Genomic DNA, 72,089 nt, shown 5'->3' on the forward strand with positions numbered 1-72,089 from the left:
CCAGCATCTCCTTCCCAGCAGAATGGAATTCCTTCTTCAGCCCCTTTCAAAGCATAAACACCCAATGATCCAACCACAAACCAACAACAATTCTTTGCATTCACAATATTCCAGCCTCCCTTGACCTCATGAGAGAGATCTATATATAGGAGTTTTGGAGAAAGGATGAGTCAGCTTGAGGCTGGTATGAAGCTGACTAGTGTCCTCTCCCACTTCAGTTCTTGAGTCCACTTGGAGGTTCTTGCTTCCACTTGGAGATTTGGAACCTCTTACTCATCACTAGTCGAATTCCCTGATCCAAGTGTCATTTTGGAAGCTTCCTGGGCATTGACACCTTGAGAAATGAGCCTGCCACTTGTCCAGTTACGCTCAGCGCAGGTAGCCTTCTTTGCAGTTGACATTCAGCGCAGGTAGACAGTCGAGCAGTTGACATTCAGCGCAGATGCTTAGTGGAGCAGTTGACATGATCCAGAATTGCCTTGTTTTTGAGTGTTTTCAGGTGGAGAACTTTTGTGAACTGCTGTGGTTTGCTGGCCTTGTTCCTCTAGGGGTAGGAACAACATGTTTAGGGACTTTGGATCCCTTAATTATTGACATTTCATGCTCAGTGATGCAAGGCACAAAAATGTCTATAACAGTTGCCCCCTAAAGTATGAGGCCGTTTATCGGGTGAAATGCTTTATCCAGGGGAGTCCGAAGTTCATCCATTTGCTGGGAGGAGACCTATAATAAGATACAATACAATACATTATGATTGATTCTGTTTTCATGATCTAGCTGAGGTGGGCATTCCCATGCTCAGCTTTATAAATACATTTTGGTACATAGAACAGACGATCGTCTGATGGTAGACTGATAATTCTGGCGAAACTATCATCCTTTGAGTAGGATGATCATCTGCTGCAATGATGTACATGTCAAATGTCTTTATTTTCCTGAATATATATCGCAGCCCGGATGGATGAAACTAGATTCGGGGTCTTCAAACTCATTCGATCTTCACTCTAAGTACAAGTCGATCCATGTGAGAATTGCGCTGAAGTCGAACATGGAAAGACATCGCTTGATTACCGGTCAATGATGTAAACCGTTAACAAGCGCGAGAGGAATCATCGATAATGATAATGACCCTCAAGGTACTACAGTAGAATTCACATGGTGTGAATAAAGGACTTGGCGTCGAACACCACGCAAAATCTTCTGGTCGAAGGTCATTGATGTATACCTGTCGCCGGAAGTGAGAAACTTGCCATTGAGGCATGCAAGCTTCAAAGTACTGAAGGGGTTGTTCCTAGATCAACTTCTTGGATAATGAGCTGATGTCGAAAAGAAGCGATCCGTCAAAGGAGGGCCTTAATGAATCCCACATCAGTGACACAGAACGGAGCTAATGATTTTAGTGGAGGTGAGAACAATCTGTGACATATGATTCAGGGTGGCGGTCATGAATGGATGAAGGATAATGTATGGCAGTGGATGGGACCCGGTTGACTCTTTCTGAACGACTTCTCTTGAACATATGGCGACACTGATTCGATGGATTGGTAGCATTACCCCAAGTATGGATGGTGTGGCAAAGACCATGGTGATGTGACCGGTGAATGAAACAACCCAACCCGATGTGGTACGGAGGAAAAGTGTCATGTTCAAGAGCGACCTGCTACCATCAAAGACTTCTTGATTTTTCCCAATTTTTCCCCAGTCATTGCTGACCAGTACCTCTTTATTTTTTTCAAGCTTGAGGAGGATAACATATGCTTGTTCTATAACCTGCCCTTCGGGCAAGCCCATCGCTATGTTTTAACGAGCCTAGCGATAGGGAAACTCGTTCTCGTCTAAAGACAAGTTTGTCGCTATTTAGTGATTTTAACGAGTCTAACGACAAGGAAAACTCGGCCCTTTTCATTTTTAGAGAGTCTGAAAGGGTACATAAAGTTAACTCCAAAATTCCTTTTTCGTCATCTAATCCCTTAAGTCCAAAAAAGTATAAAACAATACAGAAGGGATGAGTTTTCGATAGTTTTAACGAGCCGAACAAAACAAGCACTCGATCTTTTTGTGCAATAATCCCTCAGGTCCAAAAAGATTAAAATCTAGAGGAGGGATAGCTCTTCCGGTCGTTTAACGAGCTGGATGGCCAAAACTCGGCAATCTTTTCATGTTTTACGAGTCAGTTGAAAAGAGCTTAAAGAAGACTCGTCTTCTGAGGAACGAGTGATGAACAGGGTTAGCAGCTGATTCCAGGTACAGGTTGGAATTTTCCAATCACGGCAGTGTCACAAGGATGGCTAGGTGAAATCACTCTTCGCAGCTGTTCCTCAAAATGGGTAAACAATCATATGGAGGTAAACGATCGGCCAAATGAAAAGTGGAGGTGACGGTACACAAACACGACCAAGGCTTTTATGGTTGATCAGGTTACATTCTTGATGGTTATTTACCGTGATGGGTTCATTTTTTAACGAGTTTGAATGCGCCAAAACACTGCTCAATCTTATGTTTATTTTTTAACGAGCATGAACTATGTGCTAAAACTGCTCGAATCTTGCGTTTATTTTTTAACGAGCATGAACTTTATGCTAAAACTACTCGTTATACCAGTCATATGATGAGAGTGTCTCAATGGAGATTGCTATTTTTTATGGAGCTTCATCCCCCTTACGCTTTACTCCTCATCCTTCCTTTATGCAAGTTCGGAAACGGCTAACCCAAAAAACAGATAAATAACCGCTCTTTGCTTGCACTCCAAAAGGTTTGCATGCCCCCAGGTATAAAATACAATTTCAAGGTTGCCCCTCCTCCTTCTCACCTCTGCTTTTCTTTGGGTGTTCACAGCTACTTGTCGTCTTGCTAGTCCGACTTTCAATAGATTCTTTGCAAGATCGCAAGAGAACAGCTACTTGCGACAAGAGAGCAGCTACTTGCGACAAGAGAAGAACACTACTCAAAGACAAAACATTTGTTTTACTGAGGGAGGCTTACCTCTTTCAGGTTACCCAAAGATTGTTTCGTTCGCGGCTACGAATAAAACACTTCCCCGGCAATGTCTACCGAAATAGACAAAGGTGGGCGAAAAGCAGATTATTTCACTCACATAACTTTGACAAAAGAATCTTATTCTAGAACAACCCTCTTTCCTCTATGGACGAGGTACGGGCTAGTCATATTCTCTCGTGGAAATCCTACCTTATACCCAAAGTTCTCTGCCGAAGCAGACCAGGACGCATGCCCCCTGGGATCCAGTCATATCCTCCCGGATTACTCGCGCTCATCAGGAGGACGGACCGTGGGTTGAGACACTTCTTGCGTGAATAGACCATTTAGGGATGGTATATGACTATTTGCGATGTGTGATCCGGGAAATGAAAGTTGGTCCACGAGCTTGACCATTCTTCCTCCATGTGGAAAACACATTACTCTAAAGAGTGAGGAGACTACTGTTCCCATGCAATATATATAGTCTCGTCCAAGGAGTAGGTTATAATCCAAGGGTCCTTGAACGACCATCACGTTCATTTGAACGATCTTCCCTTTCAATGTTATTGGCACATTGGGGAGGATCCCTAAAGGGTGACTGGTTCCCTTATCAAAGCCTGATAGATTCCTCATTTCAGGCAAAAGCGCAGGCGAACCAAGTGCTTTCCAAGAAATAGAGGAAAGGATACTCACAGATGCCCCTTCATCAATAACTGTACCAGCCATTACCATTCTATATATTTGGACAATAATTCTGAATGGTATGCTAGCTGGCAAGCGGGGTCTGCCTGGTTGGTTCCAGTCAAAGGACACAACCAGGTTGCTTGGTGGTGGGATCGAGTAAACGGCTGGATAGCGCTCTGATGAACTTCCTTCCTGCGATAAAGGAATGGTGGCATTGCCCCCTTGATCATCAGAGTCAGTGCTGATGAAGAGAACTTGAACGGTGTCGTCTTTGTTCTCCTCTGTGATGGTGTCATCCGAAGATAGAGCCTCTGAAGGAAAAACCGGGTCAACTGCCGTTTCAACCTTTAGACTTTCTGCAGGTATGGATTCAGACGGTTCATCTTCGATGACAGGTGCTTCGGCTGACCACCTGGGTGGGTCAACCGGATTCTCAACTAGCGAGGGACTTGGCAAGAGTTTTTGATATCCAGGAGGAAGATTCGCTCGCAATATCGGGCGATCTTCCAGAACTCTTTTCGCCTCGTCTAAGAAGGGACAATGGTGGATGGCGTGATCGCCTTCACACAGTCTGCAGGGAAATTTAGCTTTCCCGCTCTGTCCTGGAGCTTCACTCCCACTAGTTGATGGTGAACAACTGACATGGCTATCAAAGGTCGATGCTACCAAATTGTGCAAACGGGGGGACCAGTCTCTTAGTATCCTGGGGATACATGGACAATCTCTATGGAAGTGGTCTCCCCTGCATATGACACATGGCGATTTAGGCCTTACGAGTGCTGTGTGTTGATTTTTGTTAGATGACGTCTGTTTGCCCCCAGTCGTCTTAGGCTCCTTCTGCTTCTTTTCTTTCTTCTTCTTCTCCTTCTTCTCCTTAGGAACCCGGTTCTTTGAACAACCAGTTCCATCAAGCGAAGAGGAAGGAGGAGAGGAAGATGAAGTGGAAGAGTGGTGGGCAACTCTTGTCTGATCTAACTATTGACTCGACTGTTCAGGAATGGTGGTATTCTGAACGACATTGGTTGAAAAGAGCCATACTGGTAGGCCAATTGTCAGTCCTGGAAGCGACAATGTGGCCATGTGGGGCGCACCAACATCTCCCCAAGAGGAGAAAGGACTAGGATTTCCATCAAGGGGAACTCCTTGTTTGGTGTGCTCCATCTTTTCAACCTAAAGATCAACGCGGGAATAAGGGTGATTGTTCCGTTTAAAATAAATTGTTAACGACGCTTTTAGACACAACTTGCTTTTTTAGTTTTAAAGAGTCGAGAAAAAGCTAAAGATGACTCTAGTCTCCTTCGATGTTTTAACGAGCCCGAAGTGACAAATGCTCGGATGGACTTTTTTTGTTATAGAGTCTGAAAAAGGCAAAAATAAACTGCTCTGGAGATCTAGGCAGAGGGTGTGCCAAACATTTCGCAAAACCACAGAATACGTTTTACGGTACGGGTGGTCGATCTTCGTGAATGCTGGGTTCACTGCATTGCGATTAGTAGGGCGGCCGACACAGCTTCCTAAGGATAAAGGATATATGCCTATAGGGGTCTCCTAATATATACGCGACGGTACATGGGAGCACAAGTCCGTATTAGTGCTATCGTCCCTCAGGAGGAATCACCCACCTTCTTAGAGATCGACAGTCACTACGTTTAACGACGCCGGAACACGTCTCTACCTAGACCTCTATGTTGAGCGTTATGTTGCAAAGCATTGTTAGGTTCATTCAATATATTTTAAGTTGATCTTTTTTAAAGTTTGTCTTTCAGGATCACCACGAGATGTATTGGTACAAATTCCTAAATGCAGTCTAAGATGATAAGCAAGCTTTATAATCTTTCAACTTTGAAAATCCTAGCTACTAAGGGAAAAGAGAGCGACTATCTTTTCTCAAAGAGCAATCAGCACACTCTAATGCACTCTTCCTAAATCCAACATGCAAACTTATCAAAATGCAAATGCACAATGCAGGTGTTTGTTTTCACTTTCTTAGTATAAATGCCTACAAAGAAAGCTTTTTGCACAACTTCGAATTTGCTTTTAAATGACTGAAAATAAACAAGTTTTCTTTTTCCAAAATCAGCAAGGGTAGAAGAGATTACAATCACTTTGCGACTTTTCGAAAGAAATACTCATTTCGACACTTAAAAGTGACAAATTCAAACCAATAAGCAAAAGCAAATGATAATCAAACTGCAAACAGCCAATGAACTCTCTCCTAAGATCACAATCAATCAATCAATCAGATCTGAATCAAGGCTACAGGATGACTATTTCGCTCATGCAAAGGAAAACTGTAAATGACGCCACAAACACATAAAAACACTTACAGTCTTTTTGTACAAAAATGAGGCAGAATTCAAGCAAAGAAAAGGGGTATCAGAGGTGGTACCTATGCTGGTTAAAGGCAGCAAAAACAGAGATCAAAATAGGGCAAAAGACAGCAAGGAACCCCAGCTGCACAAGGCCACACTGGTTCAGCGCAGGTACAACACTGTCAGTTTGACATTCAGCGCAGGTAGCCTTCACGGGACCTGCGTTGAAATGCAGATTGCCTTCATAGTGTCTGCGCTGAAAGGAGAAACTCTCGTTTCTCTTGGTTTCCGGGTCATAAAATGCTCAAAAATCAACTGTTTCAGGCCAAATCAGAAACACAAGCAAGGTATAAATAGAGGGATGCTTTGAGAGGGTACTAAAGACTATCACAAAGGATCATCAAGTCATTTGTGTGTCCATTGTTGAGATCATAGACAAAAACCCAGTGAAGGATCAAAACAGCAACATTCTACTTTGCAAAGCAGTTCGATTGTTGCTGTTGAGTCTATGAGGTAAACAATGATGCAAACACAAACAAAATGACTAAAACAAAGTTCTTCCCCAGTTGATTCGCCAATTTGTTGTGGGGAAAAATGCCTATGCAGGATGATCCTATCCACCTAAGGCGTGATAGTGCCTTAGCAACAAACGAATGCAGCTACTTCGGTTTCTTCCTTTATGAAATATGAAAGAGAGGAGATTGGTAGACTTACCGCTATCTTTCAGTTGTCCCTCGATCTAGATCCTCTCCTCTTTGGGTGTCCACAGCTACTTGCCTCCTTGCTTTTGCTCCCACGAGATCACAAGAGAACAGCTACCTGTGACAAGAGAACAGCTACATGCAACAAGAGAAGGACACAACACAAAGGAAAATATACATATTCATAAATGATTCAGGATTAGAAGTAAATCAAATACACTAATGCAAATCATACAATAAACACCAACATATAGGAAAGAACCAAGAAGCTTTATTGATTGATAAATAAGGTTCAGGAAGAGATACAACCCATAGGGTTCCAACCCAGCATCTCCTTCCCAGCAGAATGGAATTCCTTCTTCAGCCCCTTTCAAAGCATAAACACCCAATGATCCAACCTCAAACCAACAACAATTCTTTGCATTCACAATATTCCAGCCTCCCTTGACCTCATGAGAGAGATCTATATATAGGAGTTTTGGAGAAAGGATGAGTCAGCTTGAGGCTGGTATGAAGCTGACTAGTGTCCTCTCCCACTTCAGTTCTTGAGTTCACTTGGAGGTTCTTGCTTCCACTTGGAGATTTGGAACCTCTTACTCATCACCAGTCGAATTCCCTGATCCAAGTGTCATTTTGGAAGCTTCCTGGGCATTGACACCTTGAGAAATGAGCCTACCACTTGTCCAGTTACGCTCAGTGCAGGTAGCCTTCTTTGCAGTTGACATTCAGCGCAGGTAGACAGTGGAGCAGTTGACATTCAGCGCAGATGCTCAGTGGAGCAGTTGACATGATCCAGAATTGCCTTGTTTTTGAGTGTTTTCAGGTGGAGAACTTTTGTGAACTGCTGTGGTTTGCTGGCCTTGTTCCTCTAGGGGTAGGAACAACATGTTTAGGGACTTTGGATCCCTTAATTATTGACATTTCATGCTCAGTGATGCAAGGCACAAAAATGTCTATAACAATTATTGTATGCCCCATAACATTAAAGATGAAGTCTTTAAAATGATACAAAAAGAAGATGAAAATCTTGAAGATTTCCTCGAAATATTTGCTTACAATGTAAAAAGGGAAAAAATGGATAATCTAGATGAGGAAACTTTGAAAGCTCCCTTATTGAAATCCATTAGAGAGGACTGGATAAATATTCTCAATCTAATGGGTGAGGGAGACATTTCTCAGTTGTCAATAGGAGAAATTTATGAGTTGTGCATACACATTTCAAGAGGCAAAGCAAGAAATGGGAAAATCCAAGAGATCCTCTTTTATCAAGGATTAATAATCTGCAGCTGGGACAATAAGTAGAGAAGAATTAGGAAATTTGCTTGATAATTTAAAAAAAAAAAATTTAGGGTTTATTAGTGAAAAAATTGACACCCTTAAAATACGAAACAAGAAAAAAGTTGAAAATGTTACATTGTCTATTTTTTGCCCTAAGTGCAGAAAGAAATGTGCCTTGAGAGAATGTCCTTTTGGTTTAAAAAGTGTAGAAACTTATGTTATTTGTGGGGGAAATCATGATACAAAAAAATTTCTCTTAATAACATGTTTTAAAGTTGTCTATAAATAAGAAGGAGTATCAAATCAGGTAGATCCTCTATGTTTTATTGCTAAAAGACCTTGGAAGAATCCACAACCAAATATAGCTCAAGGTTTTAATACTCAACCATCTTCACAATCTTTACAAAGTAATTGGACTACCCCAATGCCTTGGAAATCTTGGCCACAACCTTGGTCACAAGTATGGAAGAATCCTTATGAAAAATACCCTCAATATCCTCAATTTCCACAATTTCAACAATCATATCCTACTTTTCCTCCACAATATTATCCTCGGCCTATTCAACAAACTCAACCTCACAATTTGAATCCACAAATTTCATTACTATTTCCTACAAGACCAAACCAATTTCCTGCCCAACCACTCCCAAATACAAATAATAATAAAAATTCACAACTTGTTTACAATATGGAAGGAAAAAAATTTCAAACCTACATGATAACATCACTAGATCTAAACAGTGTTCATCTTAGATCTGATAGAATATTAGAAAAGAAGTCCCCATCAATTTTTATTCAAAAAAGTGAAAAAGAAAAGATCTATGAAGAAGAAAAGTATCTTAATGAAAAAGAAAAAACTCAAAAACAAGTTACTCCAACACATTCAAATAACTCAACTCTTATTATGGAACAACCTTCAGTATCTGTTTCAAAACCACCTTTCCCTGAAAGATTAAAAATTGATGAAGGGGTAGAAAAACAAATTTTATTGCAATATTAGATGAACTAAATAATGTTTGCATAAAGATTCCTTTGCTTCAAGCCATTAAGGAAATACCAATTTTTTCAAAAACAATTAGGGACTAAAGCATAAAAATACCTGGAAGAAAAAAAAAAGAAATCAAAAGAATCCAACTAGTTGGAAAAATTTCAGATATCATGATGGGTAAAACAACAATTCAGGAATATCTTGATCCAGGAAGTCCCATTGTGAAAACATGCATCAATGGTGTGGAGATCATAAATACATTTATTGATCTAGGAGCAACCATAAATATCATGAGTAAACAAACTATGAATCAATTAAAAATTTCTAATCTTCAATATACACCTACACTATTACAATTGGCAGATATATCTGTAATCAAATCTAATGGGGTATTATAAGACATATATGTATCCTTAGATTCTTGGGAATACCCTATTGATTTTATGATTTTAACACCCAATAATAACTTAGGAGGACATCCATTGATTCTAGGAAGACCATGGCTAGCTACAGTCGATGCTTTTATAAGTTTTAGATCTGGTGATATGTTCATTTCTAATGGGAGTACAACAAATAAATTCACATTGTATCCACTGTTATAGACATATTTGGGCACTTCAACCCCAAGCTTATATGTCAATAAAATAGGTCTCATCAACCCCTAAAAGAGTTGTTTCATATCCTAAGAGAACATAGTCATCTGATTACATCATTCCCCAGAAGTTCCACCTGAGAAACCATCCAGAAATGGCCTAAACTGAACCATACTCACTGATCCACTGGCAAAGTGCGATGCATACTGAGTGGTACACTACCAGGGTGTGATGCATACTATTTGGGCCTTCTACAGGGTACGATGGGCGAGGATGGACAAATGTTCGAGACAGTTTGCTAGGTGGTCGCTCATGGAATCTTCTAGAAAACTTCTCCTATGCCACTTGCCTCTCTGAATTCGCCCAGGGATGAGTAAGAGAGCCAAGAAATCTCCAAGTGGAACCAATTGTAACAAGTGGAATGACACTACTCAAACCCTAGAGATGACTCTTACCCTTGCACACATCTATAAATGAATCCCTCATCTAAGAGATATAGAGGTTGGAATATTGTGAATTGCAAGGAAGTGCTGATAGTTTGTAATTGAGGAGAGAGTATTGTATTGTTGGAGTGATCTTGCTATTTCATTAGGTGAAGAGGGATTGAAGCTGGGAGGATGATGCTGGATCAGATAACTGGGTTGTAATTCTCCCTTCTAATAAAGTTCTTCAAGTTTTCTTCCATATGATTTTGCAATTGTGAATGTTATCATTTGTGAATGCTATCATTTGTTCATTATATATCTAATTCTGTAATGTTTATGTTGTAATAGATCATGATGCTTTGACAGTTCCTTGTTGTTGTACTTGTGCAAGTACTCTCCAAGCAGGTTAAGTATGGGGAGGAGTTGTAAGCTATGTCAAGGGGGAGAGAGATCAAGCAAGGGATTAAGCGGAAGTTCCAAGTTGGTTCTATTATCTTTATCTTATTTGTTACACATAGAAGAAATCGTTGAATTGCTTTAAACTATTGTTTCTATGGTAGCTGCCAAACCTAGAGGGCTAGTCGTTCGATGAGACACTAGTTTTCCCATAAACAAATTGGTGACTACGCTGGGGAACGAATAGATGTTTGTTTTCTTTTATTGTTTGTTTTATAAACTATAGACAGAGCTTGAAGTCAGCCAAGTAGCCTTCGAACTGCTCTTTCTTTGCAATTGCATAGTAGATGAATGTTGCTTTAGTCAATCTCTGGTTTAGTTTATGAATTAAAAATTTGACCTAGGAGCACATCTAGATGCCCTTTTGGTAGCTCAGTGACCTCTCACGACATTCCTCTATACTTTTCTCTTTACTATCCATCAAAGCTCAGCTTAACTCTTTGGAAACAACTGCACATCTAAGCCAAAACCCACTTCAGTTGCGCTCCCTGGCCCATTGCACTGTTTGTCACTGTAACCCAATATGCATCGTACCTCCTGAGTATAGTAAGTGCAATGCATCCTTGTTTCTGTGAAGCCCAGGTGCGATGACTGACTAAACCTTTTTGCATTCTAGAAATTAGGGGTTTTTGAACTTGTTTTTAGTTTTTTTTAGGTGTTTTGCTGCTTATGAACAATGCCTCCTTACTGAAGCCTAATTGCATCACATAGATCAGCCTCCAGTTGATTAGGATTAGTAAATGTTTTTATGTATTTGTTCATCATTTACAATCCTTTGTTGAAAAGTTGCTTAAATTGATTTGTCGCTTTGGTACAAAAAATGTCGTAATTGTCGTTTTGTGTCGAAAACAGAAGTGTCATGGATTCTTCCTTCCATGGATAGTCGATTGAACTTTTCATCATGTATTTGGTTTGATTTTTTTGTAGTCGAAGTGTCAAAAGCATTTTTTATTCAAAATTTAAAAGTGTCGTTCAGTCTTCCTTTCTCTTTTGAAGAAGAAATTTTCGAAAATGTCATTTTGAAAGAAACATTTCAGATCTTTGCTACATTTAGTTTTCCTTTTTTGGCATTTTTCACATTAATGAGAATGAACATAAATACATGCATTTTCATTTAGCATTTTTAGTTTGTGTGTAAAATGATCTAGGAAAATGCACTAGTGTGTGCTATTTTCTCTTTGTTTGAGAGAATTGTAATCTTCTTTCCCTAGTAGCTAGGATTTTCATTGCTCAAAATAAACAAATATTGTTTATAATTGTAGATTGCATTTTAGGAATTTCAAAATCATCATCACGCGGTGAACCATTGAAAGGAAAACTCTAAACAAGATCAACTTTAAAATAAATTTCAATGAACCTAACAATGCTTTGGAACTTAATGCAACACATCTAGAGGTCTAGGCTAGAGACGTGTTCCGACATCATTAAAACTAATGGCTATTGTTTTCATTGAAGGTTAGGTGATTCTTCCTCCTTGATATGACAAGTACTAGCACGGACTTGTGCTCCCCATACTGTCATGTATATATTGGGAGACCACAATAGGCTTAAATCCTTTATGCATAGGAAGCTGAGTCTGCCGCCTTATTGATCACAATGCATTGAACACAATGTTCGGGAAGATTGACTACCGTACATAAGTCCTTGGTAATTTATCTTTAATTTATCACCAAGGTGTATATTGCAATTTTGTGATTGGTTTGGTAATCGCTCTGTCTAGATTTTCAAGAGTAGTCACTTTCATTCCTTTTCGACTCTTTAAAATAAAAGGTCCATCTGAGAACTTGTCACTTCAGGCTCATTAAAAATTGAAGGAGACTAGAGTCATCTTTAGCTTTTTCTCAACTCTTAAAAACTAAAAAAGCAAAGTTATGTCAAAACGTCATTAAAAATAATTGAATTCGGAATAACATAATTTTCTTCTTAATTTTGAGTTGATCAAGTAATCCGAAATCATGGAAGAAAGTCAATCAAGACCCCATCATTCGTGGAGACTAGCGAGTCAACTATCTTTGACTCTGGAAGCAAAGCCAATCTAAACAAAACGATCTCATTTAACTCAGTCCAATTCATCTAGTTTATTTGAAAATTTTGTTTCAACATCGTGAGAGACTATAGTTACTCTGATCATTTCTGGTACATCTACCTTTAGAGAAGAAGTTCTGTAGTTACAAGAGGACATTAGAACTGATCCTAGTGTAACGGTAGACACTTCTATACCTGAAACAATTCCATCTAGAGTTGATCCAGAACCCATCTCAGTTCAAACTAAGGCTACATTTGAACCAGTAGTTGTTCAAGAACCTCCCCTTGAGACTGAAGTTCACTTACCTGAACATCTGGAAGTTGAGTTTCAGAATTTAAAAGGTGTCACCTCTCCAGTATCTGTCACTGTAGACGCTATACCTTCTTTAGCTCCAGAAATATTTTAAAAACCTGACGGTCTACCTCTTCCACCTGGTCTAATTGCTATAGAGGAGATAGTAGATGAAGCCCCATCTAGTACCCCGACACATTTTGGAGCAGGGATTCATTTGTATCCTTCTACTCCTGAGTTTGTTTCTTTTAATCCTCCTTCATCACAAGTTCCTGTCGAATCGCTAGGAAATATTTTGGATAGACTAAACATGTCTAAGCAACCATCAACATCAATGTGTCATATGATGCAACTACGACAGAACTTCCTGCTGCCATTCCTACAATGTTTGATGGTATAGCATCTGTTCCGGCTAGTTATCAATCACTAGCTGGAGTCCACTCAGGGGCTGCTTCGACAACATGGTCTGCTCCTATTTATCCATCCAGAGTCCCATATGGTATTTCTTATATTGAAACTCAACAATTTTATCTTGCCTACCAGTATCAATTTGGGCAGACCAGTCTTCAAAGACTGATATATCCTTTAAACACTGGACTGCTGCCATATAGAGTGCAGTATGATTTTTCATTGTTCCCTCCTAGAGAACAACCATATGAGAGTTTCCAACAAAATTTAGGTCAAACTAGAATTACATCCAGTGGTTGGGTACCAATACTGCCACAACAACCAAGGGTTGTATGTACAACACAACCGATCTAACCTACGTCAAATATTCCCACTACACTTGCTATTATGACTGTGTCGCAAGCACAAGCACTTCCTGTTGTGTCTCAACCTCAAGTATCTCAGCTTGCGATACAATAGCTACTTGTCTCTACGGCTCAATCGCAACCTCAGGTTAGTGCTTCCTTATCTGGAACGACTCAGACACAAATAGGTATTGTCAATCTACATCTTAGTCAATCATCCAGTATTAGGCAACAAAAAATGGTCCAACAACCATGGTTGGCACAATACCAACAACCACAATTCCAACAAACCCAACCTCCAGTTGGGCTTGGTTTACAAGCTCAAACTGGATTTTGTCAATATCAAGCCTGCCGAGGACTTGAGCAACAAGGCTTTGTAGGTAATGGACAGCCGCATTTTCGAAACGGTTATCAACAACCACACTATACTGGTTATGTCCAACAACCTTATCAAAGTTACCAGCATCAGATACATTATGCTGGTATGCAAAGACCTACTGCTCAGGCGATTCCATCTTATCCTAGGTATGCTCCATCTAACCTAAATCAGCAGTTGCCTTTTGTAGCAACTCTGGAATTACTAGATTTGAACCAACTGACTAATGATCCAATTGCTAATGTCCCTTGGTGGCTAGCGATTCCTCATAAACTTCCCTTAGATATTCCTAAATTCAATGGAAATCCAAGTGAAGACCCATCGAATCACGTAATGAATTTTCATTTGTGGTGCTCATCTAACACCTTGAATGATGATTCAATTAGGCTTCTTTTTTAGAGAACTCTCATTGATCCAGTACTGAAATGGTATATTGAATCGCTTAGAGCTTCGTTTGATAATTTTAGCACCCTTGCCACAAATTTTCTAACCCACTTTCAGTTACCCATCAGGTACGAAACTAGAACAGAACTCCTTACCAATTTTAAACAGACCACGACCACTCACATATCTGATCATATTCATGAATGGCAGCATCGTTTTCGAATGGTAAAGACATATGTTCCTGATCAGCTATTAGCTGAGTGGTTTATTAAATCCTTATTGCCATCCATCACTAAGGACATGGCTAAAGGAGGAGTTGTCACTGAAGAGAAAGTCATTTCTCGTGCCCAATATTTAGACTTGATCTATACTCAGTCTAGCACACTCTACAACAAAATTCCTGATGCTCCTAGACCAGAATTTTCTATTCCACCTCCTCCTATATCGAATAGGGACTCTCATTCCGGTGACAGTGTAATCGGTGCCTCAAGCACGCAAACTGCAAGGGGTCCATCTGGTAAATCTCTTGTTGTTACTAGTCAAAATACAAATGACAAACCTCTTGCCTTGGAAATTAATGCCGTGTCATCTGACAAGGGAAAAAAATCCAAAGCAACCAGGGGGCAAGAAGAAAAGGAAAAATAATAAGAAGAAACAGGAGAATTCAACTCCTAAAAAATCATCTGAGAACCCTACTGGGCCAAAGAAATCTCCTCGTTTTCCATGTTTGATATGCAATGAGGAGAATTATATGTGGGAATGTCCACATCGATCTGAGGTTTCAAAACTTTTGAAGGATTTGAAAACCTCGTTGGTGTTGACTGATCCATTTCCAAACCCAGAAACTAATCTGGTTGCTATCGATCATGCTTCCACATCCCAAGTGCTTATGCTATCCATCTCAAACAAGAAAAATGATGCTTTGATATCGACAAGGAATAAAGATTATGGGAATCCATCGTCATCAAATAACCAGGCTATAGATCAACCTAGTGGTTCGACAACGACTTCGCCAGAAGTTGTTCCACCTGTTATTCCTAAACTAACTATAAAGCTACCATAGGGAGTCGTACATAAATCAAAATTTAATCATCATGCTTAAGCTGCTCAAAATTATAATATAGTGGAGGATCTAGCTCAATTTCCATCTACTATGTTGACACTTGAGGTATTGCAAAATTGTCCCTCTCAAAAGCAGGCTTTGTTATCAGCAATAGGTGGGATTGATCCAACAGATTCCAATCTTGTGGCCTTTAATCATAAAGGATATACACCTCAGTTACTGGCCCAACTCGCTTTCCTTATACAGGTAAAATCCCTCAATAAAAATGTTCATCGAACCATCATTGGTGAGAGGGGATCTACCTGTATTATGTCAATGAGTTGCTAGAAAACTCTTGGTTCACCACCCTTGTCACAATCATCAACAACGTTAAAAGCATTCGATGGAAGAACATACACTCCATATGGGATTTTAAGTAATTTGCAAGTTGAACTTGGGAGCAAGATAGTAGAGATTGAAGTCGTGGTCATTGATGGAAACCTTGATTACAATATCTTACTGGGAAGGCCCTGGATTTATGCTCTGGCTATCGTTGTGTCTACATATTTTAGAAAGATTACATTTCCCTTCCAAGGTGGAATAACAATGGTTGACCAATTAGCCTTTTTTCCTAACAATTCACAAGCTACTAGAAGCATTCCATTGATCCATGGAAGTTCACAATCACTTCAAAATGTTGAAGTAGGTCTCCTAAAAGACCCTTCCTTAATGGGTACTTTTTCCCTCCTGCCTCCATCTAGTTTTGCGGAAGAGGCCACAATGGAAACCTGACAAATGATCTCTTCTACATCATCTGAGTTTAAGAAGAGTTCCGACCATTTTGATAGTGAGGATCATCGTGAGGCATTGCCACCAAACCCCATCGAATCTTTGTAGCAATCAATTTTCTAGACTTGGGTGGCAAACCCCCAATCAACACTCGAAGAGTGTTTGGGTAGATAGGCCTTTAGAATATGGTACCTCTTCTGATCCTTGGTCTTGTATACATTATATAGACGAAGGAATCATCCAATCAATGATGATAGGAGAGACGCCATGGGAGGATTACCACCATCATTCCCACCTTTGAGATGACCATGAAGATTATTCAAATGACCTCAATCATCCTTTAATTTTCAATTTTTTATTAAATTCTGTAAATACAGTAGATTCCAAGCGAAATCTGTCCAACATTGAAGAAACTATAGCCATTAATATATCGACCAAACTTAATGTTGTAGAGAATATTGACATTGGAAAATATTGTTCTCCATCGGAACTAGAGATTTACTGCACTCTCTTTCATGAATTTAGAGATGTCTTTGCATGGTCATATGAAGAAATGCTAGGCATTGACTCGAGAACTGTTGAACATGAAATCAAGATGTATCAATATGTCAAACCCGTATGACAACGGCTTCAACCTATCCATCCAAAGAAAGCCACTGCCATTAAAGCAAAGGTTGAAATTTTTTTGTGTGCTGGCTTCATTTACCCTGTTTCTCTTACTGATTGGGTATCGAATATTGTTCTTGTGATGAAAAAACAAGGAACGATTACAGTGTACGTCGATTATAGGGATGTAAATCAAGCATGTCCAAAGGAGAACTATCCTACACCCTTTATCGACCAGATCATTGATGAATGTTTCAGATGCGAGATATTTTCATTCATGGATGGATTTTCCAGATAAAATCAAATCAATATCTGCCCATAGGACCAGTCAAAAACTGCATTTATATGTTAGAGGCACATTCATATATCATAAATTACCTTTCGGTTTGAAGAACGCAGGGGAAAATTTTCATAGGGAAATGAATTATGCCTTCCATGACATCAAACACATCATTCAACCATATCTCGACAGTCTGTCGACTCATTCACGAAAATAGAATGATCATCCGCAACATTTGAGAGCCATATTTCTATGTTGCCGACACTACAAGATACGACTCAATTCACACAAGTGTGTGTTTTGTGTTGGCTCTGGTCCATTGCTTGGTTTTGTAGTTTCTAAGGATGGAATTTGACTCGACCCATTTAAGGTTCAGGCAATCCTTGACATGCCTCCACCTTCAAATTTGCTTCAGATTCAGAGACTTCAAGGGAAAGCTAACTTTCTAAGGCGGTTCATTCCACATTATGCTGAGCTCACTAAAGGTTATACACGCCTTTTGAAAAAAGGAGTACCCTTCCATAGGGATCAGGTTGCGCAAGCTTCCCTTGATGCTTTAAAACATTCCCTAATAAAAGCATCATTAATGTACACTCCTGACTATCAAAAAGACTTCAACCTGTATCTCGCCGCTGCAGATACAACCATCGCTATGGTTTTAGTGCAAGAAGATAATGGAATTGAACATACTATTTATTATTTAATTCGCAATCTTAATGATACAGAAAACAAGTACTCTTATGTTGAAAATTTGGCTTTAGCAGCCATTCAAGCAGTACAGAGATTTCGACACTATGTTCTCTTTCGCAAAACTACCATTGTGTCAGATTGCAACCCTATGACCTACATTTTGTCGCGTCAATTATTGGGGGGAAATATTCCAAATGGATAGCCATTTTGCAGGAGTTTGATCTAGAATTCACCAAATCCAAATCAAATAAGTCTCTCGTCTTTGTGGAGTTAATTTTTTACCTTCGCTCGTCATCCAACGATTTAACATCCCAAACATCAATCGTGGATGAGACTCTGTTTCTGATATCGTCAAGCGATCTGTGGTACAGAGATATACTGGTCTATCTCCAGACCCAAAATTTTAGGCCTAACACCTCTTACTTTGAACAGCGGCGTACTCGATACCAAGCCAAAGACTATCTAATCATTGGTGATACACTTTACCGTCGTGGTGTTGATACAGTTCTACGAAGGTGCCTCACACATGAGGAGGCTGAAATTTTTTTGAATGATTGTCATTTAGGTTCTTGTAGGGGGCCTCTATCTGGTTATGCTACTACACAAAAGATCTTTTGAGTTGGTTACTTATGGCCCACCATATTCAAAGATTTCATAATTGTAGTAAGAAGTTTCCATGCTTGTTAGATTTTTGATCACAAAACCATATTACCACCTGCACCAATGCATCCAGTCGTTGTTGTTGGGCCATTCACTAAATGGGGCATTGATTTCATGACATGTAACCCCTCCTTGGCTGGGGGGCATGGGTATATTATAGTCACTATCAACTATTTTACAAAATGGGTCGAGGAGATGCCTACATTAAACAACAATGGCAAAACAGTTGCTCTTTTCTTTTTCAATCATGTAGTTTCTAGATTTGGTGTACCACAGGCTATAGTCATAGATCATGGGTTGCATTTTCACAATCACATGATGATCAAATTGATTGCCAAATTAGGACTGTCCCATGATAGTTCTACTCCATATTATCTGTAGGCTAACAAACAAGTTGAGGCAATCAACAAATTCCTTAAGCGCATGCTGCATAGAATGATTGGAGTCCACAAATAGAATTGGCATTTAATCCTGTACTCATCTTTGTGGGCATATAGGACTTTGGTGATAAATGCGACCAAATTTACACCCTTTTAGTTGGTGTATGGTGTGGAAGCTATCTTACCAATTCAGTGCAAAATCTCATCCCTCAAGCTTGCAATTGATCTGCTTCCCAAAATTCTGAAGAAGAGGCTCGTTTCTTGGAACTAATCCATCTAGATGAAACTCGTCATGATGTCGTGTTGGCTAACGAAGCACATAAGAAACGCATCAAGGCGCAATATGAAGAAAATGTCAAGCCTTGTGTCTTCTTAGAAGGTGACCTGGTCTTACTTTACGATCAGGACTCTGACAAATTAGGAGCAGGTAAATTCGAACCATTATGAATGGGCCCCTATATTGTTAAATGATTATTGACAAAAGAAGCCTATGAGCTAGTCGATTATGATGGGATTCCACCGTTGTAGCCCCGAAACAGGTTGTATCTTAAACATTACTATACTTGATTGAATGTAGTAAACTCATTGTACATATGCTTTTATTGCATTTTTTGAGTGTTTTCTTTTAGAGTTGTCATTTTGGTTAGCTAATCCACTTCAAATTTGTTGCAAATGTCAGACTTTTTGGAACCATTTGTTGGGAATGCCGACGGAGCTCGCTGTAGTACGTAGAACCTATCCTCTGTGGCCTAGGCCATTTTTGCTCCAAGCGGTGAGTTAGTGAGTTTCATGGGGATATGTATTGGTCGATTGACGAACAACATCACTGAGTATAGCGCGTTGATTTAACTTCTCTCTGATGCCATTTCACATGCCATATGCCGACTTGTTTTCAGGCTAGATTCACAACTTATCATTCTATAGCTTACTGGCATTTTTTCCATTCAGAACCCAGCTATTTATCGCATGTTCCTAAGAGTAATAATTTTAGAAAGACATTTTGATTCCATTCAATATCAGCACATTTCCAGAAACTTAAACACATTTTCTGATTCATTAGCAAACTATGTGTTAAATAGACATTTGCAGCATTTGTAAAGAAAGCATTTCAGGTCAATATTTGCATCAGGATTGCATCACTTAGCCAAAATAAAACTCCAAAAATAAAAAATAGATAGTTTTTTATAGCTTTTACAAAATGTTTTGTGTCCAAGACAAAATCGGTCATCTGACCAAGAAACTCAAAATTAATGCAGAAAAACATCCTAGACTAGTGATGCTGGTGATAACATGTCACTGCTTGTGCTATCATGCGCAGGAGCCTAGTCCAACGACTTGGTACACCAGTAGTATGGGGTTCTAACCTCAAAGGTAACTCATCGGTCTTGACATCTTGAATGCCAAGAGTGAGGCCCTCGATATGATCCTACAACACTGCCAGGGTCTCCGATATGTCCAAATCTTGAAGGACGACCCTCCTTATAGCCTCTCCTACTCGAGCATCATCTGTCGCCCATGGGCGTGCCACTGGTCGCATTGGTCCAATATTTGCATTCACATATAAGTTTGTTTAGTCTTGGTAACATCAAAAGCACAAAAACATCATAAAACTAAAAAACAAAGATGTGGTTGAAACATTTTACCTATAGCACTCCACTACTCACCAGCTAGTAATGCCAAATCCGGGTCGCCTCAGAAATCCATCCCGACGTATGGATACTCTGTAAATACCATCTCCTAGTGGTTGAACCACTCAAAAAAGACATCAGAGAAGGAAATTTGTGACTGGCCGGCATGTCTGGCCATAAGATCAACCTATCTCTGCATCTGTGGTTCCCTCGGCGATGGCAATCCTAGTGAAATGTTTTGAGGTTGCATCAGTGGAATTCTCTCCAAATAAAAAGTAGTCAATATGGATCCGTAGCCAAAGTTCTTGGTTCTCCCATTCTTTAATTTGGATAGTTGTTCTTTTATGATAGGAAGTCTCACCTCACACCAATTGAACACCTTCGGTTCCAGGCATTCCAGGGCATACTGCATGTAAGATCTGTTTGCCAAATGTAAGGCCATGCTACTAGCCAATCTAGCAAAGTAAATAAAATGGTCCTCAATGGTCGATCAATGACATCTCGGATATTAATCTTACCATCTCTACTGGGCTGAGATCCATCCCTGCAAAACTGACAAATGTAATCTTTCACAGATTCGCCCCCATGAGCAAATCCTGATAGTGAATGAAGGGCACCACACCTTGACAACCCCATTAGAAAGTAAATATCCTTGACCATGAGAGGAATAGATTTACCTCTGATCTAGAATACCTGGTAGATAGGATCCCAAGCATTGAGGACATACTGCAACAAACTGATCTATTGCCTCATGCTGGATATGCGGAAGAACTTCAGCAGACCACAGTTTCTTAATGCATCAACTGTGCCTTGGTCATGTAAAGAAATCATGTCCTCCTCTTCATGTTCTTTTTCACACCATGTGACAACCATTTTGATCCAACAAATATCTGAAATGTAGAAAAAAGATGAATTAGGATCCAAATTTGATCAAATAAAAGCAAAAATTTGATGAAAAAACACTGTGTAAAGTTTCCATTATGTGCCCATCGCACCCTGCCTTTAAGCAAGGTGATATGCATACTAACTGGCCAATGTACAACTTAGTATGCATCGCACCTTTCGATATAGGCTAGGTGCGATGACTGGGGAATGAAATCTTCAAACCTCAGGGGCCCAAAAAAGTGGAGAAACTAGCTCAGTATCAATAAAAGATAGAATGAAAATGAAGACATCAAGGATAGCTCCTACCTAGTCCTAACGGTGTGGAAAATGGTCCTCGGGATCTCCCAAAATCAACTGGTGAAATTTCAATGGGAAAAACCACTCCAGAGCTCCAAAATCCCAAATTTGAAATGAAATGATGAAAGTGAAAGGTAAAACGACTTTTTATATTTACTATTCACGTACTTCAAGTAAAATGTTAGTTTTAGTTCATTTTTCATCCATATATATGTATTTCTAATCAATTTGATGGAGTTTTGAGCAGGTTAAATGACTGATGAAAGAATCTGATGTGTTAAACAGTGAATTGAACATCTTTGACCACCATTTCAAGCATAGTTTTGTCGTTTCGAGCTTGTGTAAAAATGAAACTAACTTCAAGCATGGTTTTTTCATTTCAAGCTTGTGTAAAAATGAAACTGAATCCAAGCATAGTTCCCCCATGGTTCAAGCTTGTCAAAAAATGAACCCATTTACAAGTAATTAACCTTTGTGATTACCATTCTATCAGCCTTTTGAGCCTTGGTTGTGTACATCCCATCACCACCATTCCTTTGGCCGATCATACACTTCCACTTGGTTGTTTTACCCCTTTTTGAGGAACAGTTGTGATGAGTGGTCTTATTAGCCAGCCTCTTCACATAATTCACCATGTTTTGAGAAGTTCCAAATTCACCGGAACCAGTTACTACCCTAGACACCACTCGTTCCTCAAAATCGAGTCTTCTTTAAACCCTTTTCAGACTCGTTAAATATGAAAAGATTGTCGAGCCCTTGGCCTTTTCATCTCGTTAAAGTGATTGGAAATGTCATCCCTCCTGTATGATTTTATACTTTTTCGGACCCGAGGGATTATCTTACGAAAAAGTCGAGCACTTTTCTTTTTCAGCTCGTTAAAGTGATTGGAAAAGTCATCTCTTTTGTATTATTTTATCCTTTTTCAAGCCTAGGGGATTATTTTACGAAAAATAACTTATGGAGTTTCCTTTTCATCCCTTTTCAAACTCTCTAAACATGAAAAGGACTGAGTTATTCTTGTCGCTAAAATCATTAAAACAATAGCGACAAACTTGTCCATTCTAGATAAGACCGCGTTTCACTGTCGCTAGACTCATTAAAACATAGCGACAGGTTTGCCCGAAAGGAAAATTATAGAACGGGCATATGTTATCCTCCTCAAGCTTGACAAAAATAAAGAGGTATTGATCAGCAATGACTGGGGAAAAAGGGAAAAAACTTGAAGAATTTATGGTAGCAGGTCACTCTTGAACATGACACTTTCACTTCATGTCCGTCATTGAGTTGGGTTGGGTTATTCCATTCACCGGTCATCTCACCATTGGTCTTTCATACCATCCATCTTTTGGGATTAACACTACCATTTCATCTCAGTGTCGTCAACATGTTCAAGAGAAGTCATTCAATTGAGAAACCATAATCTAGTTAAAGCCTCATCCATTGCAATACCTCCAACCTTCATTTTTTCATGACCACCATTCTTGAACCTTGTGTCGTCAATCCATTTTCACCTCCAGAAATCATTTTCTTTGTTTCATGTCGTAGATGTGGGATACATTAAGGCCCTCCTACGATGAGGCACTTCTTGTCGACATCAGCTCATTATCCAAGAAGTTGACTTAGAAACCCCCCTTTCAATGCTTTGAAGCTTGCATACATCAATGGCAAGTTTCTCACTTCCGGCAACAGGTTGACATCAATGGCCTTTGACCGAACGATTTTGCATGGTGTTCGACATCGGATCATATATTCACACCACGTGAATTGTACTGTAGTACCTTGAGGGTCATTATCATTATCGGTGATTCCTCTTGCGTCTGTTAATAGCTCACATTATTGGCTGGTAATCAGGCGATGTCTTTCCATGTTTAACTTCAGAACATCTATTCACATGGATTGACTTGTACATCGAGCAAATATTGAACGAGCTTGAAGACCCCGGATCTAGTTTCATCCATCTGGGTGCGATATATTCAAGGATATAAAAACATCAAATTTACAAAGGCGCTGCACAGATGGTCATCCAAACCAAGGATGATGACTCTACATCTAAAGAATCATCAGTCTGCATCTACAGACGACTATCTAATCTATGTACATGAAATCAATTTATAAAGATAAGCATGCGAATTCCTACCTCAGTTATATGATGAAAATTATATTACGATGATGTATTGTATTGTAACTTATGTAGGTCACCTTCCAGTTCGAAAGCTCGGATCCTCATGATAAAGCATTTCACCCGACATCGATATTTATGACTTCATGCTTTAGGGGGCAACTGTTATAGAGATATTTGGGCACTTCAACCCCAAGCTTATGTGTCGATAAACTAGGGCTTATCAACCCCTAAAAGAGTTGTTCCATACCCTAAGAGAACATAGTCATCTGATTACATCATTCCCCAAAAGTTCCACCTGAGAAACCATCCAGAAATGGCCTAAACTAAACCATATTGACTGCTCCATTGGCAATGTGCGATGCATATTGAGTGGTACACTGCCAGGGTGTGATGCATACTATTTGGGCCTTCTATAGGGTGTGATGGGTGAGGATGGACAAATGTCCGAGACAGTTTTCTAAGTGGTTGCTCATGGAATCTTCTAGAAAATTCTCATATGCCACTTGCCTCTCTGAATTCACCCAGGGATGAGTAAGAGATCCAAGAAATATCCAAGTGGAACCAATTGTAACAAGTGGAATGACACTAATCAAACCCCAAAGATGACTCACACCCTTGCACACATCTATAAATGGCTCCCTCATCTAAGAGATCTAGAGGCTGGAATACTGTGAATTGCAAGGAAGTGCTGATAGTTTGTAATTGAGGAGAGAGTATTGTATTGTTGGAGTGATCTTGCTATTTCATGAGGTGAAGAGGGATTGAAGCTAGAAGGATGATGCTGGGTCAGACAATGGGGTTGTAATTCTCCCTTCTATTAATAAGTTTCTTCAATTTTTCTTCTGTATGATTGTGAAATTGTAAATGTTATCATTTGTGAATGCTATCATTTGTTCATTATATATCTGATTCTGTAATGTTTATGTTGTAATAGATCATGATGCTTTGACAGTTCCTTGTTGTTGTACTTGTGCAGGTACTCTCCAAGCGGGTTAAGTATGGGGAGGAGTTGCAAGCTCTGTCAAAGGGGGGAGAGATCAAGCATCGGATTAAGCAGAAGTTCCATGTTGGTTCCATTATCTTTCTCTTATCTGTTAAACATAGAAGAAATCATTGAATTTCTTTAAACTGTTGTTTCTAGGGTAGCTGCCAAACCTAGAGGGCTAGTCATTCGATGAGACACTAGTTTTCCTAGAAACACCACCAATAAGAACAATAATAGAGTTTGAAAATGAAGAATGGATAGATGATGACTTTGAAATAACACCAATCTTTTCTACTTCACAAATAGATGAAGAAGATCAAATTTTAAATTTAATAGAAAATAATGAATCTTCATCATATTGTGAATCTAGTCAGGATTTTCAAGAACAAAACAATATTGAATATTTATCATCCCTTCAACCATCCTTGAATTATATGGAAAAATTTTGCAATTCTACAATTGAAATATTTCAAGGAAAAACTTTGAATATCAACAATAATTTGGAAATTTTTCAAAAGAAAGAATTAATCAAGATGTTAGAAGAACATTCATCTTCTTATGCATAGGAATATACTGACATGAAGGGAATTTATCCTAATACTTGTATACATCATATCTACATTGAAGAAAATTTCAAACCAATTCGAAAACCTCAAAGAAGAATGAATCCAAATCTAAGGGAGATTGTTAAGGAAGAACTACAAAAACTGTTGAATGCCAATTTCATCTATCCAATATCAGACAATTAGTGGGTTTCACCCTTAGTAATTGTTCCTAAAAAGAATGGAAAATGGAGAGTATGTATAGACTATAAGGAATTGAATAAAGCCACTTTAAAATATCACTTTCCACTGCCTTTCATAGATCAAGTTTTAGATACATTGGGAGGAAAGAAATAATTTTCATTTTTAGATGGTTTTATTGGGTATATTCAAATCCAAATAGCCCCAGAAGACCAACATAAAACTACCTTTACCAGCCCATGGGGAACTTATTCTTACTGAGTAATTCCTTTTGGATTATGTAATGCTCCTGCAACATTCCAAAGAGCAGTATTAGGCATTTTTTCTAGTCTAATTCATGATTGTGTGGAAGTGTATATGGATGATTTTACAGTTTATGGAAATTCTTTTGAAGAAGCTCTTAAAAATTTGGAAAAAGTTCTCATTAGATGTAAAGAGGAAAATATCTCATTAAGCCATGAAAAATGTTTTATGATGTTTACTGAGGGAATTTTTTTAGGACACCATATTTCAGGAAATGGAATTAGAGTGGACACATCTAAAGTAGAACTTATTTCCAAATTATCAATTCTAACTTGTGAACAAGATGTTAGAATTTTTCTTGGTTTCACTGATTATTATAGAAGATTCATAGAAAAAAATACAAAAATTGCATATCCTCTTTTCAAACTGCTCGTAAAAGACTGTGAATTCAATTGGAATTCTGATTGTCAAAAGACCTTTAAGTCATTAAAAGAGAAAATCTTTGAAGCACCCATTCTTAGAGGACCAAATTGGAAATTACCTTTCCACATTTCGACTGATGCTTCAGACACAATGTTAGGAGCTGTACTAGGACAAAAACACTTAACTCCATATGCCATTTATTACACTAGTAAAAATTTGACTCCCATGGAGTTAAATTATATTGTCACAGAGAAGGAGTTTTTAGCTGTTGTTCATGCCATCAATAAATTCAGACATTATATTACTGGCTATGAAACTTTTGTACATACTGATCATTTTGCAATTAGATACTTAATGAATAAACCAATCACTAATGGTAGAATCACTAGATGGGTTTTTTGGCTGGAAGAGTTTAACATTACTATTTTGGATTGACCTATAAAAAAATTACAGTTGCTGAATTTTTATCAAGGATTCAAAATGATAACAATGACATGGCTGTAGAAGATAATTTTCCTAATGAATATCTTTTTGCAGTGTCTACTAAATCACCTTGGTTTACAAATATTGCTAATTATTTGGATACACGAGAAATTACCATCCTATTTGTTTCTTAGACAAAAAAGGAGAATAATCCAAATAAACACACCTTATTCATAGATAAATGAAGAATTGTACAAGCCATGACCAAATCTAATCCTCCGAAGATGCATAAGAGAAGATGAAATACTTGAGGTACTCAAAGCATGTCATGATGACCCTTGTGGAGGACACTTCACTGATAAAAGAACTGCTTATAAATTCCTTCTCTTAGGATATTATTGGCCTTCCCTTTCTAAGGATTCCAAGGAATATGTTAAGAGGTGTGATAGCTGTCAAATAATCGGGAAACGTGTTCGTTCAGATGAAATTCCACTACAACCCTATGTAATCATTGAACCTTTTGAAAAATGGGCTATGGGTTTTGTCAGACCAATTAATCCACCATCAAAACAAAAGAGGTATATTCTTGTATGCATTGATTATGTTACTAAATGGGTAGAAGATAAAACACTTTATTTTGCTACTGAAACGGTTGTAGTTTCATTTCTTTTTGAGGTTATTTTTACTCGTTTTAGTGTCTTAAGGGAAACTGTAACAGATCAGGGTACTCAATTTACATCCAGAGTGGTGCAAAAGATAGTGGAGGAATACAAAATCAATCATCAAAATTATACTCCATATCATCCACAAGAAAATGGACGAGTAGAGTCTACTTACAAAGTGATTGAAGCAATTCTCACCAATGTAGTACATTTGCATAGAAGAGACTAGGCAGAAAAGCTTTCAGAAGCTTTATGGGCTTCTCGTGCCACAAGGAGGAGCGCTACATGACATAATCCCTATGAGATTGTTTATGGGAAGCAAGTTCTATTTACTATTGAGTTCCAGATTAAAACTTTCAAGACAACAGTCAAGTTGGGACATAACTTGTCAGAAGCACAAAAGAAAAGAATTGGATAGCTCAATGAGATTGATGAGATAAGGCAAGATGTTATCGAGAAGACCAGTTTAGTTTAGCAAAAAAGATCCAAATGGAATGCAAAATACATCAAAGAAATAAAATTTCATCCAGGAGATTGGGCATTAATCTTTGACTGAAAGTTTACAAATTTTCAAGGGAAATTTTGAACCTACTGGCTTGGGCCTTAGGAGATTGAAAAATTCTTTGATAATGGAGTAGTCAGAATTAGGACCATTGATGAAGAAAAATTTCCTATCTTAGTGAATGGACATCGACTCAGGATCTATCACAAACCAATGACAAAAGAGGACTTTGTCAATATTTTTCAAAACAATTCTAATTTGAGGTTGGTTAAGAAGAATTCGTTTTCTTCTCTAGCTTAAAAGCTTTCTTTTTAAAATTCAAATAAATAAATAATAATAATAATAACAATAATAATAAACATGTATAAACATGAAAACCAAAAATTGTTGGCATGTTTATACAGAAAATCTAAGGTGAAAATCAAGAATTCTTGGCACCTTAAATTTTCTTTGTATCCCATTTTCTTTGTCTTTTTCTTCGAAAAATAAAAATAGCTACAAACTACTAAGTTTCAGTAGCTCTAACAGATTTTTGTAGCCAATTTTATAGGAATTTTTTATGAAACAATTGAAAGAGTGATTGAATCCCTCCACTGCAAAGCACCTGAAGGTAAAGGACATCAGCCAAAGGTTAGAAAGTAATAAATCAAAGGTATGCAACTCTTTAATTTGATAATAGGGATCAAAAAAATTAAATGTATGAATCATATAGACATCGTACTACCAAAATTCAAAAATTTTATTACTAAGAGTTGATAGTATCATGTAAAATCAGATCTAATCTGACATTCACACCTCATCATTATTCTTACGCTCCAACCCACTTCCCAATTTTATTGATCCAATCGCCCAAATCATGCTCTCAATGGTCAGATTTTGTCGTAATTCTTTATACCCTTACCACTTACACTCCCATCATTCACACTCTCGTCCTCATTGCTCTGAAACACTCTAAAACCCTCCTACCCTATCAAACAAAACAATCTTGAGACAAATTCTCATCCATTGGGGTTATAGTCAAAACAAAACTAGCAGGAAAAAAAAATTTAGAAGGGTATCTGCAGACAAGAGAATTATTGCAGAAAGTGCAGTGGTTGGCTTTTGTGGAGAAATTTGATGGTTTCTACAAAGAAGTAACCAAATCCTTCACCAGAACTTTTGATGGGGTGGAAGTCGAGATAGGGGACATAAAATTTACATTAACAGAGTCCTTTGTTTTAGAAGCTGCTGGATTGCCTCGAATTGGAGAAAAATGGTTTAAAAATAGAGGTATTGAGAGGGAGGACTAGAAGTTTTTTCTGAAGAAACCTAGCATGGATGCCATCATTTTTAAGAAGGGAATTCTGAGCACAACATTGAAAAGTAAGTGAAGAAATTTACTTTTGATAATTCAAAAATTTGTTACCTGGGAAGGGAGGTTTGGATGCTTGTTTTTCTCTAATATTCGATTGCTGATGAATTTTATTAAGGATAATGAAATAAATCTTCCATACTTCTTACTTAAGAGTCTAAGGAAGATGTCATGGAATTTTCAAAGGAAAATTCAGTTTGTAGAGAATACCATGTTTCACCATGGTATTGTTAAAATCCTTTTTGAATTTCATCTTAAAAATGTGGGTGATAATTGGGAAATGTTTTCAGTGAGAAATCATTTTAAGGAAGATACTCAAGAAAAACTGAGTAGCAGAAAAGCCAAGAGAGGGAGAAAAACAAAAATTTAAGAAACAGTGGAACAAGAACAAAAATATCCACAATAGCCATAAGAGGATGGTATTCCTCTTGTGGAAATTTTAGAGAATATAAATAAGAAAAATGTTACAAGAGAGAAAGCCAACAAAAAAACAGAGAGCACACCTAAAATAGAAAAGCCTAAGATAGAAAGGAAGAAAGAAAAAATTTAAATGTCTCCTATCACAAGTTTAAGAAGACGTACCGGATTTAATCCAACAACAAAATAACTTCCTTCAAAAAGTATAGAGCATATCAATTTAGAAGTAAAAGAAGATTCAAGGGTTTCTTCCCCAAAGTTTCATCTCACCTCCTCAGATCCCAGGCTGAAGAACACCTGAAATTGATCCTGTACAATAGGAAATTTATGATTATATCAAGTCCCTGGAGAAAAGAGACACGGAAATAACATCAATTTTAAATCAAGAAGAAGTCTAGTTTAGTAAACCACAAGAACCTCCAGTGATAAATGTTTTAAAACAATAAATTTTCGAGTTGGAGACACCAAACAGGTACATTCAGAAGGAGAATCAAACCCTAAAGGTGCAGAGTGAAATCCAAATAGCTAAGAGTGAGAATATTCTTTTACACCTAAGTCTGTGGTATAAGAAGAATAATAAGTTGAAGCAGAAAAATAGAACTCTACAAAGAAAAGTCATAAACTTGAAGTACAATATTCTCATGAAAAAGATAAGAATGGTAGTGGTCAGAAAGAAGGAGCAAAAGATAAATTTGGATGTACTTGCATAGGTCTCAAAAGAAATGTAGTAATTAAATAGGAAACATCAGTTTGGTATTTTGCATGAGCAAATGCAAAAACCTTAGCATGGGGGAATGTAGAGTCTCATGACTGTTTTGTTTTTGACACTATTTTAATCCATTTTCCTCTTTTCATCATCGTTATCAACTCAAATAAGTAGTAAACTATATATTTTGACATGGTAAGGTACTAAGATGTCTTATTTTTCATATTTATTAATGTTCCTTATTACTGAGTTAAAATATTACAACAGCTACATAATTAATATGATTATGTTGTTGTTTCATGATTTCGTAGCTATCTCCATGGTTTGTCGGATTCCAGTACGCCAGCAAAGCAAAGAAGCACATGGGAAGATGGGGATTGATCTCCTCATGGATCTCCTCTGTTAGCCCAAGCCAAATCATCAAGGAAACCACCCAGTGGCATAGTTAAAGAAGCAAGTCAATACGTGGATAAGCTAAGCAACGAGAGTTCAGATAAATCACGAATCTTCAATTTGATTTCCAAATAGAAAATTATAGAGAAATGTTATTACTCCGTTATATATTAGAATTCAAACTAGGATTGTTTTAAGTTTTATAAGGCATAAAAGTCTCAATCTGTTGAGCAAGAATTCTATATATATACTCTGTAAACAAAAAGCAGAGGAGGAATATCTAATCTTTGAATGATTGTTTGAAGTTTTATAACTCTGTTCTCTTTAATTGAAGAAGCATTTTCGTCAACCTCATGTGCAGTTAGTTGTTGAATTAAAGTTCTAAAACTTGTTATTGTGTGTACGGCCCCTGCAGATAGTTGAGGTTCAATCTTTCACCTTTAGCTCAGTCATTTCGTTTTTTCTATTTCCATAATTTCATTACCGTAGCTTCAGTTTCTTTATAGTCATTTGTTTACAGTATTTTGTTTTTTGTCTACCAATTTCAATCATTTATATAATTTCTAAAATAGAACCATGTATATACTCTTCTTATTTTCATAGCAAATACATCTGTTAGATTGTATTCCTTCTATTTTTTGCTTTATCATTTCAAAGTTGAATTGTTAATCTACAAGAATGAATTAAGCAGCAATATTAACTGAAAGGAATTCAACAACAATCTTTGACTAATAAGGGGATTGAACAGCTATCTAAGGAAGGAACAACAAACCTAGATAAGTCTACGAAATATTGAACAACAAACTTAATCAAATGTAAACACATAGCAACTATGGAATCAGTAATCTTATTCTAATATAATGAGTATTAACCACAGTTATAAAGGAACAGAAATTGCAGTTGTAATGGAACAATAATCAAATGAACAACAATCACAATTGTAAGTAAACCGTAGCTAAATGAACAACAATATCAATCTGTAAATGAACAACAATATCAATCTATAAATGAACAGCAATGTCAATCTGTAAGTGAAAAGAAATATCTGAATTAGACAATATGATATTGTTTCATAATGAACAACATAACATTTTCAGTGACAAATAATAATCTTACTATTCAATTACGAATTCAATATAATGGAGCAAGTCAATGAAATGTTCAGGAACAAAAGATTACAAAATAAAGAAAGTAAAGGAAATCAAACCACACACGACTATAATCAGAAAATGATGATATAGAAAGCAAGCGATCCACTAGGGCTGGGCCCTTAACCACCAGGGATGCACTGCTACGGTTACTCCAGGATCAAAAGACGGAATAGCAATGAAGTTATGTATTAATCATAAAACTAGGGTTACAGCTATCACTGTTTAAAGAGAGTCGATTATCAAAGTTTAGATTACAACAGTGAATCCTACAAATCGACAATAATATCCGGCCCTTGGGCTAGCATCGTTGTCCCTTTTTATAATGGCCAGGTAGAAATACCAAAAATACAGATAAGCCTTGAGGTAGCAATCCCTCAGGATCAAAGGATCCTGAGGGATTCACCATATCTTTAATCTTCAGTTATCGTTTCGTCCTCTTGCGTTGATACTGTGTTTCTTCTTTCTTTTCCTAGTCCATGTGCTCTGATCTTGATTTCAGTCTAGATGTGGTCTCCTGTCAAAGGGACAACAGTTGGTTCTGCTTTGTCTTTTCCTCCAGAATGGCGATTTTCCATTTTCTTCACTTTCTACATAGAAAAAGACAATAATTAATCATATTACATTAATCACAAATCCCCTTAATTCTATCATAATCCTTTATCATATGACTATCGTAGAATTTAAAGAAGTTATGATTTAAAGGAAAAGATAAAGAAATAAGTGGTAATTACATACCTTTTCCAATGCTCAACACACCCCCCTGCTTACCCTTTTCCATTCCCTCATGAAAACATTGTAATTGAAATGCAAGGCATTTAGGGAGTAGGCTGGAGAAGGGTGTTCAGTCAGTGGTCTAAAACCATGATTTCTAGCTCAGACTTAAAAAATATGCTCGGTCTGAACTTCAGGCAATTCATATAGGGCTCTATATCCTAGTGCAGGATACCAGATGATTGGACTTCGAAACCTACAGCCTAACCAAGACGGGGCTTCTCTCAATATGAGGTCACCATAGGTAACCAAGCGAGAAGCAGCTAGCTTAAACTTTTCGTAATTGAATGGATCTTTGTTTTAGATATTCCGATTGGAAGTCTAGTATTGGAATTTGGCTACTGCTATGGCAAGGTCTTTGATGGCTAGGAAGTATTCTACCCCTTGCTGGACAACTACTATGTGAATAGGTCCCACTGTCTGGATCACACCCTTCTTACTCATTAACCTTCTATGCTTATTCCACAGTTACAATGGGTTTCTAGGTTCACCCCTTACCCACAGATCTAACTTGTTCTCCTATCTCTGGAAGGTATTGTAGGCTTTAAGGCACTTTATTTGGTTAACAGCAAAAGAGATGAAGGCCTGAAGCTGGATATCACCCACAAAGGGGCTAGGGTTATTTTCCGTTTCTCCATCCAACACAAGATTATGCAAATAAAACTCACATTGCAATCGCTAGACTTTCACCACAAAATGCTTACAGAAGTTTATGAAATCATCAATAGTTTTTATCTCTATAGTTACCCCTACCTTGACAGCCTTAATTTTCAATTGTAAATATCTTTCCATCAAAAACAAAGCATAGTTTTTGGTAGGTGCCCTACATGCTAGAACATCAGTATACATAGAACATAAGGTATCCATTTGACTCATAACTTTGTCTAGTCTATTGGTTACCTTTTTAACTTTTTCCTCTGCCCTTCACCATCTATCGAAGGCATCATTTTCCGATGCATTGATGTTCTTTACCTTCTGTTGTAACTTCTTATATTTCTCCTAAGGAACAATTTCCTCTGTGAGCTTTTCTATCGTTTGTTGGGCATGTGCTAGATCTTTTTGAAGTTTCATTATCCTCGGATCGTTGTCCATCATGATAATTTTGGGTTGGAGATCTACCTAGATCTCCTTATTGTGACATCTGGTTTTTATAGTCTGTGTTTCCTTCTCATTAACTGTGTGGTTGGTCATGATGCTAGAGGACAATGCCTCTGTCTGGACTTCCTTATCATAGACTAGTATGTTTTTTGTTTGGGCTTCTGCATTTGTAACAGCCACATGTTGTTCCTTGAGGTCTTGAACAATAATGGGTATGTCTTGAGTCCTTTTGAATTTCTTTTTATGGGATTTCACCTTGATGGCTGCATCCCTTGCTCCAAGGATTATTTTTGAGTTTTTCCGCATCTTAAGGACCCTTATTTTTCATCGAAGTTGTTTAATTACATTAAGCAGTATCTGTTGTTGCTTTCGCAACTTTTTGATTTCATTTGTTTTCTTAGAAGGAATAGTTGTTTCTTTTCTTGGGCCTGGGATCTGTTCTTCAGGGATTGTACCTTCACCTTGGCCAATTTCCATGTTTCCTAATTGGGACACTTCTTAAGTGTTCTCGTCCTGCTGATTAGGTTATTCAGGGGTGAAAACCCTGGGTTGATCTGCTGTCTCTCGGGTAGCTTCTTCTTCTACTTCTTCTTCATCGTGCATTTCTTCAGGTGTACTCTGACTGTGAGCAGAGTGTTCCTGAGATTGTCCTTCTTCTTCCTCCTCATCACTCATCTCCCCAGATGCACTCTTACTATGAGCAGAGTGTTCCTGTGATCCTTCTTCTTCTTCCTCATCACACATCTCCTCAGATGCACTCTTACTGTGAGTAGAGTGCTCCTGCGATGGTCCTTCCTCAATATCGGGGTTGAGTGGGCTATGGGGTTGGACATACTCACCCATATTGGCCAAAATTTGGGCCAATTCATCTTCTTGCAAAGGTTTTTGCAATGGGCTTTCGTTGGGTTGCTATGATTCCTCCCCTTCTTCCTGACCAGATTGCTCAGTTTCCTCTACTGGTTCCTCTTCTTCATTTTCTTTTAATTCTTCTGCATTTTACCCTCCTTCAATTTGTGGGGGTTGCTTGTCCTCTGAGTCATGTATTTCTACAGGCTGGCTACTGTTTCCTTGCGAATTTCCCAGCATTCCTCTGCTTCTCCCCAATCTGACAGATTGTCTTTGTTTCTGTGGTCTAATAGATGTGCTAGAGATGTTTTTTCATTTTGGCGCTAGCTGGGCCAGTCCCCCATCTATTGAGAAGATCAATTCTTCCCAACTACTATGCTGTTGGGCGAGATTGTAACTGACTATCAGCTGAACTAAACCGTGATGACTTACTATTGATTCTACATGACGAGATTTTCTTATACTTTAGGCATCATCATGTAATAAAAGATTTAAGTACGTGGGAAAATTCACAACACATTTTTGTTTTAATATAGCTAACAGTTTGAGATGGCGTGGTCTTACCACGTCTTTTCTGCCATTGCAAGTGATGTAGCTTTGGAAAATTCTGGCCAATTCTGCTTAAGGTTCTCCCAGGGTTGCCAGCAAGAGTCCTTTTCCTTTGACAGTAAGGTTATGTCCTTCATCCCAGAAGATGGCTATAGCGTCTTACAGTCTCATCTTTTTCTGGGTCCATACTGGTCCAACGGCTGGCAGTCCTGGAGCTTCACCAATTATCTCATCTGTTACTGTTATTTGTCTCCCCCTCACCATGGAATTATCTTCCTACAGATTCTGCAAAAATTCAATGGCCACTGTCTCGTTAGACTATTGTGGACGGTTAAGGTAGGCAATCCATCCTGCTCTTATTAAGATTTCACGTGCAATGTCAGAGACCATTAACACCTGTGGTTCGCTGCGAATTGATCTGCCTCCCATTTTGTTCAAGCTTAGCACACTGTAAAAAAACATAGAGATGACGATGGAACAACAAGTTGTTCAAACTTTAGCTCATTGTTAAAAAAACACAGAGGTGATGATGGAACAGCAAGTTGTTCAAACTTTAGCTCACTGTTAATTTTTACAGAGCCAAAACACAGAAATGGAATTGGAACAACAAGTCGTGCATATTGGGAAATACAATACCATTAAACTTGCTATTCCCGAGTTTTGATGGAGTCATAATTCCTCCAAATAATGAGTTGACACATATGCCAGTCAATTATGGAGATCACTCGCACCCCCCTGAAATGTGATAGGTTTTCCTCGGCTGGAAAATAAAGGAGCAGCATGCTGAACTACAATCGTACCATAGAATAAAGGAGCGATGTATAGATCCATGACCTTGTTACAAAAATTGAGGGGATTACTGAAATCGAGGGTTATGATCGAAATCATGAATAAATATGGAAATGTTGTGATATGATGCAAAAAATAGAGGATAGGACAGCTGACGTAAGTAAAATTTATTATGCGGTCATTATCCACTTTAACCATTATGATTGATTTATAAATGATTTTCATGTATAAAAGGTTTTCAAGGGTTATATAACATAATCTCATTTGAAATCAATATAAAGATATAAGAAGAAGGGTTTATAATGACTATTGGCGTATGAAAAATATGACTTCAATAACATCAGCAAAGCTCTGTTTCCCACAAGTGTCCATAACCTTGACGGAGTTTCTTATTTCACCCTTGGAACCATAATTCTTTGTGTATGCCTAGGAAAGTGTTGTGCGATGTTAGATTGGAGGCCATTGTGCTGGCTTGGTAACCAGATGAATCACAATTCCATTCACTAGGAAGGAGTGAAAGGTGGGCAGGCCGGCTCATCCTTGATGAGACCCCCTATCCTTCATCTGAAAAATCATGTTAGTAATCATATAGATATGTATTTTTCTTTTTTTTCTTTTCTTTTATATAGCACTTTCCCATTTATATACAGAGGGTGGCTCAACACTACTTAAGAGTAGGGATGGTGGAAGAAGTCTGAACATCTCAATAGAAGAAAATATGCCTTATTCTTATTCAATAATAATGATCAAAGAGAATTATGAAGATTTAAGGAAGAAACAACATGATAAAAATAATCAATCAAATTGGTTTTAGTGAAAATAGAGACAGCAAAGCGGTATAAATAGTTGTTTCCTTTCCTGTTTTCTCTTATCGATTCAAAGAAATTTCTCTAAAGATAACGATTTTTCTTTGGTTTACTGATTTCAATACCCTCTAGTTTTTGTATTCTTGCATAAATGTATAGTTGTGCCTTAAATGACCATCATTCATAGAAATCCTCTAAATGATGAAACACACACACACAAAAAGAAAAAAATGCACTCAAAAAGTGTTGTTCTTTAGATGGAACAACAAATAAAGCAAGCACGAAATAAAATACCGCTCTTTTAGCAGAACAGCCTAAGATCATCTGAAATCGAAACTGTTGTTCCTTTGGAAGGAACAGTGGAAAGGAAAAAATGCAAAGGAGGGTTGTTCCTTTAAAAGGAACAGCAAAACAATCTGGCGGAAGTGTTGTTCTTTCGGAAACGAACAACAAAAATGTGGAAATGTTGTTCCTTCGGAAAGGAACAACATAATGTGAAAGTGCTATCCCTTCGGAAAGAAACAGCAAAAAGGCGGAGATGTTGTTCCTTCAGAAAGGAACAGCAGAAACGAAAATGTTGTTCCTTTGGAAAGGAACAACAAAAAACGAAAGGGTTGTTCCTTCAGAAAGGAACAGCAAAAAAATGAAAATGTTGTTCCTTTCCGAAGGAACGGCAAAAAACAAAAGTGTTGTTCCTTTGGAAAGGAATGACAAAAAAATGAAAGTGTTGTTCCTTTGGAAAGGAATGGCAAAAAAATGAAAGTGATGTTCCTTTAGAAAGGAACAACAAAAAATGAAAGTGTTGTTCCTTCGGAAAAGGAACAGCAAAAAATGAAAGTGTTGTTCCTTCAGAAAGGAACAACAAAAATGCAGAAGTATTGTTCCTTTGGAAAGGAACAGAAACGTGAAAGTGTTGTTCCTTCAGAAAGGAACAACAAAAAGGCAGAAATGACGTTCTTTTGAAAAGGAACAACAAAATGCAAAAGTGTTGTTCCTTCCAAAAGAAACAGCAAAACGACGGAAATGTTGTTCCTTCATAAAGGAACAGTAAAATGCAAAGGTGTTGTTCCTTTGGAAAAGAACAGCAAAATGGCGGAAATGCTATTCCTTCGGAAAGGAACAGCAAAATGCAAAAGTATTGTTCTTTTGGAAAGGAACAACAAAATGGCAAAAATGTTGTTCCTTCATAAAGGAACAACAAAATGCAAAAGTGTTGTTCCTTGGAAAAGGAATAGCAAAATAGCGAAAGTGTTGTTCCTTCAGAAAGGAATAGTGAAATGTAAAAAAAATGCAAAAATGCAAAAATATGTACAGAAAGTAATTTATACAAGCAAAAAAGAAAAAGTTGTGTAAAAAATTTAGGGATAATGAAATTACTTAGTGAACCAATGCCGAGGAAGAATTATTTTCCTCAGCAAGAACCTGCATATCAGAATCTTCCCGGAGCTATTGGTAGAAGGATTCCCGAGTAAGTAGTTTATGGTACAGTCACACTCAGTGGCCATTTGATTTAAAGGTATGTCCAGATCCGTCAATAGTAGTCAAAGTACTGGTGCCATTGTCATGCACTTTCTGGATTCATATGGTCCAAGCCATCGAGTCTAAAGTTTTCCCAGAAAATCCTGAAACCTAGAATCGTATAGGAGTGCCCAATCTCCTTCGTGGAAGATTTTCTTTTTGATCAGGGCATCGTGCCATTTTTCTCTCTGCTATTGAATTAATGCAATGTGTTGAAGAGCCGAGAGCCTAATTTCATCTAGCTCGTTAATTTGCTGTAATCTATTAGTTTGGGCCTCATTTAAATCCAAATCGATCTCTTGTGCTGTTCTTAATGTTTGTATTTCGAACTCTATTGGAAAGATGGGTTCCTTTCCAAATACTAGCTTACATGGTGAATAATCGGTGGTGTTTCTCCACGTTGTTCAGTATGCCCACAAGGCTTCCGGAAATCTTGAAGCACAATCGCGCCTGTGTGATGCAATGGTTTTTGTCAATATTGCCTTTATCACTTTATTCGTGCTCTCTACTTGGCCATTTGCCTGTAGGTGATATGGAGTGGTAATTTTGTGCTGAATGTGATAATTTTTTAATGTTGCAGTGATTTTATTACCTGCAAACTGTGGTCCTCTATCTATGATTATGTCCCTTGGGAGGCCATATCGCACAAATATTTGGAACAGGAAATGAATCACAGAGTCCTTTGTAGCTCTTGGAAGTGCCTCTGCTTCAACCCATTTGGTCACATACTCTGTTGCTACCAGAATATATGTTTTCTAGTTTGATGATGGGTTGATTAGACCAACAAAATCGAGCGCCCAACGCTCAAATGGTTCAATTACTAGCTGTGGGTTTAAAGGCATTTCGTCAGATTGTCCAGGGTGTCCTACTCTTTGGCAATTTTCACAGGCTTGAACAAATTTCTTTACGTCTCTAAAGATTGTGGGCCAGTAATAACCTGTTTGCAAAACCTTGTGACCAGTCCTTCGATCTGCGAAATGTCCACCACACGGTCCATCATGACAGGCTTTTAGAATGTCAAATATTTCATCTTCACAAACACATCTTCTGATGTGCATATCTGCCCCTGTATGAAATAGGTAGCCCCCAATCCAAGAAAATCAGGTACTACGTTGCACAATCTGTTTTCGTTCATTGGGGGTCAGATGCTTTGGTAATTTTCCTACTGCTAAATAATTTGCAACATCAGCATACCAGGGTGTCTTGATAGTAATAGCAAATAAATGTTCATCTGGAAATTGATCTTCAACTGCTGCTGCGTCCACTGGCTTTGGCATTTGTGAGAGAAAATCAGCTACATGATTCTCTTTCCCAAGTCAATCTTTTATTGTGATGTCAAATTTCTATAATAAAATCAACCATATTTTTACTCTATCATTTGTAATAGGTTTGTTTGCTAAATATTTTATGGCAGAGTGATCTGTATATAAAACAACAGGATATCTAGTGATATAATGCCTAAATTTATTTACAGCATGTATTACAGCTAAAAATTCTTTTTCAGTAACAGTATAGTTTAGCTCAGTAGGAGACAAATTCTTGCTAATATAATAGATTGCATATGGTTTTTTGTCTTCTTCCTGCCCAAGGACTGCTCCAATAGCTGTGTCTGAAGCATCTGATGAAATTTGAAATGGCAGGTCCCAATTTGGGCCTCTGAGCACTGGGGCTATTGACACAAGCTTTTTCAGATCCTTAAAAGCACAGTCGCATTTATCTATCCAAAAAAAATCAACATTCCCTATCAGTGCATATAGAGGTGTAGCTATTTGAGAAAAATGTTCTATGAATCTCCTATAATAACCAGAAAATCCAAGAAAACTGTGTACCTTTGTTTGTGTGGTAGGAGTAGGTATTAACAAAATTATTTGAATTTTGGCCGGATCTACCCATATTCTAGCTGCTAAGATATAATGACCTAGGATGAGCCCTTCGGTCATCATCATATAGCACTTTTCATGGCTCAAGCAGAGCCTAGTGATGATACATCGTTGCAGCACCTTTTCCAATGTGTCTAGTGCTGGCTCAAAATCATCTCCGTATGGTGTGAAATCATCCATATATACTTCGAGCCCTTCATTTATTAAATCTGAAAATATTCCGAGGATGGCCCTTTGAAATGTGGCAAGGGAATTGCATAGGCCAAAGGGTAGGACTCTGTAGGCAAATGTTCCCCATGGACAAGTAAAAGTAGTTTTCTCTGGGTCTTTTGGGGCAATCTGAATCTGATTGTATCCACTAAAGGCATCAACGAAAGAAAAGAATTTCTTTCCTACTAATTTTTCTAATACCTGATCAATGAATGGAAGGGGAAAGTGGTCTTTCTGGGTTGCTTTGTTTAATTCTATATAATCTACACAAATCCTCCACTTTCCATTCTTCTTTGGCACCACTACTAGTGGAGAGACCAACTTGCTATCGGAGATCAGATAAATAAAGTTTACATCCAAAATTTTTTGTAATTTAGCTTTCACAATATCTTTCAGGTGAGGGTTGAGTCTCCATTGGGGTTGACAAATGGATCTCACATCTTTTTCTGTATAAATGTTGTGCGTACACAGCTGGGGATCAATTCCCTTCATGCCCGGATAATCCCATGCAAAAGCTTTCTTATATTTTCTCAGTAGTTGGACAAGATTTTCTTCTTGTTCAGGATTCAGGTTATTATTGATGTTCAAGGTTTTTCCTGGCTCAATCTCTATAGTTTTGTTGTTTGAAACAGAGGTAGTGGGTATTGTTTGATCATGGGTGTCTTTGAGGGGATCTTCTTCTAGTTCATTGTCAAATGCTGCCTCTATCTGTACATGGGATCTAGATTCATCTTGGTTAATGAATTTGTTAATAACATCATCCTCTGTTTGATCTTTAAAATCGAGGGCATCTTCTATGGTTAATGGGGACCTGATGTTTTCTGTGAGGTATGATATAGGATGTTTGTTAGTTTTTATTATTGTTACACTTGGTTGGGTTGGAGGGTATAGAGCTAGATTCTTGATATTACTCCCTCTAGTTATGGTCATACTACCTTGTTGGCAGCCAATGTAAGCATCAGCAGTGGCAAGCCAAGGTCTACCTAAAATTAACGAGTGTCCATCGAGTCAGTTTTTGGGGTTTATTATCAAAAAGCCGGCAGGATATTCCCAGGAATCTACCAATACCATTACATCGTGTAGTGTACCTTCTAGCCTAACTACTGATCAGTCAACCAGTTTTAATAAGGTGGAGGTTGGTTCCACTGATGTAATGCCCAGTTTTTGACAAGTGGTGGTTGTTAAAATATTAATTGTAGCCCCTAAATCAACTAGGATATTTGAAAAGGTTTGTCCATTGATTTTCACTGTCACTATTGGATTCCCTCGGTCTTCATATTTGACAAGTGCTTCTCTTCCTGATAATAGATCAGATAGGGTGCCAACTACTTGGACTGTTGGGTTATTTGTTATTCTCCTCCTTGGTTATTTTTATACATAGCGCTTTGATGGTTTTTCCATATATTGGGATATCTTGGATAGCTTGGAGGAGTGGGATCTTTATATACAAATTCTTTAGTTCTCCTAGAATATCAAAGTCAAGATGTTCTATAGGGCACGATATGATTAATCATTCTGGGAATGGGGGAGAAGATGTGGTTGCTTGGTCATGATTCTGTTGTCTGACCTCATCTTCTTCTTGCAGCGGTTGTTCTATGGGTAACTGATTTTCAACTTGGGCATGTTTGTCTCCCTTGGTTCCTATAATGCACCTAGACCTTAACTGAAGGTCGTTGCACTCCCTTAGATCGGTTTCTAGTTCTAGTATTTCGATTATTTGAATAGATTGAACTAGTCTATTATTTGGATTCGGGTTGGGTTGGGCTGGGAGTTGTGGTCTTAAGTTGGACTGGGGATTTTGTTGTAGTGCATATGGCACTGGCCATGTAGGTTGAGGGAGTTGAATGGTTCCTAGTGGTTGATTCATCAGTTTTTGCTAGTTTGTCTGTCAGGCTTGACTCTGTGAAGTGGGAGGGGACCATTGTGTTGGATATGCATTGTTATGCCAATATGGTGGAGCGTAGGAAAAATTAGGCCAATTAGATTAGCTTGTTTGATTCGGCCATGGAGATGATGAAGGAAATGGTTGTTGTGACCAATTTGAGAAGGGAGATTGATTTTGCCACATTGTATTATATTGCCGAGCATGATATTGTGGAGGCTGGAAAGAAGAAGACGGATCGAAGGAAATACCTGATTGTCACGGCCACCATTGACGACGCTGATTAAGTAGGTACACCAGTTCTGATTCTTCTTCTACTTCTTTGTATACTGCTTTGAAACCAAGAAGTGAGGGACAGTTCTCTATGGAGTGATCTTTTGTACAAATAGCACAAACTTGAACTGCATCTAGTGGACACTCTTTGTGGCTGTGTTGGTTTCTGCATATGGGGTAGAATATTGCTAGATTTTGCTCTACTTCTACTTGTTTCTGTTTTTCTTGCATAATATCGAGTTGCGTTGTCAGAGTCCCCAATATATCAGTTTTGAAATTCTCCAATAAATTTCTAATTTCTGCGCTGGTTACTCCTTCTCTAGAGATATTGTTGTCTCTTATGAACCTGTCATGTTCAGCTGGTTTTAGCCTTGTGCTACCTCGTGAACTCCTAATACATAAGTCAATAATGTCAACAAAATTTTCTTGATAAATGTCTCCTTTTCCCATAATATTTAGTGTTTCAACCCATTGTTCCTTCATGCCTTTAATTAATGTTCTTTTTAATACATTGTCAGGTAAGGGTAATGATGCATAAGGAGATCTTTGAAGATTATATTGAAAGCGTTCAACATATTCTTCTAGTGTCTCATTAGGTCTAGCTAGCATATGAAATATTTCATCCTTTAACTCTCTAGACCTACAATAATCCTGATATTTTTTCAGGAAAGCACCTTTCATCTGATCCCAGTCATTTATGGCACCTCCACCTAACCCCATAAACCATCGTAAAGTAGCCCCTTTTAATGTAGAGGGAAATAATTTCAGCTTTTAGGGATCGATGGTATAGTTGTACCCCTTGCACAGCACATTGAATTCAAACAAAAATGCGTCTAGATCTTCCGATGTTAGGCCATGGAATGTAGGGATATGCTGGAGAGGAATGGCCTTCATAGGTGCATTAACTGCAGCATCTACAATGGGATATTGTAGTGTGGAGGTTTGGGGGATTTGCTGGTTCTGGGCCATTTGGTCAAATATGTGCCAATAACCTTCTGGGATTTCTAGGAAGGTATTCCTAGGCTGGCTAGAAGGAGCAGGAATGGCCTTAACAAGAATGGCCTTAATAGCACTTCTTTTGTCTGGGATGATGAGAGTTCCTTGCTGAACTAATGTCTAGGGGGATTTTAGCTCTTCAGGTTCTTCAGCTTCGTTCTGGGTGATTTTTATAGAACTTCCCTTATCTAGGTTGCTTAATGACAGAACTATTCCAAGAGGAGATCTTGGTTCTTCAGTTTCCCCTGTTTCTCCTCTTCCTTCACAGAGAGTACTAAGGTTCCCTTCTCATAATGATTTTGGGCTAGAATTCTCAATTTCTTGAAAATATTTCTCCTCTATTTGGTTGTGCACCTCAGCAGAGGCTACAGATGATGATTATGTGACCCGAAGGGAACCAGTAGGTTGTCTAGAAGCAACTTTTCTAGGTCCTATTGAAGGTTGAGATTCTGCTTTTTTAAGGATTTTGTCTATAAAGGTCGATTGGCCAAGGGTCACTGGCCCCTTAGCTTTATCAGGCTTCGGTAGTGGTTTAAGATTCTTTTCAGGATTTTTCTGCTTAGTCATGCACAAATCAAATACTTATTTCTACCCAAAATAACAACAAAATTGCAGGAAAGCGAGCGGGGGAGCAGGGCATTACATGCTCCGTACACAGGTTCTTACCTTCCGTTTTTAAAGCCCAACTCTCTCCTAGCAAGTACTTACACTACTTTCCTTTCAAAAGAAACAAATGGCTACGCTCTTCCCCGCAACGATGCCAAAATGTGGAGCAGTACAAAGGGTCTTTTTAACCTCTATTTACCCTACATTAATTATCAATCCAGGTATGATTTTTTATCTCAAGAGTGTACTCAGTCTGAGGCGGTCACTTGTTCAAGATTAATGCTTCTAGTATAGTGCTTTACAAAAGTAAATAAATGCTGGAAACAAACTCTAAATGTAATGGCAAGAAACTTAAATGCTTTGTAACTAAACCATTCACTTAAGAAACTACAACAATCATCAGTCAAGGATGAAGTAATGATAACTCTTTCCCCTGTAAATTGATGTAAATGAAAATCAATCAAAGGAAAGATCTCCAATCTAGAAACTAGACAGTAGTAGTCAATGTTCACTACAGTTGTAGATCTTTCTATTCACACCAAAGCAAATACTTGAAATGACAATTCAATTAACAGAAAAGGAACAACAACTAATCTATTGAAAAGATCAAACAACAAATCTTAATCTATAGAAATGCATTAAGAATCAATCTTAACCAAAAGGAATTGAACAACAATCTTTGACTAATAAAGGTATTGAACAGCTATCTAAGGAAGGAACAACAAACCTAAGTAAGTATACGAAACATTGAACAACAAACTTAATCAAATGTAAACATACAACAACTATGGAATTAGTAATCTTATTCTAATATAATGAGTATTAACCACTGTTATAAAGGAATGGCAATTGCAGTTGTAATGGAACAGTAATCAAATGAACAACAATCACAATTGTAAGTAAACCGTAGCTAAATGAATAGCAATATCAATCTGTAAATGAACAACAATATCAATTTGCAAATGAACAACAATGTCAATCTGTAAGCGAACAACAATATCTGAATTAGACAATGCGATATTGTTTCAGAATGAATAGCATAACATTTTCAGTTGCAAATAATAATCTTACTATTCAATTACGAATTCAATATAACAGAGCAAGTCAATGAAATGTTCAAGAACAGAAGATTACTAAATAAAGCAAGTAAACGAAATCAAACCACACATGACTCTAATTGGAAAATAATGATACAGAAAGGAAGTGATCCACTAGGGCTGGGCCCTTAGCCACTAGGGACGCACTGCTGCGGTTACTCCAGGATCAAAAGACAAAATAGCAGCAAAGTTATGTATTAATCATAAAAGCAGGGTTACAGCTATCACTCTTTAAAGAGAGTTGATGATCAAATTTCAAATTACAACAGTGAATTTTGCAAATCAACAATAATATCCACCCCCTAGGCTAGCATTGCTGTCCCTTTTTATAATGTCCAGAAGGAAATACCAAAAATACAGATAAGCCTTGAGGTAGCGATCCCTCAGGATCAAAGAATCCTGAGGAATTCACCATATCTTTAATCTTCAGTTATCGTTTCGTCCTCTTTCACTGATACTGCATTTCTTCTTCCTTTTCCTGATCCATGTGCTCCGATCTTGATTTCCTTGTCTGGATGCGGTTTCCTGTCAAAGGGACAGTAGTTGATTCTGTTTTGTCTTTTCCTCCGGAATGGTGATTTTCCATTTTCTTCACTTTCTACATAGAAAAAGACAATAATTAATATTTTTACATTAATCACAAATCCCCTTAATTCTATCATAATCATTTATCATATGAATATTTTAGAATGTAAAGAAGTTATGATTTAAAGGAAAAGATAAAGAAATAAGTGGTAATTACATACCTTTTCCAATGCTCAACAGTAGTTTATTCACATATTTTAGAATAAATTTGTTTTTAGTTTCTTTTCAAAAACAAAATTTATCTTAAAGAAGTTTTTCATAGAATTTACAAAGTAGTTTTGCTTTTCCATTACCTTGCATAATAGTTATTTTGAAACTAACGATAGTCAGTTAAATAGGATCATGATAGCTTTTTTTAATTTTCTTTTCAGAGTTGATTGTAGGAATTTAATTGTAAATCATCAATTTCATTAGGAACATAAGAATAAATAAAATCCTTAAAATAAGCACAATCATCATTTTAATAAACTCAATAAGGCTTCTAGCATATATAGTACACTTTCACTTCACAAGTTTACCAACTTCGGACGATAATTTATGCAAGCAATTTAAGAAAATTAAATTGACCAACAACTATACAATATGAAAAACCTCGTTTAGTATTCCTACTAAGAATATTAGGGCTAAAAAGGCAAATTATGTGAGAAAAGGAGAATTTTAAGGGATATAGTATATCACCATGAACTCCAAAAGATACCTATTGATGGGACCCATCATCACCCCCCTGTTGAAGGTGTTAGTGTCGGTCTTGAAAGCCCTCCATCAGTGATCAAAGCTCTTTGCATTTGCATAGGTAGGTGTCTCATCAGTGTCAAAATTTGCATCCCGTTAGGCATGCCATAACCCTGATGGAGGAGCTGGTCTATTCATACCCCTCTTGGCTTTGCTGGATCAGGTCATATCAGTGATTGAGTTTGTCAAGCTGCTCTTGTTTGGTCTTAATGTCAAAATTCTAGGTCTAGGTTTTTGGTCAGTTGTCTTAGCAAGGTCATGTCTCTGAAAGTCCTTGAGTGACCAGCAAGCCAGAGGGAGGATGGTAAACATGTTCCTTTGAAATTTTCATCATGTACAGTTCATTTCTAACCTTGGATTTAAAAACCCTGTTTTTAAAGCCAAGGTCATGATAAATTTTGTAAAAAAGAATAAATTTCCAAAAAAGTTTTCAAAAAAAGGCAGCAACAACCCTGGTCCCCTTGCCACAGTCCTTCAGATGATCTCCCTGCAAAAAGAATCAGGTCAAAGCACTCAAAAAGTCAACTTCAGGATAAAGGAAACCAAAAAATCAGTGTTTATTAAAAAGTGTCAAAATAGACTTTATAAAGTGGGTTTATGGATGAAATTTTTTCAAATGAGATTATAAAAAGTCATATTCCCTCATTTCACTCTCATTGTGCATTTCAAATCTTGCAAGAGAGGTTGTGAGAGAGTGATAGGCGAAGGAGGCGAAATTACAGTGTTTTCGGGCAGTTTGCAGGTGCGCGACCCGTCCAGGCCTGTGCGCGACCTGTTGGGCGGTGCGCGACCCGTCCAGCGCACTCCAGCAGTGGAAATTTATAACGGGCGCGACCCGTTGGGCTGTGCGCGACCCGTTGGGGAGCCTGCGCGACCCGTTCAGCTGTCTGCCATCAAACTACAACTAAATTCCTTCATTCCACTTCAAATCTTCTTAAACGCTCGAGGTAGGGTCTTGACTCATTGTTTTGGAGATTGATGATGAAAATAAGGTTGTGTGCTGTCGTGGTGGAAAAAGTCATTTGTGCAGACACAACTGACCTCCCTAGGAGTCTAAACTCTCTAGCGACAAACAAGACAAAATGGAGTGATCTTTCTCTAAATATACCTTTTAAAACATGAAAACTACAAGTGTTTAGGCTTACCATATTCCAAAACGCGGTTGTTGTAGTCCGTCCTTGCCAATCCGGATGAGCTCCTCCTTCAAGTCAATTCCTGCAACCACAAACAATCAAACAATTACCAAGCACTTGCATTTCATATAATAAAACATATATTCAACATGCAGACCAAGGAACACATGAAATAACTCATTAACACAAGCTATTGAGAAAAATAAACCAGTTTGTATTAATAACGAAACAAAGAAACTCTTACAACCTGGCCTTGGTGTTGTGCAAGTTCCTCCCAGGGTCCATCAAGGGTTTTCCTCTACTTTGACAAAGCTCACCCACTTCCAAGTAGAATCAAGCAAAGACAATCTCTCCTCACAAGGTTCTAAATGGGAGTCCTAATTCCTGCAGCATTTACCCAAAGAAAATGTATAGCTCCAACCTCCCCTCCCTCTGGCTCAATGTCTTTATTTATAGTGCTGTAAAGAGGCTATTCAGGTCCACCATCAATGGGATAATCCCCCTCTTTGGGTGGGATAGCTCCCTTATTGATGGGATAAGTTCCTCCTTAATAGAGATACATGAACCAACTGGAGGCGCATCCAATTCATCAAACCGACCTCTAGAATGTTCTAGAAGTAACCACAAGTAACTTTTTTAAGATGAAACTCGCGCATTTTGCCTTTTACAGAAGGACGCACCTGTCCCTTAACATACAGAGCGTCCAAGGACGCAACTTTTGTGAACATTGTGAGCGTCCCCGCAGGTAAGGCTAGAGAGAACCTGCGACCCCAGAGATAAACATATTTTTGACAAGACTTTCTCTCTTCTTTGAGTTTGAGATGGATAGCAGAGGCATAAGACTTGCCTAAGAGGGTAGCATGACTGTTGATTTGAGCCATACTAACTGTAAGTGGTCATGGTGACATTTTTTAGTGTAACAGATTGCCCCCTAAAGTGCGAAGCCTGGAATAGATTAGGGTTTTGTAATTCTAGGAAGGGTGAAGCGCTTTATCATTTCAAGGATTGTCTTGTGGATGACCTGGTTGGAACCTGCAATTTTCAACACAAAATACATGTATAAGATTATATCATCACTGAGGTAGGCATTCCCATACTCAGATTCAAAACTTTAACTAATGGACTAACTATTCTGATACAGGAATGATCTTGCAGTACATCAATTTTATAGACTTTTGTAGACACAGTATGGACGCAGCCATCTGTTTATGATTAGTCTACATAGATAATGAATACAAAACTCCTCGCAGCCTGGATGGTAGAAACTAGATCCAGGGTCTTCACTTCTACTTCCCGAATTGGTACGATTCTAGCCATGTGATTAAATGATTTGATGTCGAACATGTTAGAAACCACTTGATTACCAGTCGATGATGCAAACTGTTAACAAGCGTGAGAGAAACCACCAGTAATGTCAATGGTTCTCAAAGTACCAAGCACAACCCGTGAAATGTGAATAGATGTTTTGATGTCGAACACTTCACGGAATCCTTTGATCGAAAGTCAATGATGTAAACTGACGTCAAAGGCGAGAAACCTGCCATTGATGCATGCAGACTTCAAGGTACTGTCGATTCCTAAGTCATCTTTCTAGATAATGTGTCGATGTCGATAGAAAGCGACCCGTTGCAGGCAAGCCCACAACACGAAATCATTGTTCAAGTTGAAGAAATGTTGCTGTAAGGACTGACTCAGGGATGGTCAAATGGATGACAAGTATTTTGCAGATGAAAGTTTTGCTTGCAGACCTCTTGAACACATAACGACACGACAGATGGCTTGGTGACGAATAACTCAAAGTTAATCCCCAGAACCCGGTTAAAGACTTTCAAAGTGGTTTGGTCAACTGTGAGGTAAAAGATTTCCCAACCCAGGTGAATGAAAAGTGTCGTGTTCAAGAGTGGTAATAAAGTTTCTTTTGAGACAAAAGGTGACAAACAGGTTCATTCTTCTCTCTTTTCCCCCACCATTTCTGGCAAGTACCTCTTTATTTTTAACAAGCTTGAGGAGGATAACATATGCTTGATTATAAGCTCATCCTTCGGACGAGTCCAACCTAGTTTAAATTCGAACCCTAGGAAGGAGTGGTTCGTTCCTGTTTGTAATTGAACAGGTCCTTTACTGTAAAAGTTTAACGAGCCCAGTATAGGAGAAACTCGGCGTTTTTCATTTTTAGAGAGTCTGAAAAAACAAAAGGAGACTCCACGTTGAACTTTTTCGTATATTTGTGTCCCTCAAGCCCGAAAAAGTATAAAATAATACCTGGGGGAACCGCTTGATCTTGCGACCAAGGAGTACTTTCATAATAGTGTCGTTGACCTGAAAAGTAAAAAGCGATCAAGGACACGTCGTTTTATTTCCTTATCGAGTTTGAAACGACAAAAACCCGGCAATCTTTTCCTGATTTTGCGGTCAGAAAAGAGCTAAAAGGGGACCGTCTTTTAATTCCGTTTTAACGAGTGTAAAAGAAACGCTCGGCGATCTTTTCATGTTTTAGGAGTCAGAAAAGGGCTTAAAAGATGACTCTGATATTTTTGTTTGTGAAAAATTACAATTTCCCTCGAAATCCCTTTGTCCTGCACAAAAGCAACACATTACTCATACCTGTTTAAAATAGGCAAAAATACATCGAAAAATATCTTTTCATGGTAAAAAATGAACTAATTCATCCAAAAAACCTATAAAAAGACCTTTTACCATGTCATTTTTACCGTTTCACTGTTGAGGTTGAAAAAAGGAGCTTTTGACAAGAAACTTCCCGTGGTCGCTGCGGAAAATCTGACCGTCGGAATCGAACGCCGTCTTATCCAGGTATTTTACACATCCTACTCTGCATTTCTATCCGTTTAGAATCAATTTTTAGGTCTTAGTTTCATTTTTTGGGGGGGTTTTGGTTTTGGAATGCGCCTCTCGGCGGACGCGGGTGCCCTTCGGGTGACCCGCGTCCCCCGACTTTTTCTCATACGGGAAAATGGTCGGAAGACGCGGCCCGCCTTCAGGCCAGCCGCGTCCGGGCGCCCTGTGCTACAAAGCCGGGGTGCGTCTTCCGAGAAGTGCGCATTTCAAAACCCCAACTCCCTCAAAAAACCACCAAAAATTCCCAAATCAATTTCTAATTGCTATTTTTGATGTGCAGGGTATTAACCATGTTAGATTGGAGAGAAAGAGAGCATGTAGAGGATGATGAAGTTGCAATAAATCATCAACCTTCCCTGGATGCCCTAAGAGCATGCGGATTATACAAATATTGGACCATACCGGGCATGAGGGGCCAGGTAAGATTCTTGGAATGGCTGGTTGAGCGATGGAACGTTCAAGAACAATGCTTTTACATAGGAGGGCACCAGCTCGAGATAGAGCCCTCGGATGTATACTTTCTCACTGGCTTGCCGAACAGAGGTGAGCAACTCAGTCTTGCGGGGACTAGGCCGGGTGGCCAATCCCTTGATAGTCTCCGCGACGAGTGGTGCACACCTGGGGCTCACCATTCAAAAGGCATAGAGATAAAACACATCACTCTGCTGGAACTCAAAGTCATAGCGTTCACGGTTACCAGAATTTGCGGCGCGGCCGCTTTACACATTGCTTCCGGATCCCAAATGCGGATGGCAATTGACTGTTACCAAGGCACCATTTTCAACTGGTGTGAAGCTGTGTCGGCTCATATGAAGAGCCAACTGACCAAGGCAAAGAACGGACGACTAAAGACTTTTGGATATGGGCCTCTAGTCGTGAGCTTTGCCTTGGAGAGAGTTCCAATGCTGATCCCTCAGCAACTCACTGTTGATATCTTGGGTCCTCGGCAGCCAAAGCTGATACGATGGGTTGCGGTGATGGCCCGGCATCCTGACGAGGGTGCGACAGTGGTTCGATTCTCAGATAGTTACTTTCACTGGTTAGAGGACCAGGTTTTTTCGATACAGGACTTTCCGTATGCCGGAGTGGATTTTAGAGGTGATCCGGACATGGTTCTTCCACCGGGAGAACAATGGGATGACAGAGGTACTTTTATTTTCACAAGTTCTCTAATTATGTATTTTTTTTATTTTTCATATATATCGTCTCAAAACTAACAGTAAAATTTTCAAAATGCAGATGTTGGTCCACAGCGTCCAGCCAACCTCCGGCCTTTTGATAGACTACATCCAGCTGCACCGGTACCGGCCCCACAGGACGCGGCTGCAGAAGTACTAGCTGAGTTGGAGCATGATCTAGAGCGTCTCACGGCAGATATACCTGAGACTACTATGGATGACATTCCTACCCAGGCTTCAGCGCTTCGTAGTCGCGGTCCCTGGACCGTTTAGGAGATTTTTGCGTAAGGTAGCCCGCGCAGTGGTGTCATACAGAGAGCACCACCAGTGATTGACTAGTCACTTTTGTAGTCACATGTGACATTTTGACTTTTTGTACTATCATTTTGCCGATCATAAGGTGTTTTCAACCTATGATCGAAGACGATGTATATATTTTTTGACACACTTCTATCTATATATATCACTATTACCGGCTTATCTTGTTTAACATATGTGATGAAATGTTTTTAAATTTACTTGCATGATTATCGTAAATGTCTGTCCAACATTCGAGAAGCAATTGCATCTGCTAATGTATTCAAAGACCTTGGAATATGTTGATATTCAATGTAATCAAATTCACGTTCCAAGAGACGCACTCTCAAAAACAACCTTAATAACACAGGATTCCTAATGGCATAAACTCTATTAAGCTGTAATACAACAAGTTCAGAATCTAACCTCACTGTCAAACGTCGAATTCCAAATGAAATAGATTCGGATAATAATTCAATCACTGCACTGTATTCTGCAATGTTGTTCGTTGTTTGACCGAGGCTTACCCCATGCATAGAAACTAACTCGTCAGAGGGCGAATAGATAACCCAAGCTGCGGAAGAGATGTTCCGTGTACTACGACAAGCACCATCAGCAAATCCAATGTATGTTTGGAGAGGCGTCGACATCTGCAATATCAAGAGTAAAACCAAGATAAGCCAGAATAACGACGAAAAACCACACTCTCTAAGCTAAGCACACTGACTAAACTAACACACTTGCTAGCTAGAAAGAAAATCTAACCTATCTAAAAATTTCTCCATTCCCATCATTTAAGCATAATACCTCTTTAGGTAAAGTCCATTTCTGGGTTTACCCAAAGAGTCCCCATCAAAGTCAACTAGCTCATAAGCCCCTTTTGCTAGCTTTCGCTTTACAATGTAGGGCCCATGCCACATGGGAACGAATTTTCCGGCACCTAGCTTATCGTTAGCTTGATCATATAATAGTACTAGGTCTCCTTCCGAAAAACTTCGAGGGGTTACATTTCTATCATACTGAGCTTTCATTCGTTTTGCGTGAGTCTCGATTGCCAATGTAGCGTCACGTCGAGTCTCATCTAATTTAGCCAAGTACAATAAACGTGTCTCCTCTTCGGAAGTAGCTGGAAGTAATTCGACAGCCATTTGAAGTGATGGGATTTCGCATTCAATGGGTAACACAGCTTCTAAGCCATAAACTAGCTGGAAAGGAGTGAACCCTGTTGAATTTTTCACTGAGGTTCGGTATGCCCATAGCGCTGAAAATAACATGTTGTGCCAATTCGACCGATGAACACCAATGGTTCGTCGGATCATGGTAACTAGAACTTTGTTGATAGACTCAACCAAACCGTTGGCTTGCGGATAATAAGGAGTAGAGCTATCGTGGCGCAAACCAAGCTGGCTTGTAAGCTCAGTCATCATGACGTTTCGAAAATGGCTCCCATGGTCAGTAATGATTGCTTGTGGGACACCAAACCTAGTTATGATATGATTGAATATGAAAACTGCAGCTATTTTTCCGCTTGCGTCGAATGTAGGCATCGCCTCGGCCCACTTAGTAAAATAATCAACCGCAAGGATGATATATTCAATGGGTAACACAGCTTCTAAGCCATAAACTAGCTGGAAAGGAGTGAACCCTGTTGAATTTTTCACTGAGGTTCGGTATGCCCATAGCGCTGAAAATAACATGTTGTGCCAATTCGACCGATGAACACCAATGGTTCGTCGAATCATGGTAACTAGAACTTTGTTGATAGACTCAACCAAACCGTTGGCTTGCGGATAATAAGGAGTAGAGCTATCGTGGCGCAAACCAAGCTGGCTTGTAAGCTCAGTCATCATGACGTTTCGAAAATGGCTCCCATGGTCAGTAATGATTGCTTGTGGGACACCAAACCTAGTTATGATATGATTGAATATGAAAACTGCAGCTGTTTTGCCGCTTGCGTCGAATGTAGGCATCGCCTCGGCCCACTTAGTAAAATAATCAACCGCAAGGATGATATACGCATGCCCCCCGGCCGAGTGAGGGTTACAAGTAATAAAGTCGATACCCCATTTGGCGAATGGACCAACGGCAATTATAGGGTGGAGAGGAGCAGGTGGAGCGCGCATCTTGCGATCAAACACTTGACAGTTGTGGCACTTTCTGACTGCAATGATACAATCTTTAAACATAGACGGCCAGAAATAGCCAGCGCGCAACACCTTCTGAGCTGTGGCATACCCAGACATATGACCGCCACATGCTCCAGAGTGACAATCATTCAAAACCCTCTCAGCCTCTTCGTGAGTTAAACAACGTCGAAAAACTAAGTCTGCCCCCCGGCGATAAAGTGTATCTCCAATAATTTTGTATGGCTGGGATTGAAACCGAATTTTTCGACGTTCCGCTTTGGAAGCTTCAGGCCGAAAGGTTTGGGTTTGGAGATAGATGATTATATCCCCGTACCACGGATCTACAGTACTGATAAGAAACAAAGATTCGTCCGCAATGGACTCCTCTGCCACAGTCTCTGTGTCAGCACTCGGGAAATCACACATCAATTCCGCAAAAACTAAGGATTTCTTAGACTTGGACTTCTCGAACTCCAAGTCGAACTCTTGCAGGATGACAATCCATTTAGAGTACTTGCCCCCTAGCAGTTGTTTTGTCAAAATATAAATCATAGGGTTGCAATCCGAAATAACTGTAGTTTTGCGGAGAAGAATGTAGTGACGGAAACGCTGGACAGCTTGAACGGCTGCCAGGGCCAATTTCTCCACATGCGAATATTTTAGCTCAGTTGGATTCAAGGTCCTACTAAGATAATATATCACATGCTCCGCTCCGAATTCATCTTCTTGAACTAACACCATTCCAATGGTGGAATGCGAAGCTGCGAGGTATAAGAAGTAGTCTTGGTTGTAGTTGGGAGGATGCAATAACGGTGCATGGGTCAACGCGTGTTTAAGTGCATCAAAAGATTGTTGGGCAATCTCGTCCCAAAAGAATTGTGCATTCTGTTTCAACAACCGTGTAAAACCTTTAGTGACCTCGGCGTAGTTTGGGATGAATCGGCGTAAAAAGTTCGCTTTCCCTTGCAAACTTTGGAGTTGGCGCAAACTCGAAGGAGGAGGCAATTTGATGATAGCCTCGACTTTCGAGGGATCGACGCGAATGCCGGCTTTTGAAACAACAAATCCCAGCAATCGACCTGTTTCTATACAGAAAACACACTTGTGGGGATTCAACCGAATTCGATAATGCCTACACCTCATAAAGATTGCTCGTAGGTGGACAAGGTGATCAGCTCGATGTAAAGAATGAGCAGGCAAATCATCGAGATAGGGTTGCACAATGTGCTTGATGTCATGAAATGCATAAGACATCGCCCGTTGAAAAGTGGCCCCGGCATTCTTAAGCCAAAAAGGTAACTTGCAATAAGCAAATGTCCCCCATGGACAAATGAATGCCGTTTTTGGTTGGTCGGCAGGTAGAATATTGATTTGATTATAGCCCGAAAAACCATCCATGAAGGAAAACATTTCACTTCCGGCACAATCATCAATAATTTGATCGATATAAGGCGTAGGATAGTTGTCTTTTGGACAAGCTCGATTTATATCCCTATAGTCGATACAGATTCTTATTGTTCCTTGTTTCTTATTGACCGGAACAATATTCGATACCCAATCCGTTAACGGGATCGGATAAATGAAACCTGCTTTCAACAGCTTTTCGACTTCTGCTTTAATCGCAGCCGCTTTTCGAGGGTGAATTTGACGCAACCGTTGCCGGACGGGTTTAGCATCCGGGTAGGTCTTTATTTCATGAACAACAATGGCAGGATCAATTCCTGGCATTTCCTCGTAAGACCAGGCAAACACGTCGCGGAATTCTTGGAATAGGGCCTTGTAAGTTTGGATTTCTTCTTCAGTACATGCGGCACCTATATGAATGTTTTCCTCGATTCCGGGCTTCACTGAAATATCAATGGGAATAGTACGAGAAATATTCCCTAAATTCAACTCTGAATCAGAATGTTTCGTTGGATCCTGAGCGTCTTTGACATATTCAGCGGTAAAGATAGATGAAAAATCATTTTCAAATGCATCATCCTTAGGTAAAAACGAAGATCTGTGATGGAGATCTTCCCATGGTAGATCGTCTACACTTAGGATTTCGCGAAGTTGTTCGTCAGATGACACGACTTCGGGAAACGTTATCCGTTCTAAAGGTGAGGTAAAAAGTGACTCTTCACTGACCACATTCATTTGGTCGACTTCGGTTGAATGAAAGTCAGTAAAAGACATGAGAGCTTCATAAGCAATTTCATATGGACTCAAAGGCATAACATCACCGAGTGAGTCTATCTCAGAGTCAGATGGGACGAACCAAGGATCATCATAAATAATGTTTTCTGATGTAATCATATGAATGGTTGCAAACGAAGGATCTGCGCTGAGTGGAGGGAGAGGAAAAGTTCCCAGTAAACCGGAATCCTTAACTAAACCTACACCAACGTCCCTATAAGGGATTGTCGTTTTACCAACATGCTGGATACTCTCTGAAGAGGCTGGGTCGGATGAAAAGTATGTCAGCTGATCAATAGTCACGATCTTACCGTTATGTGGAAACTTAATTACTCTGAAGACCGATGAAACGACCGCTGTCATAGCATATGACCAACTTCGACCCAAAAGAAGGTTGTAGTCTAGAGGGGCATCAACCACTTCCACATCCAGACTAACGGTTTTACCTTCAACCCCTATAGGCAATTCTTGTAGAATACCAAACGGACGGAACCCACGGCCATCAAAGGCCTTAAGGATGGTGGGGGATTGGTTCAACGAAGGAGAACCAAGCGATCTCCAACATTGAATCGACATAATACACGTAGAAGCTCCCTCATCAATCACAGTCCGATGAATAGGCCTGTTTTTGACTATCACTGGAATTTGGAAAGCCATTTGATGGGGGAGACGTGGCGTACTATTTTCTAGATCAAAGATCATTAGGTTCGGGTCCTGAACATCGACAGCTCCGATAGCCGACAAAAGCAATTTCCGTTGTGCTGGGCATGATTGCAGCACTTCGAGTGCCGACATTGCTGAAGGTGAAACAGCTAAGTCCTCAACAATGTTGTAATTCTGGGCTGCTCTCGCATGTGGATTGAAAGCAGACCTTCGAAGTACACCCTTGGCGGGCGGCTTAATCACTAAGTCTGGGTTAGGTTTTTCGATCTGTAGTGGATCGGAACCAGGAGCTGAGGTTGATGGGTTAGAGTGAGAAGATTTTGCTTCCTTGCCATCAACAGGAGCCTTACTACCATAATCTTGCGATCGAGTCGCAATCCTCACATGAGACATCATCAAAATGGGTTCTTCACTGGCATTCGAAGAAGAACCTATGATTTATTCTCCTGCTCTGGAAATGGATTCTTTAACACAGCAGGAGTGGGAGAACCTTTGACTATTTTTACAACCTCGGCCCGATGAGGGCAATCTCTCGTAAAATGATCCTCTTCACAAATAAGACAAGGATATCGAGGTTTGCGTTTTTCGTCATTGGTTTCCGACTTTTCAGTTTTCTCCTTTGGAGCCTTGTCTGCTTTAGCCTTCTTCTTTCCTTTCTTCTTCCCACCGTTTTTTGATTTGGCCGTAGATGACTCTACAGCGTGAATGTCGGCGGTAAGTTCAGGAGGAGAAGACTCTCCTGTCGGAGAATCTGGCAAAGTGATTATTGGAGTATTGGAGGCCTTGGAAGACTTCTTCTTGCTCTTCGTAGTCACGATACCAATCATACCATCAGCGGCATGAGATCCCGAAGGAGCAGCAGCGATTTGATTCGACTTTGGAAGATCCGGAATCTTCTCGTGTAACGTACCCGACTGAGTGTAAACTAAGTCAAGGTATTGTGCCTGAGCAATGACTTGCTCCTCAGTAACTACTCCGGCCTTAGCTACATCTTCAGTAATCTTCGGTAATAATGATTTGACAAACCATTCAGCTAAGATTTGGTCCGGGATAAAAACTTTCACTAATCTCCTTCGACGTCTCCACTCATGAATGTGATCAGAAATATACGTGGACGTCGATTGTTTTAGTGAAGTTAATAACTCCGTGCCGTTATCGTATCTGACCGGCAACTGAAAGTGAGTTAAGAACGAGGTAGCTAACTGGCTAAAGTTGTAAAAAGAGGCCCGTGGTAACTCAATGTACCACTTGGCCGCGAGACCAATGAGTGTACGCTGGAAAAGACGTAAGCGGATGGAATCATCTGAGATAGAATTCGAAGCACACCAGAGGTGGTAAGTCATCACATGATTGGACGGATCCTCTCCAGACTTACCTTCGAACTTGGGTATATCACTGGGCAACTTATTTGGCATTGGCGGCCAGAACTGAAGATATTGAATTGGATCGTTCGTTAGGCGCGTCAAGTCGGGTAAATCCAAAGTTGCAATAAACGGTAACTGCCGGTTAGGATCTCTAAAACTCTGGGTCACAATACCAGCCCCAGGAGGAGGATATCCAGGATAACTAGGAACAGGAGTCGCATTTGGGATATTATATCCTCCTGGAAAACCAGGATTAACCGGACCGTACTGGGGTTGTTGAGGTTGTTGATAAGTGTACCCAGGATACGGTTGATACTGGTAAACTGGTTGTTGGACAGCTTGCCCAGGTTGGTACTGTCCCTGGTACGGAGGTTGAACAAATTGAGGTTGAGTAGTCACAACCGTACTTATACCAGGCTGACCTACAGGCATCTGGACCGTGGTTTGAATCGTAGATCCAGAAAACGGTAAAGATGTCTGAGGTGTGGTAACAGGGACAGTAGAAACTGGAGCCGTCGATACTCCAGAAGTAAGTATGGTAGATGTAGTGGTAGTTGCAACAGCTGTTTGAGATGGAGTACTAGGTGCAATTGACGGCTGAGTAACTACCGAAGCTACAGAAGTTTGAACATTTGGCTGGACAGGTTGCGGTTGCTGGGTTGGACCAGAAACTACGGGTTGTCCAGCTTGAGGAATCATCTGTACACTTGGCTGCAACACCTGTTGACCCTGTGATGGATCCCACACTAACATTCCAGGGTATTGACCCGTAACAGGTTGAGGGTACTGAGATCCATAACCAGATTGAGGGTAGGATTGATAATTGTAAGGTGCAGTTCCCACACTCGGAACATATGACTGACCTTGAGGCGGTTGATAACCTTGACTTGAGTATTGACCTTGAGGTTGATAACCTTGAGGTAAATACTGATACTGGGGTTGACCTTGACCTTGAGGTTGGTACCCTTGAGGTTGATAACCTTGGGGTTGATACCCTTGAGGTTGCCATCCTTGGGGTTGCCATCCTTGAGGTTGATATTGATACTGAGGTTGACCTTGGGGTACATATTGAGGCTGAGGTTGACCTTGAGGTAAGTATTGCACCATAGGTACATACTGACTTTGAGGTTGCCCCCCAGACACGATTTGTGTACCTTGAGGTTTCCCCCCAGGCGTTAACTGCGGTTGCCCCCCAGGCGGTAATTGGCCACCTTGAGGTTGGGAAACGGGAACTGAACCTGACATCATGTAAATGTCTCCTACACCCAATGGTATATTACCACTGTTTCCAGCAAATAACCCATGATCAATGGGTTGAGGAGATGCCCCCGCAAAGGTACCAGAAAGTGACTGATACCCAGTGGGAACAGAAGGACCGCCGTGTAAAAAAGATTCAGGACTTTGTGTAAACACGGACGACTGACCAGACATATTTACAGGAGTATGAATACCTCTAGGTGGAAAAGGAGTACGAGGTGTGGAAAAACCGACTGAGTTGTCTAAAAAATTGGTTAACGCAAGGTACCAAGAAGTACTTCTAGGAGGACTGTAAAAGATGGATTCACGCTCCCTTAGATCAATAGTAAGTTGACCTTCAAGGTGAGAGACACCTATATCTTCTTCTGGAGCAAGTTCTTCTATAGCAATCAAACCAGAAGGTAGATTTTCGGTGATAATTCTTTCTATTCTTGGTGAATCAGGGACACTAGAAGTTGGAGTAACAGGTTCGGAAATTTCAGGTTCTTCGCCTGTTTCACTGGCAGATGAAAAACTACCAGCAAGCTCGGAAACTGTAACAGTTTTGGGATTGTAACCTGTTTCTAAACTTTGGTAATCTGGATGGACTACCAAGGAAGATTCTCCTTCTTCAGGTGAACCTACTCTACTGTCACTAGGAGGAGTTACAAGGACCTTTAAACCTTCTAAATTACCCGGGTCGTCTTGAGGAGGTGATCCCCTAAGTCTACGGGATCTTCTCAACAATTCAGCCACAGAAACAACTTCAGGAGACTGGCCCCGAAGTCTACGGGACTGTCTCGGTAATTCCGCCACAATTAAAGATTTTTAACTACAACACACGAAAACAAAGTAAAAATTTCAAATCAAACCACCTAAAGTCTTCTAAAGAAGCAAACAAATTTGAAGCACACGCCTAAATAATCTAGAGCGTCAAACCACACACAAACAGTAGTCTTCCAGACCAAAAGCGCTAGTTGGTGATTAGGCCCAACCTCGCAGGATTCAGTACAGAAATGGCGGGTGGAACAGTTACCCCGGCAACCTGCTTAATGAATAGACCGGCACAAGTTCCTCCACTTTAACCGTCTTGAAGTGAAGTGAACCCCCCGGAAAATCCAAGTGAGTATAACCGACGTCTGCTCCAGGTATAGTGGGACCTTCCCTCCATCGTCACCTCGGTAGAACCCTAAAGATTATGGTCACTAAAGTTACCAATCACAACAATTACACCTGGGGGAACAGTCTAAACTCCGACAGCACGCAAGGGCAGAGTAACAAGCTCAATCCCCTTACCGGCTCCTTGACAATAATCCAAGGTTTACCGATAAGTGACCCCTGGCTCCTCGACAATGGTTAATCCGAGGTTTACCGTTTGTAATACGTACTGTCTGGCGTTGTTCCCAACGAGGGAGGAATGATCCCCTCACTGGTTCGGACACGAGCTCGTGCTTCTCCTTTAAGAGGAGCTTTCCCAGAGTATAACTGAAACAATTGGATTTAATCTACTCAAGATAAACTATCTGTTTGGTTTTGTAGTCTTGGAGAGTTAAGTACTCACCTACTCCAAGACCCTAGCCTAAGCTATGTTGGTGTTTCAAAGCCCTAGAAAAATAAAAATTACTAGATTGATTTTAATTTAAGCGTTACTTTTAAGGTTGTTTCTTAAGTCAAAAGGTGATGGAAGTGAAACCAGTGGTGTGTTGACTCGACTCGAAACCACTACAAAATGCACCTAGGATGATTTACCCACTACTTTACTTTTTCGATGAATTGCTTAACTAAAAAGTTGAGAGAATGCAATCTTTATAAAAGCAACTTCTTAATTGAAGACAATCAAAGAAACAATTCGTTTGTCTTTTCCAAGCATAAAAAACATGACCGCTCTTTACATGCACGAAAAAACTCTTTTCTCTTTCAAAAACAAAAAGCTACTTGAAACAAGACTTTTAAAGAAGATGTTTTTGTATTTTTCTTTTAATAAAGCAAATAAATCTAATATAACCAAAAATCAATCTTAACAACTATTAAAATCTATGAAAATTCACTCATAAGCAAACTAAAAGATAAATTTACTCTAAGCAATCTTAACGAGGCCAAAACCAACAATGATTATTCTAAGGTGTTTTACTTGATCACAATCAAATCAAGGACTAGCTTATTGCAGAACCAAAAACTAGCCAAAACAAAACTCTAATCTTTTTGTTCTTTTGTAAAATGGAAATCAACACTTTATAAACAAGTAATTCGAAATTTGACCCAAAACAACTTAAATGGCAAGCTGCTCACACAAGGAGACTTTACGACAGGCCCGACTTCTAAGAAGGCTGACTAACCAGAGAGATCTAAGGCTGGACAACTTTCTACCGTCAAAGTCACTACAGGACCTATTGAAAAATCAAACCCTAGGCCTAAACTTCGTTGAAATCCACTAAAACACTCAAAGCTCACAAAACAAGTTCAGGTGAAAATTCTTGACAGGGTACTAAAGGATCTGGGCAGAAAACACTAAGAAAAATCAAAATCTAAAAGCAATTAAAGCAAAAAATGGAATTTTCCTAAATTTTACAGGAAGACGCAGGCAACCCGTTATAACAGGTGCGGGCCCGCTCTGTGCAAACGGCAACAGCGCGTCCAAAGACGCACTGTGCAGTACTCAGAGGGTGCGTCCTTCTGGAAAAATTAAGTAAAACCAAATCTAACTAAATCTAAAGCTAAGCCACCCAAATACTAATTCTCACAGTCAAAAACCAGAAAATAAAAATGATTTTCTCAGAGCAAAGTTCACACAAAGGAAAAGACTCTCTCATTAATGGATTCCCCAGTGGAGTCGCCAATTTGTCATGGCGGAAAAAGTCGTTTGTGCGGACACAACTGACCTCCCTAGGAGTCTAAACTCTCTAGCGACAAACAAGACAAAATGGAGTGATCTTTCTCTAAATATACCTTTTAAAACATGAAAACTACAAGTGTTTAGGCTTACCTTATTCCAAAACGCGGTTGTTGTAGTCCGTCCTTGCCGATCCGGATGAGTTCCTCCTTCAAGTCAATTCCTGCAACCACAAACAATCAAACAATTACCAAGCACTTGCATTTCATATAATAAAACATATATTCAACATGCAGACCAAGGAACACATGAAATAACTCATTAACACAAGCTATTGAGAAAAATAAACCAGTTTGTATTAATAACGAAACAAAGAAACTCTTACAACCTGGCCTTGGTGTTGTGCAAGTTCCTCCCAGGGTCCATCAAGGGTTTTCCTCTACTTTGACAAAGCTCACCCACTTCCAAGTAGAATCAAGCAAAGACAATCTCTCCTCACAAGGTTCTAAATGGGAGTCCTAATTCCTGCAGCATTTACCCAAAGAAAATGTATAGCTCCAACCTCCCCTCCCTCTGGCTCAATGTCTTTATTTATAGTGCTGTAAAGAGGTTATTCAGGTCCACCATCAATGGGATAATCCCCCTCTTTGGGTGGGATAGCTCCCTTATTGATGGGATAAGTTCCTCCTTAATAGAGATACATGAACCAACTGGAGGCGCATCCAATTCATCAAACCGACCTCTAGAATGTTCTAGAAGTAACCACAAGTAACTTTTTTAAGATGAAACTCGCGCATTTTGCCTTTTACAGAAGGATGCACTTGTCCCTTAAAATACAGAGCGTCCAAGGACGCAACTTTTGTGAACATTGTGAGCGTCCCCGCAGGTAAGGCTAGAGAGAACCTGCGACCCCAGAGATAAACATATTTTTGACAAGACTTTCTCTCTTCTTTGAGTTTGAGATGGATAGCAGAGGCATAAGACTTGCCTAAGAGGGTAGCATGACTGTTGATTTGAGCCATACTAACTGTAAGTGGTCATGGTGACATTTTTTAGTGTAACAGGGAATAAAAAGTCATATTCCCTCATTTCACTCTCATTGTGCATTTCAAATCTTGCAAGAGAGGTTGTGAGAGAGTGATAGGCGAAGGAGGCGAAATTACAGTGTTTTCGGGCAGTTTGCAGGTGCGCGACCCATCCAGGCCTGTGCGCGACCTGTTGGGCAGTGCACGACCAGTCCAGCGCACTCCCGCAGTGTAAATTTATAATGGGCACGACCCGTTGGGCTGTGCGCGACCCGTTGGGGAGCCTGCGCGACCCGTTCAGCTGTCTGCCATCAAACTACAACTAAATTCCTTCATTCCACTTCAAATCTTCTTAAACGCTCGAGGTAGGGTCTTGACTCATTGTTTTGGAGATTGATGATGAAAATAAGGTTGTGTGCTATGATTTCATCCTCCAAATTTGCAAATGAATGGATTAATATGGCTGCTTGCTAATGTTTGTAAAATGCTAGGGTTTTGTGACTGTTTCAAGTGATTTTGTCCCATTTGGTCCCTTCCCTCTTTTCCTCTTTCATTCACAGTCATGCTTTCATCTCTGTCCCATATTATTTGTACATAAAATGTTGACTTTTTTCTCCCATCCCTAAACTATAAACCCTATCCCTCTCACAAGCACACAAAACCCTAATTCCCTCTACCATACACATGCAAAAATAGAACAAAAAGAAAAGATACATTTGCAAATAAAGAAAAGAGTCATGTGAAAATAAATATTGCTCTATATCTAGAGTCATGTACATAACCCCTATGAACCCTTGACATCCCCTTGTACATGAAAACCTTCCCTCTATGTTAAAACAATGTACATGTACTCCTTAAAAACAAAAATCTGCCTTATGATACACATGAACTCCTATAAGTAAATTTGGTGTATGGTATCCCTATGTCCCTATTGATACATGTATGCTCCTTCCATGTTCACTGTCATACATGTTTTTGTCCCATATGAGATGTTCTTTGCAAATGATTTCCCAATGTTAAATGTGTTCCTATATGCATGACAATTTGTAAAGTTTCCCTTGAAATTCCCTGTTATTTTCATATATTCCCATTCCTGGTTAAGAAGTTCCCTCCCCTAACTTTCCCCTCATGTTTTTTCCCCTTGAAACAGCATAGAGTTCAGTACTTTTGCAGGCAGAGGCAGCAGTTCAATTTGTCCTTCAGTTTTTCCACTTTGCTCCAAAACCATGTCAGATACCGAAACTTATGAGCAAGGTGATGACCATTCATCATCTGCAGAGATTGAGGAACAGAGGAAGCCTCCTAGAGGGGGTAAGGGAGGCCATCATAAGAGGGAGGAGCCTACTTCTTTGGCAGAGTTACAGGCTTGTCCTTTGGCAGTGAATTGCTTCCAGTACATGTCATGCTATCAGTTTTGTGAGAGGCTCTCTCAGATTCGGCATCATAGAGAGTTGGCCTGCTTGTTTGTCTTACACCTCCATGATGGACATGTCACTCTTGCAGGGGTGAATTTCATATTGACACCCGAGGTGATCTCAGAGGCTACAGGGATACCAAATGTGGGTGAGGTGTGGCCTAAGCGCAGATTACTTGATTTTGTTCACTTTGAGCCTTATGTCCGGCCATCATTTGTGAGACTGTTGACGGGTGTTTTCCCATTCAGATTTCTTCGGAGCGAGTATGCTCCCCTCATGAGACTTATCATGCATTATTTTACATGTGAGGGTAGATTTTCACAGGTGTATTCATATCACATTCGCCTGTTGATGCATTTCACCCGGGTGAGGATGATGAACCTCCCGGTCTTCCTATTTCATAACATTCAGAGGATGGTGCCCATGTTGCAGAGGAAGACCTCGGCTCAGCAGTACAGGAGCTTGTGCCATTATGGTTTGATCCAGCTCATAGTTTCTCATCAGTTGACTCAGCAGGGCATCTCATGGGAGGAGTTCATCTCCCGTGAGTTTTTCACAGTGCCACCTTAGCCACATCCGGAGGCCATTCATGAGGAGGGAGGACCATCTCAGCAGCCTGATGCTCCCATCACCCGACATGTCAGCTCCACTCCTATGGTCACCTATCAGAAAGGCCCAAGGGCCTTATTTGCAGCAGCTAGGCGAGTACTATCTCCACAGCAGGTGGAAGGGGTCTCGCCTTCATCTTCAGAGCAGCGAGTGTTATCTCCACATCAGGTGGAAGGGGCCTCGCTTTCTTCACCAGCACAGGTATTGCAGAGGGGCAAAGAGCCCATGGTTCATGAGGATCCGGTGATTGATCTTGAGGTCAGTTCTCCTAGCCAAGAGGCAAAGGAGATCATTCAGCAGCTCAGGGCCAAGAATGATGTTTTGCAGCGGAGACTTGAGGGTGCCCAATGGACCATCACCTATCTAGAGCAGCGGAACACACAGCTGGAGGAGGAGAAGGCGCTTGATGAGCTTTGGAGGATTCGTAGCGACCGAGTCCTAAACCGTAGGAGGCCCGGTGATCCATTGCCTGCTGACCAGGAGTCATTGCTCATTCAGGAGAATGCCCAGTTGGAGAGGCTGTTGGCTAAGGCCAACCAAGAGAAAAAGCTGCTAAGGAACATGAAGAATAATTATTGGGTGAGGATGCATGTTTGCAAGGCCAAGATGAAAATGTTCCAAAGGAGGTTGTCCGAGGCTCTTAGGGGGAAGAAGAAGACCAACCCCCTCCGTATCTTGGCTGAGGCATCCCTCAAGGATCATGACACCCACTAGCCTCTTCACAGCACCAAGCACAAAAAATTTTGGAAGTTTTGGCTCATTTTTGGCATTTTTGGGAAATTTACAGGTTTTGGCTTCTCAACGGGTCTCACCCCCGGTGAGACCCTTTGTCATCGTAGCTCCGTTTTGCGAAAACTCAGCATTGCTGGATTTTTCATGCAAAGTTACACATGCCTATGGATGGATTTGAGTTTTCATGGAGTTTTGGGCCTCCAAAAGGTCAAAATACAACCAAATTTTGACTTTCTGCCCCTTTTTTGAGCTGCAGAAGTAGTCTTGGGAGAATTGACTTTTGACTAGGAAAATGACCTCCAAATCCAAAAATTCTAGTTGGGTTGGAAAGTAGACTCAGAGACCTTTCCAACGAGCTATCTTGCACCTCATTCTGACACCGGGAAGGCCTCCAAACAGGGCTCCAAAGTGTGTGACCCGTTGAGGATGATGTGCGCGACCCGTTGAGGAATTTGTGCCAGATTTGACCAGTTCAGCCCAGAATTTGCAGTTTAGCTTCAGTTTGACTTTCTGAGGTCGATGGTGGTCCTTTTGACTGTACTTTTGGCACTTTTTGGATACTTTTACTCTTGTTTTACTCTTCTAGAAGTTTCTCTCATGTAAAAGGGTAAAATTGACTGTATGAACTGGTTTCCAAGTTTATAGAGGCAAGTTGTTTTGACTGCCTATTTTGTAGTGCTTAGTTTAGAAGTTGTTCAAACAGCTCCTAGGATAGTGAGCTCGACCCATGGAGGCAGGGAAAGAGGTTAGATCATCTATATTATGTACTTTCATGCTCATTTTCATGGTTGGACTCTTGAGGGAGAAGCTATCATTGTATTATTCACTTATATCTCTGCAATTTTTGGCTAAAGAAGACCAGGGTTTTGCAGACATCATTGGGATTGTTGTGGACTCATTGTGTTGATGGTGTGTCTCTTCATGTTATTGTAAGATTTTTTATGTGATTCATTTCCTTTCTATACTGCTGCATATTAAACAAATGAAGTGATAAAGTTAGAATTCATGCTTGCCATGCTCTGCTTTCAAATTTGTTTAATTTCTATGTTTTCTGCTGTCTAAAGAGAATTCAAATCCATTGTTTGCTCTCTTTAGCCTTCTTATCATTCTTCCTGATCATCCACTTCAGCTAAAGACATCTACACAAGCTCCTACCTTGCCCCAAAGACCCCCCTGCAGAAACTGTGTCAAATCCCCGCACCCTAAATTGCAGCTCCTCAATTTGCCACCAAAAACCCCAAAAAAACCCCAAATCAACCTTTATAATTAGTTTACTAGCCTAATATCAGTGTTACTTTTGTTGGTCATCTCATCTCATTGAAGATTTGTCGAGATTTGACCAGAGAGAGCCTTCTCCTGCCCCGTAGGGCTAGCTACGAGGCTGAATGGTTTGATGTAGCTTTGAGATTTGCCTTTTCAGCCTGAGGTGAAATTTCAAGTGCTAACAGAAGGTGTTGCCCACCCTCTAAGAAACTTAGTCACTAATATGAAGCTCATTCATGGCCCTGGTGGCTTCTCTGACATCCCAAGGCACTTCATATGGTGTGCCTTCCTGTGGATAGAAACTTGCATTTTCCTCTGTATTTGTCCATTCTATTTTTTCCTCTACTTGATTTCTTCCTTCTTGTAGTCCCAACAGTAAGGGAGGACTGATTTTGAGCCATATCCAATTGATCTTTAGCCTTTGCATAATCCTTTTGTATAGTGGTGTGTTCTCCAAGGAATTTCTTAGTCTTTCTGGGGAGTGATATTCTCTTATTTGTAAACTATGAGGCAGGGTCTACCATCTTCTTTGGAAAGCCTACAAACTTTTTGTCCCCACCTGTTGGGAGCGGGATCCACCAAGGGCAGTTTTGGGGCTAAAAGCCCATGTTTAAGTCAATTTTTTGTAATATTATTGTAAAGACTCTGCATTTTGAGGTCACGGAGCACGGAGGTATTATGAGTCACAAAGGGTAGTCCGCCCTTAGTTTTGTAAAGTAATGTCAGCTGTAAGAGATCTACCCATGGTCCGCGAATCATGGGATTGTATAAAAAAAAGTAAGAGAGTCTTAGCTTTAGAGCGAGAAGTCTAAAGTCTTGGGTTATAGCATAGGTAGAGGATTTGTAGCTAAGTGCACAGAGGCCTAGGGTAGAAGTCTACAGCTGTGTATGCGGACCCCTACAATTGTGTGTGCAAGGTGAACAGAGTTTGTAATACTTGAAACATATTAATAAAAGGAGCTATTTTGCAATTTCTGTGTATTTGTTCTGTTGATGGGTTTTGGATATTCTGTGTATAAATTTTCTTTATTATGCTTATCTGATGCACGAATAAATGCAATTACATTGAATAATTGAATGCAATCATCAATATCTTCTTATGCGATGATAACTTTAAGTATTTGACAAGATAAACATATCACTTAGCATAATCAAGGAATCTACGCAGCATGCTGCCATAGCAGCACGAAAGTACATGAGCCACAGGTTAGGGCTGTGCAAAGGTCGATTGTATACTTTCGTGAAGGTATTGAAGGCCAAAATAAAGGGTTTGTCTTACAAGCCCTAGAGCGAGACCACTTTTGTGAAGGCAGTGATAGAGATCGAACGACATCACAACCATCTCAAGGGTGTGGAAACTTGGTTCCAGCATCCCCCCTATACTACTTTAGGTGAGACTTCGGCCCACGCTCCACAGGCTAATGCCGAAAGGGGTAGTAGTGTAGGGATTTGTTTGGATAAATTAACATTTAACCTGGGTTAGGCCCCCTCAAGCCAACAAATGGTTTCGTTGCCGGGACGGGAATCTGCACAAGAGAAGTGCGATGTCGTATCATTGGAATCCAACTAAGAAGGAGATTGGAGACTAGTTGGATGGAAAGATCCACGAATTCGTGGCACAGGAGAATAGAAACCCACGACTAACAAAAGAATGGTGGTTGGACTGGTACTTGTATATAGAGATCCACAAGATCTTTTTCTGCGCTTTATCTATTGAGCTATATGAGTGGATCGCAAAGCTAGCAGATAGCCAAGGAAGGTGGAAACTTTACAGTCATATTGTGTCGACCCCAAAGCTAGTGCGAAAGTTGGAAGCATCTAAGGATAAGATCACCCACATTGTCGATCACTGGCTCGATTGCATTATAGGAGGATTTGTGACTGAATTCGCAGTTGATACCTCAGTCAACTTTAGCAAGCCAGAGTGATGCTTTTTCAAAGTACCGCGAGGTAAGTATGTAAAATATTTGAATACTTGGATTAAAATGTTGTTGTGTGAAAAATGGGTTATGAAGCTACCTTGATGTTCAAGACTACGCGAAGAGGAAAAATTTATGGAAACGAAGGAAATAAGGTTCCAGAGTATAGCCCCTTGATTTCACCTTCACGAAGGGACAAAGAAGGGATAGCAAAGGTTTCTCTGTGAAGTTATATTCAGTTAATAAGACAAGGATTCCTGCGAATAGCACCTCCGCCCACACCACCTCCGACTTCACCACCATCGCCTCCAACTTCACCCGTACCACCTCCACCTCCACCGCAACTCTATATGGCAAATATAATGAAGTTTCCTTTGTTCAAAGGCTTGGGAAATGAGGACCCAAACCAATTTTGGTTTGTTGTAAGGGTTGTATGGGAAGCTCAAGGTGTTATAGATGATAATATAAATAAGGCGACACTAGTTAGCACTCTGCAAGATTGTCGCGACGACCTGGCATATTAAGTACTCTAACAATAACCTAAATGCTGGAGTAGCGGACATCCAAGCAACACTAAATAGGGAATTTAGCAGGCCTAAATCTGAGGTGTAGTTGATTGTGGTATTCAAAGAGATCACGGTGCAACCAAGTGAGATGCCTTGGGAACTAGATCAGAGGCTAAAATGTACAATCTGCGAAGGCAACATGAATTTGACAGATGGATAGCATCGTCAATGGTTTGTGGCTTTGCTACTACCACACTTAAGGAGTGTGTTGTCGTAGCAGAAGATAAAAAATTAGGCAGAGGCCTTGGAGATTTCCATGAAACTACATGAGACTCCAATGCAAGATCCTAATCTAGGATTTCAACAGATCCATGCACAGCTAACGAATTTGTGCCTTGAGATGCAAAGTTTGAAGAAGGACAGGACGGTTTGACCAGAGGTACGCGAGAAGGTATGGTGCTTGAAATGAAAGAGTCAGGGTCATGAAAAAGACCATTTCCCGATCTTTGCGAACTACCTTACAGGAGGAGGACCAATGCCTTTAAGGTCAAAAGCACAAGAAGGGCCTAGTGTGGGGCCTGCATTATGGTGCACTATCTGTCAGGTAGCTGGAAAACATGCCACGGATAAATGTCACTTGCTAAAAAAGTATGTAAAAGCACCATAACAGTTGTTCTGAAACTTTTGTAGGTCGGTAGGACATGATGAGTTACTTGCAGGATGTTAAGTTATGGTATGTTCTATGCTTATAACAGTTTACTTCTTTTTCTTATTATATTCCACTGATTAGCAATCACATGTACATAAAGTAAAGTGCAGATAGAACATTAAACGATCGACAGAAAACAATCCAAGAAAAGAGACACAAGATGTGGCGGCTAGCCAGGGACAAACCCCACAATGTGTGGGGAAACCCTTTGATCAAATCTTCTTTTATCTTCAATAATTCAACAGAGAGAAATAGTACAATAAATCTGATTCATATCAGCAGTAGCAAACCCTAGATCAGTAGCATCAGCATTAATGGCTTCATTATCAAACTAGGGCAGACCATATCTCACAAACCGACAGTCGGATTGACTTCATTCCACCACCAAAAGTTTCGGCTTCCAGAGGAGGTTCAGATGAACCTATAGTGCAGTTCAGATGAGGAGATATTCTAGGCCACACAAGTCAATCTTTACTTCTGCAGTTACCGCTTCAGTTTCAGCAGTTTCCAGCTTCAAATTAGGGCAGTCGATATCTTGCAAACCGTTCGTCGGATTGACTTCATTCCACCACCAAAAGTTGTGGCTTTCAAAGGAGGTTTAGATGAAACTATAGTGCAGTTCCAAAGAGGAGATCTTCTAGGCCACGCAAGTCAATATTTACTTCTGTAGTTGCAGCTTCAAATTCAATAGCTTCCGGCTTCACATGTGTGAGAGAGAGAGACCCATTTCAACGCAATAGAGAAGAGACTCATATCTGCGCAGTAGAGAGAGAGAGATGTGATGAGATGAGTGAGTCCAAATGAGGAAAAGTCCTCTTATATTTATACACAACGTTGGTGGGTGAATAGATGCGACTGTTGGGCTTCTGAGCCTACATGAGTTGTAGGTCGGCTTGATAATAATTCCATAATCAAAATAAATTCATATCTCCATGAATACTTATCGGAATTGGATGATCTTTATATCAATCCTACACCTCTCGACAAGAGGAATCTAATAAAAATATTATTAGCCATGAATAAGATGACCCACATGAAGTTTTTCCCTGGTTGCCAATTTTAACACTCCCTCTCAACCATGGAGAACTTCATCTGCAATCTGTCTATCGGTCGTCACTATTCATCCATCAAATGCACTGCCCTATATAGCCTGACCCTTGCCCTGCTCTGCTCTATTCTTTCTGTTCTTCTTTGTTTTGTTCTGCCTGCATTGATCTCTACTGTTTTGCTCTGTTCTACTTTTCTCTTGCATTGTTCTGTTCTGCTCTGCTTTTGTCCGAATTATGAAGAAGAAGAAATGATCGAGGATGTATCATACTGACTCAAAGTCAGTCTCAGAGTATGTACCACTGGTCTCAGACCAGTCTCAACCAACCCAAAGTCAGCGTCATAGTGAGTACAACTCCAATGGTCCCAGACCAATATCATCCTCCACTGACTCAAAGTCAGTCTCAGAGTATGTACCACTGATCCCAGACCAGTCTCAACCGACCCAAAGTCAGCGTCATAGTATGGTACAACTCCTACCACTAGTCCCAGACCAGTATCATTGATCCCAGATCAATGCAGGTCATCCTAGCGTAGGGAGTACGGTAGTTACAACGATGCGTCCATCGGTACTACTATGGTCCCTAACTTCATTTCCCTGCTCATTGATCAGATGAGAGGTACTTCCCATGAGTCCTAGACTGCATGGGTAGGATGCCTCGATAGGAGAACTAATCAATCTTGTCCTCACAGGAGAACACATGAATCCTGCTACAATTGCCATGGAGAACACATCAATCCTGGC

This window comes from Pinus tabuliformis, chromosome 2_2 (genome assembly GCF_031772625.1).
Source record: "Pinus tabuliformis cultivar Carrire ecotype Pingquan chromosome 2_2, CPIR1, whole genome shotgun sequence".
NCBI lineage: Eukaryota > Viridiplantae > Streptophyta > Pinopsida > Pinales > Pinaceae > Pinus > Pinus tabuliformis.